The following is a 51318-nucleotide window of genomic DNA, read 5'->3' on the forward strand; positions in this document are numbered from 1 at the left end:
TACTTGTTGGTCCCTGCCTGGTGCTCGGCATTAGTGGGTACAACAAGGACTGGTCGGTTCGGAGTCAGTATAATGTGTCTGAGTGGGGTACTCATGCTTCACTGCGGCATGGTATCTCAGTGGACTAGCACTATAAAACTAGCTTCAGTCTGGGCTAGTACAAACAGCCGCACATACACATACACACGCATGCACGTCGTCATATGAGCGAAATATTCTCAAGCACGACGTTAAACCCAATTCCACCACCACCATATGTCCAGTTCACAAGTCAGATGACAGAGACAGGTTTATTTTCCAAGTACTATTCCAAATAACACAATGACAAATGCTTCAAATGATTAGTTTGTTTCTATTGGGTAAGATCCCATCACAACCAACAAGATCCTGCAAACTGTTTTCGCCAAGTCCCTTCAGCTTGTCTCCATCACATTCCAGACACTAGAACATCTTCTGTGATGGACACAGTAATGTCCTCTCTTCGATCATCCCTGATATAACATAGTTTGTTATTGCTGTTAACCTCTCCGGTCAATAAAAGCCTGGCTACAATCCAACAGCCTGGAAATATATAGTCTGGGTCAAACAAGACACTGATTGAAAAACAGGATCAAATTCCCAGACCAACTGATCCTTATTAGCAGATATACTTGAAGTATTTAGAAAACTGAGGCAGTGAAAACTGTACATCAAATACCTCTTATGTTAGTTAAGAACCCAATGTTTTAGCGCTAGACATAGACGTTCATGGATCCATGTATTTAAACGCAAGTATTCTTAGGTACCAAAAGGAGTTTGACAACTCTCTAAAATCCTGGACTTGAATCTTGTTTCGAATAATTACATTCCAGCATCCTTCAATGTCGTCACAGAATGACACACAATCACTCAAATCACTGCCCATTGTCATCCATATTAGTCAGCTTTTTAACAATAGGCATATTCAGTACTGATGACCTGTTCTGATCAAGTGAGTGAGTGTGTGAGTTTAGTTTTACGCCACTTTTAGCAATATTCCAGCAATATCATGGCAGGGCACACCAGAAATGAGCTTCACATATTGTACCAATGTGGGGAATCAAATCCCGGTGTTCGGCATGACGAGTGAATGCTTTAACCACTAGGCAACCCCACCGCCCCGTTCTGATCAAGAATCAGCATAAGGAATACTTAAGCATGTTTAGAAACTGCATTTGAAACAGTCACTATATATACAAATACATTCACTCTGCATTAATCAGTTTGTGTGTTGAGCCTGTCACACACTATACAATCACACACATTATTCATAATCACACAAATCACACGTTATTCACAACCGATTGTTTCTGTTCAGTACAGTCTGGGGAATATCCTTCTTTGATTTTAGTGAGTCAACATCGGCGGCATCCTTGCCAATATCTTCACTGATGATTCGTTCAATTCGTTCTTCCTTAATCCCCTTTTCTTTCCAAGGGGTCTCTTTGTCACCTCTCATATAACGTTCCGTTTTGTACCCAACATAACCAACGACAGCAGCTACGGGCCAAGTAATGTACACTGCATATGTCCGCATAAATCCCATCACGAGGGGCCACATGATGAGTCAAGACTGGCTGTCAGGGTGATCTCTTTCTTGATGTGTCGAGCAAACCTCAGCTGCAACAGTGAATAAGTTTAGTTTTATGCCTCTTTTAGCAATATTCCATCAATATCACAGCAGGGGACACCAGAAATGAGTGTCACACATTGTACCCTGGATCTTTGACCTGACAAGCAAAAACTTTAAACCACTAGGCTACCCCACTGACCCAGCTGCAACAGAAATATACTACAAACAAAAGTATGGGGACACCCTAAAATTTAATGAGGTGAGGTGAAATTGGGTTTAACGTCGTGCTTGAGAATATTTCGCTCATATGACGACGTGCATGTGTGTGTATGTGTATGTACGGCTGCTTGTACTAGCCCAGACTGAAGCTGGTTTTATAGTGCTAGCCCACTGAGATACCATGCCGCAGTGAAGCATGAATACCCCACTCAGACACATTATACTGACTCCGAGCCGACCAGTCCTTCTTGTACCCATTAATGCCGAGCGCCAGACAGGGACCAACAAGTACCATATTTTAACGTCTTTTGGTATGACGTGGTCGGGGATCGAACCCGCGACCTTCCGTCTCTGGGCGGAAGCTCTAACCACTACACCACGGAGGCGGTCTAAAATGTAATAGTCATAAGACTAATATATAAACTTAAACGTATCTCGTCTTGGTTTTATAATTGAAAACTATACACATGAATCAGTGAGCAGGGAAAGAAACCATTCATAATTTCCCACTAGACCACAGCACCAGTGAGTGGACAATACTAGTCATAAGTCACTTAGTGGTCCTGTCTGTCTCCACTGGTCCAAAATAACATTGGTAGATTTACACAACTATCTATACAAAATTCACTGGCCACCTGGACCACTGCAAACTTATCATTTAGTGGTCCTGATAAAGTTTTACAAGCCATGGCCCACAGGACCAGCGTAAAGTTTGCACACTGGTGAATGAGTTGGGTACTCCAACATTAGCACACCAACATATGCTCATGTGTGTGCATATGTGTGTGTATGCCACTTGTACTAGACCCAATGTTTACCTTGTGCTAGCCATCAGAGACAATTAGTGAGTTCAGTTTTACGCCGCACTCAGCAATATTCCAGCTATATGGCAACGGTCTGTAAATAATCAGGGTTGGACCAGACAATCCAGTGATCAACAACATGCGTATTGATCTACGCAATTGGGATACCATGACATGTAGTCAACCATACCACCCCATCCCGTTAGTCGCCTCTTACGACAAGCATGGGTTACTGACAATTAATTCTAGCCCGATCTTCACGGTTCTCCATCTGAGATACCATGCCATATGGAGACCCCACACTCACTCAGTATACCAACTCCATACTGACCAGTGCATGATTTATACTCATTATGCTGAGTATCAGGTTGGGAAGAACAAGCAGCATCTCATACTGATTTCTGGTACAACACAGGCTGTCAACAAACCATCATCTTTCTTCTTTGGAACACACCAGCTGAATCATATTAATCAATGATTGAGCCTTAAGTGACACAATTGTACTTTTCGTGTAACTATACTCAGCAGCAAAAAAAAGTCAGTACGAATTCAAAATTAGATAGGCACTGTAATCAAATCATTACAGAAATTGACATAATAAGCGGATCAAAAACACTTTTTGTGTACAATATCTTGACACATCAATTAATGACTCAGCAGAATTTCAAGACATTATGTGAACGTTTGCAGTCCATTCAGACTCTTGACTTCAGTCTCTAGTGTGACCACCACAAGCGGCAATAACTGCAGCACAGCGTCTATGCATGGAGTGCACCAATCGATTGATGAAGGCCATTGGCACCTGGAACCACACTCTGAGAAAGGCCTGGCGCAATAAATCGGCTGTGTTCGGCCTTGGTATGACATTATTCAGTCTCCTCTGAATTTCATCCAAAAGATGTTCAATTGTTTTTAAATCAGGACTACAGTCCGTTCGAGTCAGAAACGGACCGATGAATTGCAAATTTTATCATTGTACAAACTTGCCACATAAATATAAATAGTACACATGTTTATCATTTACTAATACCCAACAGCTTTCTAATGTTTGAAAATTTTCCGGACTCCACCAAAAAAGTTGTTTAAGAAACTATCATCATTGAAAACGCAAAAGTTGTTATCTGTCGCAGCGGGGTGAAACCGCAGAAACGGAACAGCCACTATCTCGTCGTGCACGGGATACACATGCCTGATGAAAAATTAAGTTGAATGCTGACGTGAAACAGTTGATGATTAAAGTGTACGATTATTTCACTCTGGCGACTCTTACACTCTTCCGGGTATCGTTATAAGAAATTTCGGGGGAGAATAGGTCAGTACTCTGTGAACGCCCTGATATCGTTCACTTGAGAAATATTTTTCTCAGGGTTATAAAGAAGAAGCGCAAGGAAGAGTTCGAGCCAGTGTACTTGGACGAGCCCTGGGTCAATGCCTCGCACACTGCCAGCAGTCAGTGGGTACCCGATGGGGGTGATAAGGGGTCACATAGAAAGCTGCCTCTAGGGAAAGGAGAGAGACTAATCATTCTCCATGCTGGTTGCTCCAGCAAAGGCTTTCTCCCAGGCTGCGACTTGGTTTCAGGGTAAAGTCCACAGATAACAGAGACTACCATTCTGAGATGAATGGTGCGGTTTTCCTCGATTGGGTTAAAAACAAGTTGGTACCAGCTCTACCAGAGACGTCTTTTATCGTAATGGACAATGCCCAATACCACAGCGTGCAGGACCCTGACAGTAAAGCCCCGACATCGAACATTCGAAAAGGTGATATGATATTATGGCTCGATAAATGTCAGATCGCACGGCCTTCAAAGGCAACAAAGCCTCAGCTATAAGAGATCATAAAACCCACCAAGGTGAACTCTCTACAAAGTTGACAGTTACATATAAAGTAAGGGTTCACGATATTCTGCGACTTCCACCCCATCACTGTGACCTTAACCCCCATTGAAATGATATGGGGTATTGTCAAAGGAGATGTTGCCAGATCAAACACAACTTTTAGATTACGTGACGTAAAGGTTTTGGTTAAGGAATTCCTTCACAAAATCACGACTGAAACTTGGCAAAACCGTGTCAACAAGGTAGCTAACATCATTGAACAAGGTGACTGGTCTCGGGATGGCTTACAACAGGCAACTGTGGCACCACTTGTCATCCCTTTAAGTCGTGACTATGACACTACGACGGACGAGGAACTGACAGGTCTCCCGGAATAGATTTTGAGATGTCCCCCGCCATGACTGGCTGTTCCGTTTTCTGCGGTTTCACCCCGCCTCGACAGATAACAACTTTTGCATTTTCAATGATGATAGCTTCTTAAACAATTCATCGGTCCGTTTCTGACTCAAACGGACTGTAAGGGCTGGCCACTGCATAATGTTGACACCATTGTGCTGTAGGAAGTCCTGTGTAGCTCTGGCAGTATGGGCCCCGGTGTTATCATGCTGGAAAATGTTGTTCCGGTGACGTGCGAAATGTGGTATGACGTGGAGTCTGAGAGCTTGGTCGATGTAGCGCTCCGCTGTAGTGTGATGCCTCTCCCTGGACCAAGGGTCTGGAACACCACAGGATCCACTCTCTGGTTCAGGCCTGTTCCACCCCATACCATGATGCTTGCACCTCCCCATGAGTCTCTTTCCATAATACATTGGTCTGAGTAACGCTGGCCACGTCTTCGCCATATTCTTGTTCTGCCATCTGCAGTAAATACGCAGTACCGACTCTCATCTGTGAACAGTTCTCCATTGCCTGTATCGCCTGTTTTGGTGTTGTAGGGCAAACTGTAGACATTCACGCTGATGACGAGGGGTGGGGATAGGTCCACGATAAGGTCTACGGCAATAGAGGTTCCCGCTGTTAAGACGTCGGCATACTGTATGAGTACTGATTGGTCTTCCGTGTGTTCCCACTGTCTGGCGTGCTGTTTCGGATGCCTGCATGAAGGTATTCTGTACATGCTGTTGCACAACATGGCGGTCTTGTCGTCTTGTGGTCACCCTTGGTCTGCCAGTACGGGGGAGATTATTTGTGGTGTTGGTAGCCCAGAAACGTTGCTGCAGCCTGTAAATGGTCCGAACGTTGACATGGAAGTGATTGGCAATGGCTTGTGCAGTGTGGCCAGCTTCAATACTTCCTAGCGCCTGGTTCCTCTGAGCTGTCTTGAGTCACGGCATCCTGCTGACGTTGTAATGTGAATGTTTCAACCAGGTTTGGGGGTGCAGTTTATAGGGCTGGTGCTTGTGAACAGCACGTGCAGCATGAGTTGCATGAAAAACATGGAGAACACGGTACCATCTTCAAGATCAGGTTGCGTTTTTGAGACCATTTCCTGGGTTCCATTCTGAGTTTGGGAAAGAATGTCTTTGCTCAGGTTAAGTTGGAGATGTTGTCAAAAATATACAGTCAAAACATTAAATGAGACCACAGTTTCTGCGAAGGAAAATTCCAAACTGACGTTTCTTTTGCTGCCTAGTATATATACACATATGGAAGCTTCTATCACAAAAAAAAAACTGTCATCAAGGTATATTGTCACTGACATGGTCTAAGTACCATTAATATAGTGTTAAAGCCATCTGTGACAATATGTACCATAATGCCAGTTTTTGCATGACAACCCCCTGTGACTACATACTCCTTACAATGTCAAAATCTTTGAAGGCATTTGGTTGGTTGGTTTGTTGTTTAATCCAGCGACCCTGACCACCCGATCCCATTAGTCGCCTCTTACGACAAGCATGGGTTACTGAAGACCAATTCTAATCTGGATCTTTACGGGTTCTGAAGGAATTTAAAAATGAAACACATGAAGGGTGCAAATGTATGGATTGCTACTTCGAATTCTGCATTATGAGGAACACGACAATTAAGAGTATATTCTTACACCTGATTACTCCTGATGAAGGAATAAGAATATACTCCAGAACACATTTTCCCCCTTTGCTTACAATATTGTATCACTAACATATAACAGCTAGTTATAATTTTACCTCAGCAAAACATAAAATCTTGCCTGAATATAGCACTGCAAAAAAAAGACAGCATTTAATTTTTTAGTAGGAAGGGCTAACAAATATAATTAATCCTAACAAATATAATGCAAACTGGGACTCGTTTGCTGTTTAGGGAACAGGTAAATAGGGCCAAAGGACAAAAGGGCCAAAACTGGAAGAAAAGTCAAAAGGACCATAGTTTAAAGTCAAAAGGGCCAAACTTTAGAAAATAGTACGATTAGAACAAATTCATTACATGTTGTTGCAGTAGTTCTAATCCTAAATATCTCAGAGCGTCTCAGCTTCGTTTATTTAAAACATCTCTGAGTGGTTGTTTGTTTATTTTATGAGTATAGTCAACCATACAACTGTTAATTTGGTTATCTCCCAATTGACAGACACCAGTTGTGAATGGTCTCATGACTCAGAATGCTGTATCAGGGCTCCAGATAACGTTTCAACATCAGGAGTACGTACTGCTAATTTTTTCAATATAGGAGTACTGGAAAACAATAAGAGTACATTTAGAGTACTGAATGGAATTTAATGGAGTATCAGTAATCTTGTGTTTCGTTTCATATAAGGACCACAACATTGCTACTCTTGTGTAAACAGGTCAATACACGATAAAGCAATACTTTTTTAGATAAAAACGTCTGTAAATGATTCTAAGACCGTACTTCATTGCTGTGGTGCGTATCTGATACGTTTTCTAAATTATTTCCTAACATATCGTGCTTGTTTTATATCCGTACAAACGCCTATACGGCCCTTATCTGGAGCCATGCTGTATAATAGAACAGTTCAACCACAATTCAAATTGGTAACCATGCCTGTAAAGTGTGTCTCTTGTGGCAAGACAGTTAGGAAGAACCAGCATGCCCTGGAGTGTGACAGAGTGTGACAGAGATGGACACCATCATAGTTGTAACACAAACATGACCAGAGAGGAATACCTCCGTCTTTGCGAGAGCGGGCAAGAATTTCACTTTCTCTGCCATGTCTGCTCTGAGACCCAAGTCTCAGTCAGGTAATTTTACGGTTGGACACTTTCCAGTCCAGTTAGAGCAACCTGCAGACATGTTGGCCATTGAGACTCCGGTAGTATTTGATCACATATCAACACCTGAATGAATGATGATCACACAATATGTTATTACTATTATTACTACATGTTGATACAAATATAATAAAACATATAAAAAATGTATATTAGTTTGTATGTTCTTATTTGACTTTGATCTATGGCCTTTTTTACTTTCCTTTGGCCCTTTCGACTTTTCTTTGGCTCTTTTGACTTTTTCAGTTTTTGGCCCTTATGTCCTTTGATCTCTTTGACTACAACCCGCGTACGTTTATGTATTTTGATTTTATTCATGGAACATTTCTGTAGACAGAAACGTAACTGGAGTACCGATTGTTATAAAGATAACAAGAACTTAAAGTTTCCGGGGTACATAGACATGAGTTTAAAAAACACTTTCCCATTTCCAACCCACCCGTGGACCCGCCCTTACATGTGATCAGAGAACATATAATAAATCATTATATGTCTATGATGTCATACAATGGCATGATCAAAATTATACATACGTCGGATTCCGCTGTCAGCTTACAATGTGTGCATCTCCGTGTTCAGCATGATACAACTCAATAACATGTTGCAGAAGACAACAAGCTCCTCACAGCGATAGTCCACTCGTGGATCCCTGTAAGTAAGTCACGCGCTGGAAAGGAGCTATAGAAATGGGAGGTAACTCTAAACATGCACCATACCAGCCACGTTTTAGTAAAACATACGTTTGAGCTATAGCGATTGCCCCTCGCGCATAAAACTCCAGTTTCATGATTGAAATTTCAGTAATAAATCAAGAACGAAAACTTAAGTAGAAGTCAAATGAATTCAATTTATGTATCTGATAGCCTGGTTACGAAATGTGGCACCTTTGATAGCTTTACCTTCAGCTGTCACCTGCCTGGTCCAAAGAACAGCTGTAAAACCATGGCTAATGGCATCGATTTAGTGTCCTTTTACGATGATGTATTCGAGTAGTTTGACGTAAAAGGCGTTATTGCTTAGTCAGATGTGTTGTCCGTGAAATGAGTATCAATGGAGTTCCCCTCGCCTGCAGATTTTACCATAAAGACGCCACGAGGAAGTTCTTCCTCGAGCGCTGCTTCCTCTTCGATGACGGAGAGGATGTATTCGCCCGATTCATTTTTCCAAGAACGCTTAAATCTGTCAGACGATGACGAATTTGAACTAGACAGTAGTGGAACGCGGTCCCCATTCACCGATTCACCCAGTCATAAAAAGTATTTATTTCCCCAAAAAGAATTCGTAGACGAACTCCGTCCTGAAGAAATAAGGTGGTTCTACAAGAATGAGGGAGAAAAGAGGTGGAGGGCATTTATTGGGTATGACTCGCTGAGAATAGAGTGTCGCTACAGAGCACTTGCTTGTGATTCGAATGGTGATATTGATGTTAATGAAAGAATCCTTGTGAGAGGAGGATTGTATGATGTTGAAGTTGAGAACAAGAGATGCCATCCGATATACTGGACAGGTATGCATACTTCAAAACATTTTAACCTTTTCTGTATTATTCATAACTCAATGAGGTCACTGATGATCAGAAAGTTATATTGTGTTACTGATAAAGTGTCATGGCTCAGACATATATTTTACAAAATGCCATGTATAGCTCATATTTGTTCTCACATAACACATCTTTCATTCATTCATTTTTTGGTGCGGCGGGGTAGCCACATTTTCCAACAGGTAGAGGGGCGGTGGGGCAGCCTCATGGTTAAAGCGTTTGCTCGTCACACCGAAGACCTGGGTTCAATTCCAAACATTGGTACAATATGTGAAGCCCATTTCTGTTGTCCCCTGCCGTGATATTCTGGAATATTGCTAAAAGCGGCATAAAACTAAACTCACTCACTCACTCACTCTCTCATTCATTTTTTAGGACAGGCTTCAAAGTCCTGCACAGAGCACAAGCAGTAAAAACAAGGATACAAGATAAATCATTCTTAGTCTGAAAAGACAGCAAAGTTCTGCACTGTACACAAGCAGTAAAACTAGGTGACATAAGGATAAATCATGCTTCATCTCAAACAGCAAAGTCCTGCACAGTTTACAAGCAATAATGCTATTGTACATGAGGATAAATCATCTCAAAAGGTGACATTTCCGGCACAGTACACTAGCAGTAAAAGTAGGTTACATAAGGATAAAGCATGCTTCATATGCTTAATCTCAAAAGTCGAAAAGGAGGTCATGGACATGGTGATACACAAATGTGCTTTGACTACAGCATAATGATTCTCAAAAGTGACCTCAGCAACCAAAGTAAGCTGAAAAATTGTTGGTTACAATGCATCAGTGGGAGTGTTTGTATTTGCACAGGTCCTTTCTCATGATGATGTTGTTATGATACGACTATAAAGTCCATGACTTATGATGTTGTTGTTATGATACGACTATAAAGTCCATGACTTATGATGTTGTTGTTATGATACGACTATAAAGTCCATGACTTATGATGTTGTTGTTATGATACGACTATAAAGTCCATGACTTATGATGTTGTTGTTATGATACGACTATAAAGTCCATGACTTATGATGTTGTTGTTATGATACGACTATAAAGTCCATGACTTCTGATGTTGTTGTTATGATACGACTATAAAGTCCATGACTTCTAATGTTGTTGTTATGATATGACTATAAAGTCCATGACTTCTCATGTTGTTATGATACGACTATAAAGTCCATGACTTATGATGTTGTTGTTATGATACTGTTGTTATGATACTACTATAAAGTCCATGACTTATGATGTTGTTGTTATGATACTCGACTATAAAGTCCATGACTTCTATGATGTTGTTGTTATGTTGTTGACTTATGTTGTTGTTATGATACTGACTATAAAAGTCCATGACTTCTTATGATGTTGTTGTTGTGATTCTAATGTTGTTATGAAGTCCATGACTTATGATTCTAATGTTGTTGTTATGATACCTATAAAGTCCATGACTTCTAATGTTGTTGTTATGATAATCACTATAAAGTCCATGACTTATGATGTTGTTGTTATGATACGACTATAAAGTCCATGACTTCTAATGTTGTTGTTATGATATGATATGAAGTCCATGACTATAAAGTCCATGACTTATGTCCATGACTTCTAATGATACGATTATAAAGTCCATGACTTATGATGTTGTTGTTATGATACGATAAAGTCCATGACTTAAAGTCCATGATGTTGTTGTTATAAGATACTAATGTCGTTATGATACTATATAAAGTCCATGACTTCTATGATGTTGTTGTTATGATACGACTATATCCATGACTTATGATGTTGTTGTTATGATACTTACTATAAAGTCCATGACTTCTGATGTTGTTGTTATGTACTGTCCACTGTTATGATATGATACGACTATAAAGTCCATGACTTATGATATGATAAGTCCATGACTTATGATGTTGTTGTTATGATACGACTATAAAGTCCATGACTTATGATGATGTTGTTGTTATGATACGACTATAAAGTCCATGACTTTTGATACTTATGATACGACTATCCGTATAAAGTCCATGACTTATGATGTTGTTGTTATGATAATGACTATAAAGTCCATGACTTATGATGTTGTTGTTATGATACGACTATAAAGTCCATGACTTATGATGTTGTTGTTATGATACGACTATAAAGTCCATGACTTTTGATGTTGTTGTTATGATATGACTATAAAGTCCATGACTTATGATGTTGTTGTTATGATACGACTATAAAGTCCTTGACTTTTGATGTTGTTGTTATGATACGACTATAAAGTCCATGACTTTTGATTGTTATGATACGACTATGAAGTCCGTGACTTAAGTACAGCAACTTGCTCAGCTGAAACTCTCAGAGTTCAAAACTGTTTAATTTGTTAAAAGGTTTGATCAATTATGCACAACATAATAGTTGATTTAACTACTTGTCCTCAGAAATGAAAGAAGACATGCATTTTTGTGTACCACTTACTGCCCCATTTAACAATGACTATGGTTACACATACAGCATCATATATTTTCTTTAAAATGGTCATGCAAAGTAGGTAACATAGCCTGTATACCTTATATTAACACAATTAACAAATATCTAGGGTGATTATTCAATTTGTTGACTGTTGAATTTTTGGGTTGGCCAATTCAACACTTATGGTCTCTTTTGCAAGAGATTTCTGAGTCCTAAAATCAGTCTTACTTTATACCATGAACAGATTTTACCAAATGTTTAATGGTTTTTTTAATATGTTCATAAATATTTTTTGTTATAGATTTTCAAACTGTGCTTGATAATTTTGACGTGTTTGTCATTCTTTGAAAGACATACCTGTAAAGATGCAGGTTAGCATTCATCTTCAGCAACCCACACCTGTCGTAGGAGGTAGGGGCGGTGGGGTAGCCCAGTGGTTTAAACGTTCGCTCATCACGCTGAAGGTCAGGGTTTGATTCCCCACATTGGTACAATGTGTGAAGACCATTTCTGGTGTCCCCTGCCGTGATATTGGTGGAATATTGCTAAAAGCGGCGTAAAACCATACACAGTCTATCAGTCATAAGCGGTGACTGACAGGATCAGGGCCCCGTTCCTCAGCGCGATCGTAGCGCTAAGATGATTGTAACTCCCATACTTTAACATAGGCTTACGACTGTCGTAGCGCTACAATCGCTTTGAGGAACGGGGCCCTGGTAGTAAGGCTTATCTGGTTTGATGATGCATGATATCGTAACCCAGTTTCATAGGTCGATGCTCAGGACGATGTCAATTGCTGGATTATTTGCAAGTCGTCCAATAACTGGAATATTGCTGACTACGACCTTAAACAACAAACTTTGCACAAATCCTGCTGACGTAGATTCTTCTCGTCAGGTGATGTTTCTGAAATCATGAGGGGAATTTGGTTCTACGATGGTACCTGGCAGCCAATGGAGGAGGTGTATGCACTACCGTTAGAGAAGGAGCACATGGCCAACTTTGCCAACCGAAGGTTGGACGAGGTCCCTGTTGCACCGCCAAAGGGACCAAGACCAGGTGACTATGATGTACAGTGTTTGTTGTGAAGGAAAATGGCACCAGCGCATATTGTGATGATTTCTTTTCTTACTTTTGTGGGACATTCTTCTGTATCGTTGCCAGATTTTACCAAAATATCTTAAAATAATCAAAATTTCATTATGAACATTGAAAATTCATCTGGTGGCCACAACATAGACCCAGAGTTGATTCCAACATAATTAAGTGTGGAGCCAAGCAGTGTGCGAAAAAGTTTCCAAATTTTACTAGTCAGTCTAGCTAGCTATGCCTAAAAGTTACTAGTCCACAAAATGATTCACTGTAGAAACTAAGCAAAAGATTTAGAATAGATGAGAATAAGATATTGTTTGCATGACACGGGTTTCATCATTAAGTTGATAACATGATGAACATTTTTATCAGGCCATAATCTTGCATGATTTAAAAGTGAATTATAACTTAACAAGCCGGAGAGAGTGATCGTTTTACAAAATGACCCCATGAAAAATCACTAGCCAGTCGGACCAGTGACTGTAGAGATTTACTGGCCCGACTGGATTTTTATGAGCCATGGGCTAGCAGGCCAGTGGCTATTTCGCACACTGGAGCCAAGTTTCTTTGACCCCAATGTCCATGATGGATAATTTTGATAAATAACTATTAACAATTCCAGATTATACCACAGTCACTGTACTAACTCACTTTTTCAGTCTCATGTTATCACCATGGCTACCTTGTTAAAAGTGTTTCATTGTTCACCAGTCTTTTTTGTATGCTGCTCATAATATCATCCACTGGTTTGTCTGTCTTTTGCTTAATCGTTAGTTGGCAGCTACTATATAGGTGTAATGTTCCTGAAACACCCAATCAAACAAACCTAATAAATTTATTTGGTGCAAACTTCTTTTAACCATGTAGCATATGTATATTCATTGTCATTTGGGTTTGCAGTGTACTTTAGAAAGTAAAAGACTTTAAAATTGAAAGGCGATACATTCAATAGAATCATCATTATCATGATTATTATCATTTTTTGGTATTAGCAGTTTTCATAAGGCGAATACCCGTGAAGGTCCGGGATAGAATATTGATCCTCAGTAACCCATGATTGTTGTAAGAGGCGACTAATGGGTTCGGGTGGTCAGGCTCACTAACTTGGTTGACACATGTCATCGGTTCCCAATTTGTGCAGATTGATGCTCATGCTGTTGATCACTGGATTGTCTGGTCCAGACTCGATTATTTACAGAGCACTGCCATATAGCTTTAATATTGCTTCCCCACATGGGCACAATGTGTTAAGCCCATTTCTGGTGTCCCCCGCCGTGATATTGCTGGAATATTGCTAAAAGCGGCGTAAAACTAAACTCACTCACTCACTCACTTTAATATTGCTGAATGTGGTGTAAAACTAAACTCACTCTCTCACTCATTGAGAGCCTAGTGGTTAATGCATTTGCTCGTCATGCCGAAGACCCGGGTTTTGTTCCCCACATGGGTACAATATGTCAAGCCCATTTCTGGTGTCCTCCGCCGTTGTATTGCTGGAATATTGCAAAACTCACTAAAAGCGGCGTACAAACCAAACTGACTCACTCACTCACTCAATCACGTTCTTCTCAAGAGAAGTTCAAGAACACCATTACATGTCAGATTAAGTTTTACAATATGAAAATCTTGGTAGTTCTTTTACATTTCTGTAGTAGTGTACCATGGTATACAGTAATACCAGTGTATGACATAAGGCCCATCCGACCGTGCGAGACTGGCTAGATTTCTGACGGACGGTCTAATTTACAGCTAGCCAGCCTGATGGTCTGGTAAAAATTTAGATAACATGTTCCAACATCTCAGTAATTTCACCATATCTTAAACTCTATTTTTCAAATAGAATGTTACATTTAGACTTGAAAACTACTGTTTGAACATTGAACTATCGCATCACAAGCTCAAAGCGTTGACATATACTAGTATTATCACTAAAACAACGACACCTATCGATGTAAAAGCGGAGTTCTGAAAACTCGAAGCACTGCACGTACAATTCAATATGACTTTTCTTTGGATTGTCTAGTGTGGTTAAATCCATTTTAGGGTGGTAACATTTTGAAGTTACCAGCCCTGATGTCTGGCTGGGTTTGGGGCTTATTTCATACACTGGTAATACATTGTATAACTTCTAGTTTGTGAATGGTTTTTCCTTTTCCTTGATGTGGGTCTGTATGAGTAAACCTGTTTATAATCAAAGTAGAACAAAAGAATAATTTTGATACATGAAAGTGGAAAGAAATGAAATTGAAAGTCCTTGGTCAGGAACATCAGCATTGTACTTCAGTATTCAATCATTATTTCCTTAATTTCAGTCTGCGGTACAATGACATGTTCAGGGGTGGAAATAACTTTAATATTGCTAGTGTACTCCGGTACAGTGGCACATGTAAAATCACTTGCCCTGATAATTTTTCCACTATACCGGCGTTTTCTTGTTGATTTTTTAAATAAACAACATAATTAACATTGGAATATCAACTGGACACCGGTACAGTGTGATATATTTCCATTTGCTTTGCCCGACAGTAAACTTCTTAAGCACTGGACTCGGGCATCGGGTTAATGGGTTATTTCCACCCCCCTGGTGTTTGATGATAATCATGTCGTAAATATATTCCTCACTTTGTGTCGGAACTCTTCAACTTTTTCTTTTATTTCAGTTATTCACAATTTGAAGTTCCAAGACTTTCATGTGGACTGGAACGCTCCCAATGAGATCTATCTGTTCAGTGAATCTGCTTCCTCCAAACTCATGAGACAAGTAACGAAATCTCTCGGCTGGCAAAAATGTAAGCAGTGATTTTAGAGTTCTCAGATTTCATAACCTTTCCTTTCAGTATGGCTCGATTTAAGAGGTGTTAACCTACTTGCACCAGGAGCAACCTAAGATATAAACCTAGTTGCATCAGCCAAATTCCACTTGCAACGTAGTGTGTTAAAACGCCAGAGGTTTCAGTGCACATAAAAATATTTCCGTGATGTGGTACCAATAAAACCATAGCAATACAGAGACAAAGCTGATCCCTGTTTACAAGAGCTGTCAGGCGAGAGACGTCTGGTCCAGACTCAATATTTACAGAATAGCAATGCTGTTCGATGCCAAAGCTGATTCAAAGTTTAGAAGAAAAGCAATGAGCTGACATTCATTTGAGCTGACATATTTATGCGTATGTTAGATTTATTGTTGATTTATTTCTAATAAATTAACTTGCACCTTGTGACCTAGTGCAAGTTAGATTCATAGCTAGGTTGCACTTTGTAATATTTGGTTGCACCAGTACAAGTAACAAAGCACTAAATCGAGCCCTGCCTCAGTACATTGAATCATATGAGAATCATAATCATCCATATGTGTATCCCTATCATTTTGTCACTAATGAATAATTGGTTAAGTATAATTTGATTTGTATGAATAATCTGTTTATCATGGTAAGTAATAGATAGAGCATGGGAATACCAATGTATTAAGTGTATGCCGATGTTCCTATGCTTCATTATCCATAGTTTACTAGTATCTGTTGTAGCCTGCAGTTATAATGTCTTGTCAAACTTAAATTCAATATTTTCTAGATGTGAAAAGTTTGAATCATGGCCTTAATGTAGCCCATATTCTATTTTGTTTTACTTGCTTAGTTATAGCAAGACTATTACATGTGCATTAGTGGTGGTCCGATTAATTGAAATAATTGAAGATTGGTCGCAGTGACTAAACGACCAAGCAATCGATCGTAATTTCTCATAATCGAACACAAACAATTCTGAAAAACTTGTTTTCATTAAAAATAATTTTCACACGGTTGGTTTTGTCTGTTACATTTCGTAAGCACTACAAGCTTGTTTCAAGTAATGATTGAATTTATCTTAAAGATTCCAAGAAATTTGTGTTCCTTACATACTAGTCATCCTTTAAAGATGTGAAATTTTGCCCCAAAACCCCCAAAGAACTACATGTTTTTTTCCTTATTTTTATGTGCATTAACAAATTTCATAAATGACGCTAACCAATTATTTTCGATGATTGATCAGTAGTTATGAACCAATCATCAATTATGAGATTTTAACCAAGTCCCTACACTAATGTGCATGTTGATGTTTGTTTTTCAGCTGGAAACCAGTTGCACAGGGGCTACCGTTACGAAGCCATGATGGAGGACAAGCCGCCAGATATAGGCCACCTGGTCTTCGTGGTACACGGCATTGGACAGAAGATGGAAACTGGTGCTATAGTCAAATGCTGCAAAGAGTAAGAATATTGTCAATCTAAGAACAATATAACTCCTTATCCTCATTGTTTGTGTCAACTGGCTTTACTTTATCCCTATTATCATTGTTTTCCATTACTGAGTTTGATCGGTCCTCTGTGATTGATTGTATATACATGTCAGGGATCGAAATTCCTATTTTTAGGGCTACAATGTCACGGGGAAATAAATTGCAAATGGCACGGATAAAATACTCAAATGTGCCATAATGGCACGCTTAAAATTCAACTTACAGTTTTGAGTTTTTAATAAAAGGCTGACAAAATGTTTACTTTTGACATTCTGACATTCAAAACGTATCCAAAAATGAAATCTTACAACATCTGTTATTTGTCATTCTCATTGAGCCGCTTATTTTGGTTTCAATTGCGCATGACAGGAGATAACATAACATCATTCTTTGATTCTGGCACAGGATGTTTACACCATGCATCTAAGCAGATGATAGCTCTAGCTTAAAATATCCGAGAAGAAAACAAAAAACAATTTTAAATTTCTTCAAAAGCAGGCAGGCCAAAATAAATGAAACCTCTGAAACAAAACAACAAAGTCATTGTCTTTATTGTTATATTCATATTACAATGTCATGATGATCCTTGTCACACTTCTATGTGTTAGGGCACACCTGAATTTTACATTGAAAAAATACATTTCTATCCCTGCATGTACATCCCTGGCTTCCTGTAAATTTGGGTATATATAGTATGTTTTAGCAGTCTTTAATCACAGCAAGAAGTAACCCAGAAACGTCGTGTTATACAATAAAGAAGAAGTTGTCATCCATATACTCGTCTTATATATTCACCTGCTTCTAAATGACTCTCGAGAATCTCTCAAAAACAATAGTCAAAGGATAGCGATAATATTGTCAGATCCTAATTGAATAACAGTAGTATACAACACATACCATGTATACCACATTTTGATCATGTTTATTATGTTTATGACACTGATGCAAGCCTTGATATTGCTGGAATATTGCTGGAATAATGCTAAAAGCGACGTAAAACCATACCCACTCACTGCCATGTCTATCTGTAGCCCAGTTAGTTAAGAACATATTAACTGTGAATGATGAAACTACCAGTTGTCGCCTTCATGTTCTGTGACCTGTTACTTGGTTGACACATGTCATCGGTTCTCAATTACGCAGATCGATGCTCATGCTGTTGATCTCTGGATTGTCTGGTCCAGACTCGATTATTTACAGACCGCCGCCATATAGCTGGGATATTGCCGAGTGCCTCGTAAAAGTAAACTCACTCACTCACTCTATGGCCTGTTGCAATTGAGTGAGTGAGTGAGTTTATTTTTTTGCCAGTTTGGCAATATACCAGCAATATCACGGCAGTGGACACCAATATCTTGAAACCTATTATTGTTTGGATTGTTTTAAAATTTAGGTGACCACCTTCTTAGTCTTAATTAGAGATGTTTGTTTGATCAATAACTTGAATATTGTTGTTTATATCTTGGGTGGATTGTTTATATCTTCAAACTCATAATGGAGTGAGTGAGTGAGTTTAGTTTTACGCCGCTTTTAGCAATAATCCTTCAACATCATGGCAGGGATCACCAGAAATGGGCTTCACACATTGTACCCACATGAAGAATCGAACCCGGGTCTTCGGTATGAAGAGCGAACGCTTTAACCACTAGGCTACCCCACCACCCCTCTCATAATGGTACCTTTTGGTATGTTGTTGTATGATATTGCTTTTCTGGGTGGTAGACTTCTTCTTCTTCTTCTTCTTCTTCTTCTTTCTTCTTCTTCTTCTTCTTCTTCTTCTTCTTCTTTCTTCTTTCTTCTTCTTCTTCTTCTTCTTCTTCTTCTTCTTCTTTTCTTCTTCTTTTCTTCTTCTTCTTCTTTTCTTCTTCTTCTTCTTCTTCTTCTTCTTTCTTCTTCTTCTTCTTCTTCTTCTTCTTCTTTCTTCTTTCTTCTTCTTCTTCTTCTTCTTCTTTCTTTTCTTTTCTTTTCTTCTTCTTCTTCTTTCTTCTTCTTCTTCTTCTTTCTTCTTCTTTCTTCTTTTCTTCTTCTTCTTCTTCTTCTTCTTCTTCTTCTTCTTCTTCTTCTTCTTCTTTCTTCTTTTCTTCTTCTTCTTCTTCTTTCTTCTTCTTCTTCTTTCTTTCTTCTTCTTTTTCTTCTTTTCTTCTTCTTCTTCTTTCTTTCTTCTTCTTCTTCTTCTTCTTCTTTCTTCTTTCTTCTTCTTTCTTCTTCTTCTTTCTTCTTCTTCTTCTTCTTTCTTTCTTCTTCTTCTTCTTTCTTCTTCTTCTTCTTCTTCTTACTTGGTAGTATAGTACATAATGTCATAAAACTAAATCAACAAAATCTAAAGTTCACTACCCACTTTGTTTGGCTGGCAAATATACAGGTTTCTCTGACCTTTGGAAAAATGATAAACTTGTAGAGTAGACAGTGGTCAAGAACTTGCAGATTGTGGTTTGATCGAAGTGGTGATTCCATCTTTCATCCATAGTTTCAAATTGTAGCAAGAAGTGTTGGGAGTTGGTTAAAATCTCATAATTGATGATTGGTTCATTACACCCGATCAATCATCGAAAATAATTGGTTAGCGTCATTTATGAAATTTGTTAATGCACATAAAAATAAGGGAAAAATCACGTAGTTCTTTGGGGGCTTTTTGGCAAAATTTCACATCTTTAAAGGATGACTAGTATGTTAGGAACATAATTTTCTTGGAGCCTTTAAGATAAATTCAATCATGACTTGAAACAAGCTTGTAGTGCTTACAAAATGTAACAGACAAAACCAACCATGTGAAAAATATTGTTAATGAAAACAAGTGTTCCAAAATTGGTTGTGTTCGATTATGAGAAATTATGATCGATTGCTTGGTCGTTCAGTCACTACGACCAATCTTCAATTATTTCAATTAATCGGACCACCACTAGTAGCAAGATCCTACACCGTTACCGTAGTTACAGTATAGCATGATGTGGCCGTCATTGTCTGTTTCAGATTACCCATAGCCTTCAGCATGAGATGAATCGTCTGTATGCCTTGTTCTGTTCACGACACCCTTACTTTGAAGTGAATGGAGGGAAGGTGTCTGTGGTGGCACACTCACTTGGTGAGTAAACAGCAGGACAGGCACTGTGAGCATATTGAAGCAAGTAAGAGTTGCTAGCTTTCAGTAGGGGCTGGTAGCCTTTTGCGTTTAGCTTTTACTAATGTGAAGTAGCTTTCAGTAAGGTCTGGTAGTGGTAGATTTCATGTTTGGCTTTGTAGGTTACAGTAGGACTAGTAGCTTTCAGTAAGGGCTGGATGTATTCACTAAGGGTGGTAGCTTTTGCTGTAAAATGGTCGCTTTCAGTAAGGGCTCTTACTTTTCAGTAGATTGTAGCTTTCAGTAAGGTCCATTCTCTTCCACAGAGGTTACTTGTCATATCTTCCTACGAACCTCTGTTCTAATACGTCCATATTTCCCGGTTCTCGTAAAATCCCCTAGCGGCAAAAGATCGCAACACGAATTATCTCCCTTCTTTCTATCCAATCAGAACACGTGTTACATCGACTTAGATTCAACTTGACTAACACAAGCAAATGTGGGGCCACAAATATCCCCCATCTGCCGGGGACTTGTGTTGATATTACACACAAGACGTTTAATGGCTAGCTTGTCCGTTGTCAACAAGGGCGATGGAGACGCCACTGATCCGCCATAACATGACTGAGTTCTGTCTAGAAGAAACGTTTGCGCGAAGAGGTTTAGTTTTCTCGAAGCATACGGAAATTACCGAGGCCTTGCGAATGATCACTTTTGAAACAACGTCGCTGATTGCACAACTAAATCTGATTGCCTCCAGTAACGAGTCTTGAACGCTCACACCATGAAAGGGCCGTATTAGAACAGAGGTTACGTAGGAAGATATGACAGGAGTAACCTCTGTGGGAAGAGAATGAGTAAGGTCTTGCTGCTTTCACTTTTTCTGTGTAGCTTTCACTGAGGGCCTGTGCTTACCAGTGAGGGCTGGTAGATAATGAAGCATACAACTTTATGGATAACAACTTCTTGTGTATAGAGCTATGCATTGATATAATTTCTTACAGTTTAATGACAATCTGGTAGCTATCAGTAAGGTCTAATAACTTTCAGTGAGGGCTGGTAGCTATCAGTAAGGTCTAATAACTTTCAGTGAGGGCTTGTAGCTATCTGTAAGGGATTGTAGCTTTCAGTGAGTGTTGGTAACGTTCACAAAGGACTCGTAGCGATCAGTATTCTGGTAAAACACCTGTGCAGGTGAAGAGTTGAGGTCTTCCCACAGAGGTTACTTGTCATATCTTCCTACTGAACCTCTGTTCTAATACGCCCATATTTCCCGGTTCTCGTAAAATCCCCTAGCGCAAAAGATCGCAACACCTAATTATCTCCCTTCTTTCTATCCAATCAGAACACGTGTTACATCGACTTAGATTCAACTTGACTAACACAAGCAAATGTGGGGCCACAAATATCCCCATCTGCCGGGACTTGTGTTGATATTACACACAAGACGCTTAATGGCTAGCTTGTCCGCTGTCAACAAGGGCTTATGGAGACGCCACTGATCCGGCCATAACATGACTGAGTTCTGTCTAGAAGAAACGCTTATGCATCGCGCAGGGGAAGAGGTTTAGTTTTCTCAAGCATACGGAAATTACCGAGGCCTTGGCGAATGATCACTTTTGAAACAACGCCGCTGATTGCACAACTAAATCTGATTGCCTCCAATCACGAGTCTTGAACGGCCACACCATGAAAGGGCCGATATTAGAACAGAGGTTACGTGAGGAAGATATGACAGGAGTAACCTCTGTGGGAAGAGAATGTGTAAGGTCTTAATAACTTTCAGTGAGGGCTGGTAGCTATCAGTAAGGTCTAATAACTTTCAGTGAGGACTTGTAGCTATCTGTAAGGGATTGTAGCTTTCAGTGAGTGTTGGTAACGTTCACAAAGGACTCGTAGCGATCAGTATTCTGGTAAAAACACCTGTGCAGGTGAAGAGTTGAGGCACTCTATTAGATTGGTTGATTTTCACATACTTTCTGTCATTGTCATATGCGTAATCGTGCAGCATTGTCACACAATGTTTCTGTTTCAGGATGTGTGATAACGTATGATATCATCACCGGCTGGAACCCCATGAAGTTGTATGATGAATTTGTCACATCTGTCATAGTGAGTATAACAACAAGCTACAGGTTGGACTGCTGCAACACAAGCAGAATATATGTTCATGTAACATAAACAATATGATTTACTTAACAGAAGGAAAAGGCCAAACCATTACTTGATATAGGTAAAATCTTCACTCCATTATGGTCAAGCTGACAGGTAAAGAATGATTGGTTTTCTGAGTATCTTTAAAACATGCATTCTCTTCCCACAGAGGTTACTTGTCATATTTTCCTACGAACCTCTGTTCTAATACGGCCATATTTCCCGGTTCTCGTAAAATCCCCTAGCGGCAAAAGATCGCAACGACGAATTATCTCCCTTCTTTCTATCCAATCAGAACACGTGTTACATCGACTTAGATTCAACTTGACTAACACAAGCAAATGTGGGGCCACAAATATCCCCCATCTGCCGGGACTTGTGTTGATGTTACACACAAGACGTTTAATGGCTAGCTTGTCCGTTGTCAACGAGGGCGATGGAGACGCCACTGATCCGCCATAACATGACTGAGTTCTGTCTAGAAGAAACGTTTGCGCATCGCGCAGGGGAAGAAGTTTAGTTTTCTCGAAGCATACGGAAATTACCGAGGCCTTGCGAATGATCACTTTTGAAACAACGCCTGATTGCACAACTAAATCTGATTGCCTCCAATCACGAGTCTTGAACGCTCACACCATGAAAGGGCCGTATTAGAACAGAGGTTACGTAGGAAGATATGACAGGAGTAACCTCTGTGGAAAGAGAATGTAAAACATGATGTTGATGATGTTTTTTCACTGTTCAATACTCTCCATCCTCAAGTGACCTTATAAAGGTTTGTCTGTTCTTGGATGAAGACAGACATCAAGGCGGAGGAAGAAGATGATTTTCACATGACCATGGAACTGTTAAAAGTCTGAGGCTGACAAATGTCTGTTACTGTAATAAAATATGCTACCGAGGCCTGAATGTATTTCATATCTTTGGTTTTATGTCTAACTTCTCTAAAGATATCTTGGACCAATTGGCCAGCCAATGTTTACAGTACCATAGTTTATGGTGGAACTCAAACATTTTAGTCAGCTTCCCCTGATCTCATGACTGGGAGACTGTTATAGCAGATTATGTTCTGCCCTTCAGGATGAAGAAGGTGAGAATGCAGAGGGCGCCAACAAGTTGCAGGAGGAGTTGGAGCAGGCAAGGAAAAGGTTTGATTCACTTTCTACATGTTCTGTTGTGTTGTGCCTCGTTTATTTCAAGTGTACTTCATATGTACATCATGTGTACATCATGTGTACTTCTTTGCTCGAAGAGTTATTCTTATCATTTAGGATGTCATTATTAAGAAAGTGTTTTGAAAGAAACCTTGTTTCTGTTTCAATCTACCAAGTATTTACTGGAGTAATCTGATGCTCAGAAATTTACTTGCCAGAGTTGCTTCCCTTTGCCGAGTCAGGGTCCTACGTTTGTTAGTTTAAAGGCAAAATTCCCTGATTATGATGCTGGTTCTTTGGAATCATACTGTTGGTTTACTATATTGGTGAACCTGTAAGAGAACTTTCCTCTCTCAGAGAGCTGCCTTGATGAATAATTTTTAAAGTCACACTTCTGCAAGAATCGTCTCCCTTGGTATTGACTCTTCAGAGTCCTTATAAGAATCGGTCCAGTGAATGGTGATCATAATAGGCAACTAAATGGTTTAGATGATCATGCCTGGTGATTTGTTTGGTATACGCGATGATATGGATTGTTCACAATATCAAATCCGATTGTTTAGATTTGCGTATTATATAATATGTAAAGTTGGAATATTACTGAGTGTGATGTTAACCCCCTGGGTGCCACAGGGACATATATGTCCTTCCTCTTCAACCCTCACTTTGAAGTCCAATCAAATTCTCAATATTTCACGCACACAAATATAGTTCACAGTTCAGAATTCTGCGGGAAATTCCCTGTTTCTTGATACCATCCACTATTATCTCAGACAAAGCTAAAGTACTATTACTGAGTGTGATGTTAACCCCCTGGGTGCCACAGGGACATATATGTCCTTCCTCTTCAACCCTCACTTTGAAGTCCAATCAAATTCTCAATATTTCACGCACACAAATACGTTCACAGTTCAGAATTCTGCGGGAAATTCCCTGTTTCTTGATACCATCCACTATTATCTCAGACAAAGCTAAAGTACTGTAGAAGACCTTTCAAAATAGGCTTCATCGTAAATGTCGCCATTTTTGACACAATACGAAATCGAGATTCACAGCATTATTTGCTGTATGTTTGAAATGTGAAAATCAGAAAATTACTGGGAGTATTGAATTTCAAAAAATAGCATATTAATGATCACTGATATCTATTTTCATGAAATCACTAATGATAATTCTGAAACGTTGCCGATGAACCTAGAATCAGTTGGGATGTTTTCGAAAATACACTAACACGAACGCCGAAGTGCGGTTTCCGCCATATTGGATTGTGTTTACAAAATCACGTTTCGCGAAGGCCGGTATTGAGACGCATATTACATAACGTATATTTCATATTCAGCTGCTACAAATGCATCACTGAATTCCCCATACATTTTAGAATTAAATTACAAATGGTCTTTGTCACCAATACCAACTGTCTAGATGAAATGATGCAAAAGATATTGGGTGTGAAAACGAACACTGTGCTCAAAAGACTGCGCTTGTTTGAAATGTAAATAAAGAAAAATTCCGAGTTTACACTACATAGCATTTTCTGAAATTTTCCGACACCCAGCCGTTTATTCTTTGCTTGCAATGGCCCAATGCCTTTAGAATATGCATGGAAAGAGTATCGTACCAAGAAATAGGAATTAAAAACAGATAATATGCAATGATTTCATTATTCATAAGAACTTGTCAAAGTTTCCATGCAGTGTGATGCCATGACTGACGCAAAATCATGCAGAACGACAATGGTAATTATCAGCATTTCTGGCTTCTTCTTTTACTTACAATGAAAACATATAACAATACACAGATAAGCAGAATCATTCTGATTACTTACATCTCATATTTATGTACATCGATCCCTGAATCAAGTGAAGCTACATAATCATAAACAAAGAAAATACTTATCCTAAAAAAAATATTCGGGTATTGTGAAATATTATTTTTCATTTACATTAAATTGATGCCAAACAGGTGCGCGTGTTGCTCACAATAAGATACACAATCAAACCGTCTAATTGTTGATATATTCAGGATAATATTTAAATGTTAAAATCAGTCATCTTATGTTTTGTCTAAAGAGTCTTAAATTCTTACATAGAAGCCGAGACCTTTTATGCAATTAATGGAAATTAGTTGAGATATATACTAATCAACATATCAATGTCGTCTTTTCCGACGTCGCAAAATACATAAAACAAGCAATGACGTCAACTAAAATGTTGTAATCTTTTCAGTAGTTTCATTACATTTGACAATATGGCTAGTAATCTGTTAATAATGATGCAAAATTGGTCAAAATACATCTACACAAACAGGAGAGTATGGGAATCTAAGAACTAACTTACATATCAGATAGGGCCATCCAAATCACTATTATGTGCTTTCTCATGTAGTACATTGTCATCTTTTCGTATTAATTGTGAAACTACCAAAACGTATCTGTTCACATTGGGGAACTTTGTATTGGAATAGTCTGGTTCACGGTGAACAAAACATAACGAAAATATGGCGTTCGTATGCACAACAAATTCTCTCTAAGTGATCTGAGTTATATTGACCTAGTGTTAAGCATATCGGAGTTATGCCCCCTTATCTTTCTACTGTATGAGAGCTTTCTGTCGCCGTTTGACGTCATAGAAGAAAATCCATTTTGACATTTATTGCGAGTCATTTTTAATGTTGAGCGTATAACGTTATGCATAAGCACATAAACCCATTTGATAAAGCGGTGAAATTTACTTTTTTTTTAACGCATAACAAAATTTTGGACAACATTTAGCAGTGTCTATTTCTCAAACCGCCGAGGTAGTTGCACTTACATTTATACCAACGGATAGGAAATTTAATATTCTACATTTCTGTGTAATTTTATAGCCGTACGCTGATGCAGGACCACGCGAGCGCAAATCTCGTACAACATTCCATTTTCAAACTTTATGAAAATTGGCGCCTGAAAAAAACTCGGCATCCAGGGGTTAAACAGAGAGCAACTAAAGTCTATACCATGGTATCAGATTCAGAACTGTTTAGCCTGAATTACTTTGATCCTATCTCTGTTGCTTTGACAATGCTGTGTTCACACTGTTTGAATGCCAGAATACATTCATTTTACAGGGTTTCTGAACTTGAAGCATCACTCAAAAGTGTTCATGAAAGACAAGTAAAAGCAAAACAACCTCTCCAATTCAAAGTAAGTGATAATGTCATATAAAAAATATATGGAATCATGATTACTGGTATCAATTTTAATATTTACCAAGCAGAAGTCCCATGCATCACAGTGGCAGGAGCTAGTGTGCACATACCAGTCATACAATGACCACCATTTGTGAGTGAGTGAGTTTAGTTTTACGCCGCACTCAGCAATATTCCAGCTATATGGCGGCGGTCTGTAAATAATCGAGTCTGGACCAGACAATCCAGTGATCAACAGCATGAGCATCGATCTGCACAATTGGGAACCGATGACATGTGTCAACCAAGTCAGCGAAACTGACAACCCGATCCCGTTAGTCGCCTCTTACGACAAGATAGTCGCCTTTTTATGGCAAGCACATGGGTTGCTGAAGACCTATTCTACCCCGGATCTTCACGGGTCACCACCATTTGTAACCAAGGAGGTCATACAGCTGTTGGGCAGGAATCTGTTATATTGAATCCAATTATGCGGTCAGTGTGGAAAAAGTACGATATTAACTTGCTATGATGCTGAAAGCTGAATGTTTTATGGGGCGGTGGGGGTAGCCTTGTGATTAAAGCATTTGCTGGTCACTCCGTCACGATTTGATTCCCTACATGGGCACAATGTGTGAAGGTCATTTCTGGTGTCCCCCGTCGTGATTTTGCTGGAATATTGCTAAAAGCGGCATAATACTAACCTCACTCACTACAAGTTTTATCGTTAACTATCAGGCCCTGAGGTGCATCAAACCATTGTTTATGGATGCATCACATAACACAATATGTCTGGACCTGTGAAGATGCAGGTTAAAATTGGTCTTCAGCAATCCATGCTGGTGGTGAAAGGTTAGCAATAGAATCGGGTGGTCAGGCTTGGTGAATTGATTGATGTGTGTCTTTGTATCCGATTGCTTAAATTGATGATTATAGTGTCAATCACTGGATGGTCTGGTTCATATTTGAATATATATAGACTGCCATGACTGAGGCTGAAATATTGCAGAGCGTCATGAAACAACACATGAACAAACAGCCACAAAATATCCTTTGCTCATTTTAAAACATGACGAAACTAGTTCTGTTCCTCAAGTACTTGGAGACAGTTGTCTAAGTCATTTCACTAAGCAGAGGTGCATCTGTCACATGACCAAGAAACCTGTGGTTTTCAATGTACAGTCAAATCCCGATGAGTTGAATGCCGGTGTCTCGAATGTTATGCATAACTCGAAGTACCCGTCGGTCCCGACCATTCCCTGTTATAGTTGTCATCATTTGAATACCGGTTACACGAATTCGACTCATAAATACACACGATGACTCGAGAAGAAAATTTGGTCCCATGAGATTCAAACAACAGCAATCTGGTATACATAAGCCGAAGTCAGTCAATGAGAAGTTGATTGGTGTAGCAAACTGATCCAATTAACAAACCAGCACAGCTCACACCTTTCCACCATTGACGGGTGAGTTCAAAAGGCAGATTAGTGATTTTACGGAAATCACTGTCTGTGCTAATCAGACTGGAACTGATAAGGTGCCCCTATTAGTGATAGGGAAATCATTAGATAAACAAATGCTTAGGCGGAGGAATTAGGACTGGATTATCTTTTTTTCTACCCTCATAGACATACCTATGTCTCGAATACATCGATAAGTCGAATTTATTACTTGGTCCCCAGAGATTCGACTCATCGGGATTTGACTGTATATCCCAGATTTGTCATGATCATATTTCATCCCCATGCCCCAGGGTTTTAAGTGATATACTTCTGATACCTGCGTCACTTTCAAGCTGACACAATAATATAACATGGTGTCAGTCGAACTCACTCACTCAACATGCTTATGAATGGATAAGCCATCCCCTTTCTACAGACTGCTTTTGGGTTTTTGGTCCTCAAAATTCAGCTTATCTGCGGTCATATACAGTACTTCTTTTGTCTGGCTTTTTAACATCCTCCATTATATTACTACAGCTAGAAAATCTGTTTTGTCTGGGGTCTCCACTGGCTGTGTTCCTCGCCCTCAGAGGGATTCGACCCCAGGGGAAGGGCTCGCATGACCACATCCTCCCCACATCGATCTGTAAGAGGCTCTTCAACGTCTACCATCCATCAGACCCTGTGGTATGTATACTGTGTGTCAGATCCTGTGGTGTGTATGTCAGACAGTGTGGTGTGTATATCAGACCCTGTGTTATGTATACTGTGTGTCAGATCCTGTGTTTCTGGTGTCCCCCGCCTTGATCTTGCTGGAATATTGCTAAAAGCGGCGTAAAACCAAACTCAGTCAGTCAGTCAGATCCTGTGGTGTGTATATCAGACCCTGTGTTATGTATATTGTGTGTCAGATCCTGTGGTGTGTATATCACACCGTGTGGTGTGTATGTCAGACCCTGTGTTATGTATACTGTGTGTCAGACCCTGTGGTGTGTATGTCAGACCGTGTGTTATGTATACTGTGTGTCAGATCCTGTGGTGTGTATGTCAGACCCTGTGTTATGTATATTGTGTGTCAGACCCTGTGGTGTGTATGTCAGACCCTGTGTTATGTATACTGTGTGTCAGATCCTGTGGTGTGTATATCAGACCCTGTGGTGTGCATTTCAGACCCTGTGTTATGTATACTGTGTGTCAGACCCTGTGGTGTGTATATCAGACCCTGTGGTATGTATACTGTGTGTCAGACCCTGTGGTGTGTATATTAGACCCTGTGGTATGTATTCTGTGTGTCAGACCCTGTGGTGTTTATGTTAGACCATGTGTTGTGTATACTGTGTGTCAGACCCTTTGATGTGTATTTCAGGCCTACAGACTTGAGCCTCTGTGTCTTAAGCATTATGCTACCATCACGCCCCTCTTGATCCACTTCTATGACAACACCAAGAAAACACCCTATGTGAAGATGAAGAGGAAAGCTTATGCTGCATTCAAGAGCTCATCCGAGGAGTCGGATCAGAAGGGAAGCAAGTTGGATGACAGCATGGAGGGGAGCGGAACTGACGAACAGGATAGTCCTTCACACACCAGGAAGTCTGGGTCCGCGAAAGGACAGAAGTTCTCACTGTGTAAGCACACGAATTCAGAATTCTGAGATTATTATCACTGATTCTTAAGCAACAGATTTAACAGAGACAGGTGAAACACATGTCCTCAGAAAAATTTATCAAGTTCTCCCACACATCAGGGAGCGATAACTCCATCAGATGGTGCTTGCGAGGACCATTAGGAAGTAGGACAACACAAGATGATGGATGATTTGTTTGAGTGGCATTCTTAAAGTTGGTGGTTCATGACTAGGTATTTGTCCATCCCTACAGCTACTGTAAGATATCTGTACTGTTATCTCTGAAGTTATCACACTTCATGTTAGAGGAGGCTGTCTTTACTGTTATATTGGCAGTTATCACACTCCATGTTAGAATAGGCTGTCTTAACTGTTATCATCTCTGCAGTTATCACATTCCATGTTAGAACAGGATGTCTTTACTGTTATATCATCTCTGCAGTTATCACACTCTGTGTTAGAATAGAGTGTCTTCACTGTTATCATCTCTGCAGTTATCTTATTCCATCTTAGAATAGGGTGTCTTAACTGTTATCATATCTGCAGTTATCACACTCAATGTCAAAATAGGCTGTCTTCACTGTTATATCATCTCTGCAGTTATCTTATTCCATCTTAGAATAGGCTGTGTTAACTGTTATCATCTCTGCAGTTATCTTATTCCATCTTAGAATAGGCTGTGTTAACTGTTATCATCTCTGCAGTTATCTTATTCCATGTTAGAATAGGCTGTGTTAACTGTTATCATCTCTGAAGTTATCTTATTCCATGTTAGAATAGGCTGTCTTAACTGTTATCATCTCTGCAGTTATCGTATTCCATGTTAGAACAGGCTGTCTTAACTGTTATATCATCTCTGCAGTTATCTTATTCCATGTCAGAATAGGCTGTCTTCACTGTTATCTCTGCAGTTATCACACTTCATCTTGGAACAGACTGTCTTAACTGTTATCATCTCTGCAGTTATCACATTCCATGTCAGAATAGGCTGTCTACACTGTTATATCTGCAGTTATCACACTCCATCTTGGAACAGGCTGTCTTTACTGTTATCTCTGCAGTTATCACACTCCATGTTGGAACAGGCTGTCTTTACTGTTATCTCTGCAGTTATCTTATTCCACGTTAGAATAGGCTGTCTTTACTGTTATCTCTGCAGTTATCACACTCCATGTTGGAACAGGCTGTCTTTACTGTTATCTCTGCAGTTATCTTATTCCACGTTAGAATAGGCTGTCTTTACTGTTATCTCTGCAGTTATCTCATTCCATGTTGGAACAGGCTGTCTTTACTGTTATCTCTGCAGTTATCTTATTCCACGTTAGAATAGGCTGTCTTTACTGTTATCTCTGCAGTTATCACACTCCATGTTGGAACAGGCTGTCTTTACTGTTATCTCTGCAGTTATCTTATTCCACAGGCTGTGTTTACTGTTATCTCTGCAGTTATCTTATTCCACGTTAGAATAGGCTGTCTTTACTGTTATCTCTGCAGTTATCACACTCCTTGTTGGAACAGGCTGTCTTTACTGTTATCTCTGCAGTTATCACACTCCATGTCAGAATAGGCTGTCTTTACTGTTATCTCTGCAGTTATCACACTCCATGTTAGAGTAAGCTGTCTTTACTGTTAACATGGTTAATATCACTACAGTTATCCTATCCCATGTTAAGGTAGGCTGTCTTTACTGTTATCTCTGCAGTTATCACATTCCATGTTAGAGTAAGCTGTCTTTACTGTTAACATGGTTAATATCACTACAGTTATCCTATCCCATGTTAAGGTAGGCTGTCTTTACTGTTATCATATCTGCAGTTATCACACTCCTTGTTGGAACAGGCTGTCTTTACTATTAACATGGTTAATATCACTACAGTTATCCTATCCCATGTTAAGGTAGGCTGTCTTTACTGTTATCATCTCTGCAGTTATCACACACCATGTTAGAGTAAGCTGTCTTAACTATTAACATGGTTAATATCACTACAGTTATCCTATCCCATGTTAAGGTAGACTGTCTTTACTGTTATCATCTCTGCAGTTATCACACTCCATGTTAGAGTAAGCTGTCTTTACTATTAACATGGTGGTTAATATCACTACAGTTATCCTATCCCATGTTAAGGTAGGCTGTCTTTACTGTTATCATATCTGCAGTTATCACACTCCTTGTTGGAACAGGCTGTCTTTACTGTTAACATGGTTAATATCACTACAGTTATCCTATCCCATGTTAAAGTAGGCTGTCTTTACTGTTATCATCTCTGCAGTTATCACATTCCATGTTAGAGTAAGCTGTCTTTACTGTTAACATGGTTAATATCACTACAGTTATCCTATCCCATGTTAAGGTAGGCTGTCTTTACTGTTATCATCTCTGCAGTTATCACATTCCATGTTGTCTTTTAGCCAAATGGCTGACAGACTTCCGAGCCAACAAGAAGGGGGAGGACTCACTGACAGCAGAACTGAAAATGCTGCAGAAGATGGACAATGATGCTGAGAAGTTTCAGGTGAAAGTGTACTTAGACCCAAAGGACATTGACAAAACTGGTGAGTATTGTCACTCTAGCAGTATACAAAATTATTAGAAATCATCCTCATTTCTTTGTATCAATGAGCTTACTTTTGAGTAAGTGGAAAAAATATATTCACAGATGCTCTAATGGAGAAATAATGTGAATCTGTTGTTATTGGAATTAGAATTGAGAATCCCCAGTGATGCAAGATGGTGCTACTTCCAGAATCATCAGATTTGAGTGATTTCTCTGGATTTTAAATTTTGAATGTCAGTTTTTACTGTTTAGGCCAGACCAATTTTATTTCTTGTTTTACGGATCCGCCGGTCATATTTTTATCAAGAATAAGAAAAAAATTAAAATTAATTTTCCCCACTCAAAAACTAAAATCCTAATGTTTTTATTGGCCAAAAATGTAAACTAACAAATAAAATCATTTTGATTGTTTTTAGCCCCATATACACTTCATAAATTGCCAAAAGTAAAACACTTTTAGTTTTTAAAAGAAATATTACAGAATAACAGAAGTTTATTGTATTTCAGGGCCAGGAGGCCTAGAGTACAGTGTAAGATTTAATTTAAGATATAAATAATTTTTAAAGCGCTATAATACATAATATACAATGCCATTGAGAATCTGGTCAAATGCAACGCATTCTATTTGGGACCATACCCTCATAGCAAAGCACAGACTCCCGCACCCCTGCCGGGCCGAGTCCCATCCAGGACCCGGACCCACACCCACACCCACACCCACACCCACACCCACACCCACACCCCCCACAGCCTGGCACCCACTCGCCAGCACACAGAGTCAGCCGCCCACACTGGGCGGACGGGCTAGGTGTCCAACCCTGTGCGCTGGCGAACAGGCGCACAACTCCGGGGGTGCGGGCCCGAATCCCAGACAGGACCCAACCCAACCCAACATAAGCACGAGAATCCGCACCCCACCAAGAGAGCGCAATCCCAAACACAACATATGTTACTCTATAATCTTGCTTTGAATACTTTATAGAAGTAGGTGGCTAAGCGGAGCAAAAGGAATATTAATTTGACTGGTGATTTATATTTTTAATTTTTTTCCCTCCTGCTTTTAGGTTTTCTGAGGACAAAAATCCGTAAAACAAGAAATAAAAGTGGTCTGGCCTTACTTTGGCTATGGGCCGAAGTTTTAGTGATCTTCATCATCACTTTAATTCTTTATTTGTTTCCATAGGAAAATATTGTTTTCTAGCCGCGACTAGCTGCAAAGTTGCTTATGCGGCTAAAACAACAATTACTCACTCACTCTGGCTTAAACCACGTTATGGTTGCCACATAATTTCTCTATAATGTTGCATTATGGTGTGAAGTGAGGGCAATTTTACTTGCTTGAAATGAACTTTGTGAATTGACTGTGAATTCCTGGCTTAAAATTCATTGCAAGAACAAGAACACGACAATCAACAGAATGGTATGAACGATAAGATTAGTCTGTCAAGGCTTCACTGTTGACTGTACTGTTCACTGTTTTCACTACATTATAGCCGGGTTCAAAAGATGGCTTAGAATGTACCAGATTGGTGAGTTTATCAGCTGAGGATATAATATTTGGTGCTTAACTTTACAATAAACTATTAAACCCCATTTTCTTTCTCTATGATATGCAGCCCCCTGGACTACAACTCTAACATGCTTTTCAGTTCAATTTTATTTAAATTAAACCCCGGTCCTTTGTTTTATCAGTTTGTTTTATTCTTTTATATCAAATCTTTTTGACGGTTTTACCCAAGTTCTATGAATCATCATTATAGCATTCCATTCATAAGAAGTTACAGAATGCTTAATTTGGCATTCTTAACTTGTTTTGAGCTATGTATAATCAACATTTCTAGTAGTTGAAAATACTCACAGGCCAGTATAATTCATTATTAGATAGTCTTCCTGATGAGCTCACAACGGAACTCATCCACAACCTTATTTCATTTGTTGTTTGGCTGTATTACATTTTTGTTAGTTAATAAGTCTTTTCCTTCATGGGGCGGTGGGGTAGCCTAGTGGTTAAGGTGTTCGCTCATCACGCCGAAGACCTGCGTTCGATTCCATACATGGGCACAATGTGTGAAGCCCATTTCTGGTGTCCCCCGCCGTGATATTGCTGGAATATTGCTAAAAGCGGCATAAAACCCAACTCACTCACTCACTCACGTTTCCTTCATTATCTCTATTTCAACGAATTGAAAAGTAAGGATTGTGATATGCCTTCTTATTGACTGTTCAGGAAAGGATAGTGATTATCTAATAATTTATGCTGGCCATGAGTTTAAACATTTGATTCTTAGTGAATGCTTTTGAAAGATTGGTGCCAGCAGACAGGCGGCCGATACAGAATTTTGCATGGAGGGATTTATTAGGATGGTGATGATGCCTTCAAACATGGTTACTTGTGTTATTATCCTCTGTTAATTTTCTCATAGTACTCATTGGTTAATGTGGCAATGTTTGGGAATCAAGTCAGCCAGGGTCCACTGTGGATAAAACTGCAGTATGCTTACTACTGTATTGAGTCAGGGAAGGTGGGGTAGCCTAGTGGTTAAGGCGTCGTTGTCACGCTGAAGACCTGCGTTCGATTCCACACATAGGTACAATGTGTCAAGCCCATTTCTAGTGTGCCCCGCCGTGATATTGCTGGAATATTGCCAAAAGCGGCGTAAAACCATACTCACTCACTGTATTGGGTCATGTAAAGTTCTGTCAGAGTTTCTTTGTAATTGTATCTTTAATAATTTTATGGAGATTTTCGATTTTTTAATGTTTTTTGCCCCATAATTGTCAATTTTGGACAACAAGTTCTTGACCATACTCTGGGCAAAAGAAGGGAGTGGCTACTTTCTTCCACTTTTTAAGGCAAAAAGAAGGGACAGGTTACTTCTTGCAACTTCTTGTAAATAATGGAGGAAGTATTGGGTTTCTACTTTAGATACCTTCTATTTTAGACAATTCTTAATACTTATGTTGTATTGGTTCTAATGATAAACTTTGTTCCTTGAAAGACAGTCCATAAAATTTCTTGTTTGACAAAGGAGTTTCCTATTTCTTTTAAAAGAGTATATCAAATTTAAACATGCCAGATTTACTTTATCATGAATATTGTCAGCCATATACAATGTAAAAAATGTTGGATTACTTTATGTGTTAATGTTCAAATCATGTTTTTGCCTCCATGTTTGTATGATGGTAAGCTAGGTTGTGATATACTCATTTCAACTTTTTTGATGTGTACCTGGTTGTTGTCCCCAGAGTTGGAGTATCGCCTTGACTACCAGCTGAGGGAGAGGAGTCTGGAGAACAGCTACATGTCGGTGCTCACCTCACACTTCTGCTACTGGACAAACAAAGACATTGCATTTTTCATACTCACCCATCTACATCCAGAGCTACAGGAGCCCTAGGAATCCTGCCAAATCTGAACACAACACTTAAAAGGAATGGGACACTTTTCTTGAACACCTGCTAACACAGTTCCAGGAACTATGGAACATCAGCTGAACTCAGCTTCTGGAGGCATAGGACACTTCTCTCTGGAACATTTACTGAACACAGCTCCTGGAGGCATGGGACACTTCTTTCGTGAACATCTACTGAACACAGCTCCTGGAGGAGGCATGCATAGGACACTTCTTTCTGGAACATCCATTGAACTCAGCTTCTGGAGGCATAGGACACTTCTTTCTGGAGCATCTACCGAACACAGCTCCGGAGTCATAGGACACTTCTTTCTGTAGCATCTACCGAACACAGCTCCTGGAGGCATAGGACACTTCTTTCTGGAATATCTACTGAACACAGCTCCTGGAGGCATAGGACACTTCTTTCTGGAGCATCTACTGAACACAGCTCCTGGAGGCATAGGACACTTCTCTCTGGAACATCTACTGAACACAGCTCCTAGAGGCATAGGACACTTCTCTCTGGAACATCCATTGAACTCGGCTCCTGGAGGCATAGGACACTTCTTTCTGGAGCATCTACTGAGCACAGCTCCTGGAGGCATAGGACACTTTTTTCTGGAGCATCTACTAATGCAGCACACAGGACACTTCTTCGTGGAAAATCTTCTAAACACAACTCCTGGAGTCATAAGACAATTCTTTCTGGAACATCTACTTAAGACAGCCTAGGGTGCATTACACCCATACACTGGAATATCAAAACAAAGCATACTTTACCCAGGGACATCAACACCAAGAACTACAAGAGCCATGTAACAACATCATCTTTGAATCTTGCAATGATGAAAAACAGAACATGTAAGCTGACTGATCATCCTGCTCCTACATCCAGAACTGGGGTATATTTGGCAGCATCTTCTTCTAGAAAAAAGGATGTGTTTGACAGCTTCATCCATGAACATATACACCCATACCTGCAAGACTTGCAGGACCTTTTCATCTTGGTATGCTGAAATCTGCACAGCAAACACCTCCATCAGGAAATCCGACACTGACACCAGTCATCAAGCAAGTCTCCACAACAAGAGTTGCAGGATTACATGATTAGAAGACACCTTGTCCAAAGCTACATAAGACAGATGTCTTCCTCAATATCTCCAACAAATGCTTTGCTAACAACACCTTACAGTGTCAGGTATAAGTTGTACAATTATACACCACTGCCTTTACAATGACCAATGAAATTGTTGGCATGCTGCACTAGTTCTATGTGTAAATTATACGTGAACCTCTGTCAAAATCTACTGCTATTGGAAATCCCATGACAAAGAAATGATGGATGGATGTTGAATAGTATGAACATAAATAGATAACAAAGAAAACGTTATCCTGACATTCTCATCCAAACCTCATAGTCAAAACAAGTTTGATCATTAGCAGCGTCCAGCAGAACTGAACCATGACATAGCTTTCTGGAGAACAATCTAACAGAATATCTCTCCCTCCTTTCCTTCATATCCTCCATACTCTATTTGGAATTTAACGTCAGGAAGCTGAGTGAAAGATTTGGGGAAATGTTAGACCTTGGACAGTCAGTATTCTGTCACATTCTAGTTTCATCAAGCTCAGGGGAGACAACTGCCATCAGTACAGGTCCTTGTCCTACAAAACAACTGCTGCCTTAATCAGAATCAAAATGTAGACAGCTCAAACATAACCGACGTACAGTTTGTCATTATCCTGTATTTTGTGACCACATAGTGTGTTAAGCCTAATGATGGTGCTATTGTGATTGTATTTGTCTCAGTTCCGGATTCATTATGCTGCTGATCTATGTTCCTGTACAAAATGTTAGCATGTTGACAGAGTGAGAAGGTTATGAGGGAAACGTTGGACGACAAACGGTGCTCTTTATGTTCTGCAATGATGTTCAGTTCAGGGAAGGTTTGTTGCTGTGCGTGAAATCTGAATGTAGTTCAATCTCATGTAATTAACTCAGATGTTTATTGCCTGACTTGTTAGCTGTAATTCTCAATCTGAGAGACATATTTTGTTGAAATGGGGTATTCAGGATGTGAACTTCTTTTATCTCAGTGGACCAACCCAACCAAATGTCGGTGTCCTGTTCCATCACTATCAGTTCAGGATGTAGGATTGGTCAACTATTGACTCAAAGTTCTCAAATTACAGAGTTGTGTCCCCTTGTCTGCCTGGATCTTCTTGATGTGAATTAACATCCCAGGTTTGCCCTTGTAATGAGCAGCAACATCACAAGTTTAATGGGTTTATCTAATGTGGTCATCATGTACAATAGCCATTAATTTGTATTTTCTCACACACCGATCACAGAATCCCATCCATTCCCACCAAAACCATCCCAACACACCATCTTACCCACAGCATCCTATTCAACGAATGAAAACAATTATCAGACAGATCACACCGAATGATGCATTATCAAATCTAAACCCGAAATAAAAATCAATGTCTGTTTGTAAACCATCACATTTGCAGATAATTTTTCTCTTTTGTGGAAAATACTCATCAACATAGATTTAAACAAAATCTCAGAATGTTAAGCATACTGAGTTTAAAATTATGATCCATCAGTACATCATTTCAGCCTTAGTGACTTATTTATAAGAGGAGCAGTGGGGTAGCCTAGTGATTAAAGCGCTGGTTGTCATGCTGAAGACCCATGTCGGATTCCCCACATGGGTACATGGTGTGAAGCCCATTTCTGGAATCCCCCCCGGCTTGAATTTGCTGGAATATCGCTAAAAGTGACGTAAACCATACTCACTTTCTCACTCACTGACTATAAGTTATTTCCACACACTGCAAACTGTGATAGGGACTTGTGTCGATGAAAGCTCCAAGAGCACCCAGAGGCCTTGAAATGCTCAGCTATCACCACACTGGACAGACACAGAAGCACTCCTGTGTCGGAGATCCATTGTCAGAAATCCAGGAGGAAATACTGTTTCTGTGGCTTTGTGAAAAAAAATATTTCCATATTAATTTCACATTCCATATTTTTACATCAAGATTTTCAAATATACATGTGAATGTGTTGTGATTCATGATTTTTGTTACATGTTTTCAACAAAACCTCCACTGTGACATGTCCTGTTTGATCAAATCTGGTACCTGATAGAATGTATGTGTATTTATCTGTGTGAATGTGGTCTGGTTTGATTCCGATTCTCTTTCCGTGTCGATCCGTGATTTGAAGTCTTTGATTCACCCAGTGTCTTTCTTGTGGAAATGTTGCGATTATACTACTGGTGCATACCATTTTGTTGATTCCAGTTATTTGCCTGACATACATGTATACATATTATGTATATACCATCACTATAATCATCCTGCTTGTTGTGTTGAAGAATCAGTGTAATGGTATGGTTAAGACTAGACTTGCACAAGTCTCTAGCATTCAGTACAGCCTTAGAGCCAGTCTAGGTGCAGACCTGTGTTTAGAAGTACTGTTCAGACCACGGTATACAATATTTATGAAAAAAAACAACCCATATGTAATCCAAATTCTCTTTGTGACTTTAAGAGTATCAGGTGTTCAAACATATTCCTGTGTATTTGTCAGAACATCAAAAAGGCTACGCTTTGCTATATGCTGCCTATGCCCAATCCACATTAGGTGACCACATGTGAGTCATCATAAGTGAAATTTCCATAGACTCCAATTAACTGTTACAAGAATAATTTTCATAAATTGAGTTGAAGTCATTTTATTTTGATATTTTGCAAACCTCTCGGCAATCATCTTCAGCTACGTGTACATAACTTTATTTCATCTTTCCATTGATTAGTTATCGAATGACACCTGATTTAGCACCATGTATAAGTTCAACTTTTACTCTATCCCATACACAGCCATGTTAAACCTGATTGGTATGTCTAATATATGTTGTTTAAATAGTTGCAGTTTTCTTAATAACCATCGGAAAATTGAATGGAAATTATGTGTATGTAGCTGAGATGATTTCCCAGCTGGTAGATAAGTACTGAAAGCAATTCGACCAAAACTAAATTTATGAAGATTATTCTTGCAAGAGTTAATTAACATGCAAGTCTATGTGAATTTCACTAATGATGACTCACTTATGGCCAACTACTGTAGATCTAGACGATAGCAAAGATATAGATACATTCTATGTATGTCTTTGACAATAGTGAATAGTCATAGAATATTTATGAGGTTAATACCTGTTTTCAGGGGCTGGGAAAAGGCAATATCGGCTCCTTAAAGGTCAATATTGTTTTTTTATAGGTCATTTGAACTAAACTGGTTTTGGCCTCATATTAGGTATAGGATTGGTGTATTATAAAATGAGATTTTTAAAATGTGTCAAACTTTGTCAGCAACAATAGTGGTAGTTTATAACAAACAGTTATTTGCTTTTGTTGTGTTTGGGGAATAATAATAATGAGGCTGTTTATATAGAATAAAGTTTCACACCACTGGTAAACATGCTCAGTGTACATGTCCACTTCTGGGGAATTCCCATTCTATTTTTAGTTACAAGTAAATATTGTATATCATCAGACAGAACTTGGAATCATAGAACATTCTGTTGAATGACCTGTGACCACATTTCAGTCAATGAATTTGGGGGATTTCTTTGCTCTATATGAACCTAGTCATTGTCCAGGAGAATTTCACAAGTCTGTTTTGGTGTTGGCTGATGTTTAATTGGTTTTAGAATATGGCTACAGTTACTACCCATTTTCATTTTATGTAATGTCTGCAAATCACAGAAGAGAAGTAAAAGAAACAGATATAAGTTGTTCATATGAGCGATATTTCCTTAAAACATTCAGTTTCCAAATGCTTCTTTTTCAAGTTGACATACAGTGATCAAATTGAAGTACTGTTCAAAGCAGCATTAAACCAAACATACTCAATCAATTGTAGTTCTGTGATTCGAAAAAGACGTAGAAAAAAGCATAGGTGATTCTAGATTCTAGATTTGATTAGATTTGCTAATATGGCCATGAGTATTTGTGCCGAAACACACATTCCGTCATACTTGTAATGACATTAAGCACTGCTTGAATTTCGTCATCATTATCACAAAATGTATTTTTAAGAGACCCGCACTGATTATATTTTAAAGACAACATTGATAATGGTGCCTTTTCAGAGAGCTGTCTGGATCCAAACATGTGGCACGAACTGACCATGAGCTATTATACATTCCATCACCGTAGGTACAGTTGTCACTAGTGCCAGAGACATGTGATGTCATTCATGGGGTATGATGGTTCTTGATATATTGTTACCATTTTTCTGTTAATAGTTAGAAGTTAGATTTGTGATGTTGATTGCAGCCAAACATCATCCTGATTATTTGTTGTCCTGTTGAAAGAATCTTGTTAATTGTCCATGTGTGTCATGACGTCCATGTCTGTCATGACGTCCATGTCTGTCATGACGTCCATGTGTGTCATGGCGTCCATGTGTCATGACGTCCATGGTCTGTCATGACGTCCATGTCTGTCATGGCATCCATATCTGTCATGACGTCCATGTCTGTCATGACGTCCATGTCTGTCATGACGTCCATGTCTGTCATGATGTCCATATCTGTCATGATGTCCATGTCTGTTATGATGTCCATGTGTGTCATGATGTCCATGTCTGTCATGACGTCCATGTCTGTCATGGAATCCATATCTGTCATGATGTCCATATCTGTCATGACGTCCATGTCTGTCATGACGTCCATGTGTGTCATGACGTCCATGTCTGTCATGGCATCCATATCTGTCATGACGTCCATGTCTGTTATGACGTCCATGTCTGTCATGATGTCCATATCTGTCATGATGTCCATGTCTGTTATGATGTCCATGTGTGTCATGATGTCCATATCTGTCATGACGTCCATGTCTGTTATGAGGTCCATGTCTGTCATGATGTCCATGTCTGTCATGACGTCCATGTCTGTTATGATGTCCATGTCTGTCATGATGTCCATGTCTGTCATGACATCCATGTCTGTCATGTGTCCATGTCTGTCATGGTGTCCATGTGTGTCATGATCACCTTGTCTGTCATGATGTCCATATCTGTCATGACGTCCATGTCTGTTATGATGTCCATGTCTGTCATGATGTCTATGTCTGTCATGATGTCCATGTCTGTCATGATGTCCATGTGTGTCATGATCACCTTGTCTGTCATGATGTCTATGTCTGTCATGATGTCCATGTCTGTCATGATGTCCTTTAATCCTTATCCGTGGTTAACAACTCATGACACGTAGCACAAGTAGGATGTGACTGTTGTCAAAATTGAACTCTACAATCAACAGGCATACTGGTCCTTGCGATAACTTATGTAAGTAACGATGACAATTATCAATCTTCCAGCACCATCAGGGAGACAGTTCTATCTGGTTTCCAAATGGGTGGACAAGCTGTATACAATGAGGCTTGTGCGTGCCGATCTTGGTTTTTTGGCTGATGTATCCTTGTTATTAGATGATAGCACTTTGCTGACATAAATTGTGTGGGAAGTGTATGCCTGTTGATAGTAGACTAGCACCGCTATGTACTTTGCTATGTACAAACAAGGCAGAGTCTTGTTAGCTTATTGTACAGACAACTGAAACCCAGCCATGACAGATATCCTGACAAAACCTTGGGTGATGCTGATTGGGCAACAGCCCAGCTCTGCTACAGCACTGATTGGTTAAGTCTCCATGTTGTAATCCACTGGTTGTTTCCATTCACTGTATGGAGAGTATTTTATAGTAATCGTCTCAGAAGATGAAACACCAAGAGTTTTTGACTGTATTATGTTCCTGGAAACAACTAAAAAGCCAAATGATGTTTATGCACGATGTTAAATGTTACGTTCCTAGTCAGCTGAAAAATGACAATCAGACATTTTATCGTCTAGATGTTGTACGTCAATCAACACGTGTTTATGACATTCAGGCAGTAATCATAAAAAGAATATATATTTTCAGAACCAATGAAGTATTATCAACTGTTACCATGGTTACCATGGTACATCATGTTGATGTATTTGTTCCACATACTGCTCAGGACAAGGAGTGGCATTGTGTGTGTTCTCTGGTGCCAAATGCCTTGTACACACATGGCTTTCACTGGATTAACCATAACCTTGTTTATCAGTGGATCGCTTTAGGTTCGAGATTGTAGAAACTGCCTGTCTTTGTGAATGAAGTGTATATTGCAAATTCCTGTCTATATTTTACTGTAAATTCATTTCATTAGGCAAGACAATTGTTTTTCATTGATAGGTCTCTAAATATTGTTGTGTATGATTGATACTTTTGGAATCAACTTCAGGTTTGTCGTTACATTTCAAGAGGTGAATTTTAGAAAAGTAATCTTAATCAAACATTTCCCCATTTAGTTTATTTTGATTCAAACTGCTTTCCGCATTGAGCAAAAAAATCTGTGAATTAAGCTGGTGTGACCTGTTCGTGAAAAGTAAGGGGAATGGTGTCAAAGAATCAAATAGTGGTATTTTTCATTTTCATTTACTAAGTGAATATGCCAAACACTTATAGTAGAGGTCAGCTAGATTGTAGACTGCATATTCATAAGGAATGCATGACTGAACATGCTCACCAGCTTAGGGATGAGTATTTTATTGATTTGACACTTTGCATGAAAAAAGACTAAAAATATATTTCAACATTTCATTTTCTGGTGTCCCCCACTGTGATATTGCTGGAATACTGCTAAATGTGGCATAAAACTAAATTCACCCATTTCAAGACACCCAGCACACTGCACTTGTGGCATCAGATCCATTTAACAGGGCCCAGAATATGGTGTTCCAAAGTTTCTTGGCACCGTTGTACTTTATACCATTTTTATTTTTTATTTTTCTGGCAAGCAGGGTTATTGCAGATTAACTGTATCTTCAAGTTTTGTTATGTCTTGATATATGTTGTCCATGTTGTTATATCGGAAGTATACCCAGTTAGCGATTAGAACTTTCTACTATGGGAGATATATCAGTATATGCTGGTTGAACCATTGTGATACTAGTTGTGTGGCTGTCATTTATTGTGGCCTATTATCTGTGAACAACCGCTCACCAAACTACCTGTCTCATTGTAACAATACTAATCGTTGTTTTGTTGTCTGAAAATATTTATTAGTTACATGCAGTCATTATATCATCAGTAGACATTGGTTTGGTTTATTTGCCAACACCCCGCTGTGAGAATCATTGGGTTTCTGATTCCAACACATATTTGGGACAGACCATTTGAAAGTTTAAGGGGATCTGGGAACGGTATGGATGCTAGATATTTTCTCAGCTACGTCTTTAAAACCAGATATTTTATAATGAAAATTAAAAGTCTCTTTCTTTTTTTAAGAAACAGTTTTCAACAATAGATATATTGTGTATTATACAGTTAGAACCCATTTTTTCAAGAAGTTACTGAGACGGTAAAGTCCCAGACCTAAACCCAGAATATCAAATGGTTTGTCCCTAATGGGACTTTGAACACTTAGGGTCCCCCTCCCTGATATTGCTGGAATATTGCTGAAAGCAGCGTAAAACTAAATTCACTCACTCACTCAATTTGAACACTTAGGGAATACCATTAAATTTTATCAATAGTGCCAACCAGGCTGGTAACAATTCCTTGCTATTCCTTACTTGCAAGATAAATCATCTTCCATGAGATGTGATCTTCATCAAATGTTTGTGAGGTTAGTTGCAAAAAATATGTTTACCTGCAATTTAGAAAAGGTTATTGAACTTACTGTTAACATATCCTTTTAACTATGAGAGAATGGCATTGGTACTTTTGTTCTAAATCAATATCAACCTACTTCCCACCCCTTTCCCAAATTCATCCCTAATATTGGGCAAATTTACACTGTACTTACAAGTTCTTTTGAATATTTTTTGTGTACTTCCATTCAATTTAGGTCTTGACTTTAGAGTAAGTGTACTTATATTTAGGTCTTGACTTTAGAGTAAGTACTTATATTTAGGTCTTGACTTTAGAGTAAGTGTACTTATATTTAGGTCTTACTGTTCATGAAATTTGTTGGGTGATTGTTATGTATTTGTCAGGATACATCATTCCAAATTTGTACTGTTGATGTTTTGTTTGTGAAGTGTTTTTATTGTTGAATGGATCTCTTTAAGTTTTGTTATTTACCTGTTTGTTAACACAACTTGTCAATCAAAACCTTTTGCTTGTGGGAACCCCTTGTTCCTGCTTACAGATAATGTACAGGTGGAAACCACTGTTCATGTTTACAGATAATGTTCTAGTTGAAACCCCTGTTCATGTTTACAGATAATGTTCTAGTTGAAACCCCTGTTCATGTTTACAGATAATGTTCTAGTTGAAACCCCTGTTCATGTTTACAGATAATGTTCTAGTTGAAACCCCTGTTCATGTTTACAGATAATGTTCTAGTTGAAACCCCTGTTCATGTTTACAGATAATGTTCTTGTGGAAACCACTTTTCATGTTTACAGATAATGTTCTAGTGGAAACCACTTGTTCATGTTTACAGATAATGTTCTAGTGGAAACCCTGTTCATGTTTACAGATAATGTTCTTGTGGAAACCACCTGTTCATGTTTACAGATAATGTTCTAGTTGAAACCCCTCTTCATGTTTACAGATAATGTTCTTGTGGAAACCACCTGTTCATGTTTACAGATAATGTTCTAGTGGAAACCCTGTTCATGTTTACAGATAATGTTCTAGTGGAAACCATTGTTCATGTTTACAGATAATGTTCTTGTGGAAACCACCTGTTCATGTTTACAGATAATGTTCTAGTTGAAACCCCTGTTCATGTTTACAGATAATGTTCTTGTGGAAACCACCTGTTCATGTTTACAGATAATGTTCTAGTTGAAACCCCTGTTCATGTTTACAGATAATGTTCTAGTGGAAACCACTTGTTAATATGTATAGATAACATACAGGTACTAGTGAAAACACTCTGTTCATGTTTAGAGTATTTCTATCAGTGTATTATGAATGACAGTTGAGCAGAATTTTCAGAACAATTTGACCATCTCAGAACAGATTTTTTTTTTCAACAACAGCTGCAAAACCATATGTTGTATTTAGTTATATCCATGAGTCTGAATATTTTTTAGCAAAAGCGTCTTGCTGCAATGTAATCTTGTTAAAAGTGTCGCAGTTTATTTTTCAAGAATTTTTTGAGACAATGTCTCTTTTTTTTCGATAAGATCCCAGACCCAGGCCCAGACCTGGACCTAACCCTTACCCTTACCCTTACCCTTACCCTTACCCTTACCCTTACCCTTACCCTTACCCTAACCCTAACCCTAACCCTAACCCTAACCCTAACCCTAACCCTAACCCTAACCCCAGACCCAGACCCAGACCCTGAACCAGAACCAGATTATGGAGTGTCTAATCCCTTAGGGGCACTATATGTTGAATTAAGTGTCCTCTTCCCAGTTCCAAAGAGCCATTTAAATACTGCAAACATCAGGTTCCATCACTGTGCAAAGATTTCTTTGAGGAATAATCCAGGGTTGTAACGTTATACATTGTTTATTGTTAACCTGTATTAAATACCTGCCACCCTAAAATTTACTTACCAGTTTGTCAGGTGTCTTTTAGTATTATTTTTCTGGTTTATTGTTTCAGAAATTGTATTCCTTCATCCCTGAGTGCACAATATAGTTTTCTGTGTGTTTACACTTCACCATTGAAACATGTTGGACTACAACTTATGTTAAACCATTATACATAACCATACATTTTGATATTTATTATTTGACTTGTCTGTTCATTCTGATCAATTTCATGCTTACAAATGACCAGATTTACTGTATATATGTTGATTAATTGCTCGTTTATTACAGTGTATTTATGAGCTGTATATATTTTCACAAATCTTAAGACTCACTTTCTATAATATCCTAATCCGTCAGTAATTATTGGTATAATGTCAGCAACATAGATTTTGATTTTGCTTCAAGGCATATGCTATGACATACTGGAGGTTAGGGCTGGCTAAAATAATCGATAATCAGGAGGATTGTCGATAGGAAACATTATTAATGATTATCAATATGAAAATTGTGTTATCGATAATCTTGTACATTTACTTTTTTGACAGATAAAAGTATTTATCTTCTCACACAATATGCAAATGCAGGACTTCATTCATGGTCTGGGTCCCGTTCCTCAAAGCGATCGCTACAACTGTCGTAAGTCTATGTTAAAGGATCGTCTTAGCACTGATCGCTTTGAGGAACTGGCCCTGATCTCAGTTATGTTCAGGATACAGTTTTGTTAATAATCCATGCATAAACATGTCAAAACTCACCAGTGATGTGGAATATATTCATTTATTTCAGACAGTTTTGACATATTTGCTAAAAGTTACGTATCCGATATCTATCGATAATCAGTATTTTGTTAGCAATTATTGATCTCTATGATTTACATTGATAGCCAGCCCAACTTAAGGTACAATAGGAATATACAAGAGGCTGTTGGAGGGGTCATGTAGTTGAAGGCAGGTGTGTTAGGGAGTGAATATTGTTACACCTGTTGTTAGATCATTACACTTGCACTTTACTTAAGTGTACAAACTGCATGAAGGTTTGGCTGATCACCTGTTTGGAAAATATTCGGGACAGCCAGCTGCCCAGTGTAGCTTTAAGTCACAATGGTTTATAGAGAGCAGCACCGATTTAAGGCTACAGCAGCTATCAACAGTTTGGGCATGGTTGTGAATTCTGACCCCAATGATACAGTTCAAGTTCTTCACATATTACAGCATGTTATATCTTTGCATTTGTAGGTTATAGTTGGTTATACATTATTTAAAATGTTTTTCCTCTTCAAACAGACCACAGTCAAAATGTCATGCCCACTGTTGCCATGTTTAGATTATTTAGTTGTGATCACCAGAATTCAATTCCACTATTTTCCTGCATTTTAATTATATCAAATTTGTTTAGTTAACAGGGGTTCATAGTGGTGACTTAGACAATGAACCATAATTTACATAACAGTTTATATCAACTGATTACTGAGTAATTAAAGTAATTTTGAGTAATTTTGCTATAACATAAATAAGACATGCACTTAAACCTTGAAACAAAGCATAGCAAGATTTATAAAAATGTTAATTCTTAATAATGAAAACTCTTAAATTTGGTTGTCTTTTTTAAATTAATCCAGTTATCCTTAGACATTTGGTGACTAACATCACCAGTAATTTTTATAATCATTAAAGTTATATATATTTTGTTCATTTACACCAAACTAATGATTTACACATTTTCTATTTATTTACCAATAAACATAATGCATGACCAATGTATATGATTTGATTCAATATAAGATATTATTTATTACACATGTGCAAAGGAAGAGCAAAGCTTGTAGATATAGCCAGATAGTTTAGCGATCCCAGGTAATGACTGTTACATAATCCATATGTATTGATGCCTAATGTCAACATCTGTTGAGTGTATTGTAAGCTCTGTTCAATCTTGCCCAATTTTTGTTCTCATCAAAGACAGCCAGTGCCTCGTCCCACAAAGCGATCTTGGCGTTAAGGTGATTGTAAGTACCGTACTTGAACATATTTTTGCGTCTTTGTTGCGCTAAGATGGTTTTGCGGAACGGGGTACAGGTTTGGAACCCTTCGCTTACAGTGCAATATTTGTTATTTGCGTTCCCGAATGCCAAGATATTTTACGCCCGCTTTACTCACTTGCATCATGTCATTGTTGAGACGACTAAGCGCCTTGGAAGTTTTGTCATGACAGAGGTTGGGTATATTTTCAGGAATAAAGTATTTCTGATATAATACATCTGTGTATGTTGTCTATGAAGATGTATGTTAGACTTGATCCGTGTTGTGGACGTCCGAGACTCCTGTGAGTTTAGTTTTACGCCGCACTCAGCAATGCTCTAGCTAAATGGCGGCGGTCTGTAAATACAGTGGACTCTGTACAATCCGACACTCACTGGGCCCGGAAAAATGTCGGATTATTCAATATCTCCTTGCTTGAATACTTTTTAAGCAGTACCATACATAGTTACTGGCTTCTATCATGAAATTAATGCTTAATAAGGGGCGGTGGGGTGGCCTAGTGGTTAAAGCATTGGCTCGTCATGCCGAAGACCCGGGTTCGAATCCCCACATGGGTACATTGTGTGAAGCCAATTTCTGGTGTACCCCGCCGTGATATTGCTGGAATATTGCTAAAAGCGGCGTAAAACCAAACTCAGTCAGTCAGTAATGCTTAATAGCTATTTGCTTGGTAAATAAACAGGGGGAAAACAAATTCTGTATTTACATGTACATGTATATCATTGGATGTATTATATTCAGTACAATATACATACATGTACTACTATCACAATCATATTCACACTTTCTTGAAAAAGTCCTCCATTTTAGACTGGCGTTACTTCATTTTCGACTCCAGTACAAAGTTCTCAGTTTCAGGTTCAAGGACGTTGACTAGCTGAAGCAACCTGGGTCTAGATTTTCGAAGCTCTCTTAGAGCTAAGATAGTCGTAAGTGCCATACATTAACATTAACTTACGACTATCTTAGCTCTAAGAGAGCTTCGAAAATCTAGGCCCTGGTCACTTGTCTGGTGGCAAACTTCTTGATTGCTATACTCGAGTCTGGACCAGACAATCTGGAGACTCCTGTGAAGATCCGGGGTGGAATTGGTTACATGACAAACCATACTGGTACCGACTAAATGGATCGGGTGGTCAGACCTACCGACTTCGCTGATACAAGTCACCGTATCCGGCACGTTAGATTATGTTCATGATGTTAATCATTATTGTCTGGTCTGGACTCGATTATTTACAGAACCCACATTTACATATACCTGAACAAAAATGTGCTTAAACCGAACTTTTCTCACAGAACCCCGACAATAAATCTTAGATAATGTCAACTCTAGTCCAGGGTTTTGGGGTGGGGTAGCCCAGTGGGAAAAGCGTTCGCTCGTCACGCCGAAGGCCCGGGGTCGATTCCCCACATGGGTAAAATGTGTGAAGCCCAATTCTGGTGTCCCCCGCAGTGATATTGCTGGAATATTGCTAAAAGCGGCGTAAAATCAAACTCATTCAATCACTAGTCCAGGGTGAGTCGGTGTGTGTAGATTGCCTGAGCTCAGGGGTGTGTCCAAATCTGCCTGGTTCACAGGCGAGGTTGTGACACGTTTATTTCGTGTGATCGTGTTCCGTCTACGAGTTAACAGCTGATTTGGATAACCCCTACTGACTCCTCTGCTCCCGCCGTGATATTGCTGGAATATTGCTGAAAGCGGCGTAAAACTAAACTCGCTCACTCCTCTGGACCCTTCTCTTCCTTGTGGAACGGTGGGGTAGCCTAGTGGTTAAAGCGTTCTCTCGTCACGTCTAAGACCCGGTTCGATTCCCACATGGGTACAATTAGACTAAGGCTTAGTCTCTGAATATATATAATTTTGATAGTAACAAACAAGCCCATTTATATTGAAAAGGAGCCCTAGGGAGACCAGAGATTCAGACCTGAACCTGAGGAAATCTAGACTTTCTTTATTTCGGGCTTTAGCACTACAGAGAGGGCTTGGCAGTAGGGAAATTAATGTGGTTCAGGGACTGTGAGACAGACTAGGGTACAATGTGGGAAGCCCATTTCTGGTGTCCCCCGCCATGTTATTGCCGGAATATTGATAAATGCGGAGTAAGACTACACTCACTCCCCCACTCTATCCCTTGTTTTAACCGAATACATTTCAGTTTGTTGGAGTTCCCAGTTACACAATGTACACTATACTATGTACTGGGTTGAGGAAGAGGAAGTCTCCCTGCATTGAACGTTCAGAGATATAATTGTAATGAAATAAGGCAGTTTGTAACATTGGATTTTGTTCAATACATTAGATAATTGTATTTCTGGTACTAAATGTTAGTCTCAACCTGATCTCGCTCTCTGAACCCTCCAGGATCGTCGCAGCGCGATATCCAGAGTTGTGTCTCTTTGCCTTGTCTTTTCATATCTGAGTTTACCCGTACGTTTTAACCTTGTGGGCGAATCGCAGTGCTGATAACGTATCGTGTGAATTCTGATATTCTTCATTTCTAGACATTGGTGGAAAGGATTCCACACACCCTTTTCTGTCAGTGGTACCACATTCTTAGAAGAACCTAACTGGATTATAGCAATCTACCACTGGTCTGGCTGGTTCTCGACGCGAGAGACTACCGCATATGATTTGATTGTGGACATGATGTACAACATTCACTCTCACTTATCACAGGTACATATTTCAGTTTCGCGTTTTTGCATGTGTGTTGTAGTAGTTTTGAATATGTTCAAACACATTCCGTTCATCTTCGTTGAAGCCAGGGCGGTTGGGTAGCCTAGTGGTTAAAGCGTTCGTTCGTCACGCCAAAGATCCGGGTGCTGTTCCCCATTTGGGTACAATGTGTGAAGCCCATTTTTCTGGTGTCCCCCGCCGTGATATTACTGGAATCTTGCTAAAGTCGGCGTAAAAACTCACTCACTCACTCGCTCACTCGTTGAAGCTGCACTGTGGTGTAGGGGATGGGACGTCTGTCTGGAAGGAGTTAGGTCCATTGTTCGATCCCCGTTGCGTACCACAAGACGCTTCCCTTGCCAGGCGTTCATTATTGAGGGAATCGTAGACAGTAAGCTGTGTTAAAGTTGTGTATCTGT

The 51318-nt window shown here is 39.2% G+C and overlaps 1 protein-coding gene and 1 long non-coding RNA gene across 2 annotated transcripts; both read left to right on the plus strand.

Moving 5' to 3' along the window:
* Positions 1-8362: 8362 nt before the first annotated feature.
* LOC124289797 (phospholipase DDHD1-like) lies at positions 8363-38270 on the plus strand. Its single transcript, XM_046726464.1, has 14 exons — positions 8363-9174; positions 12564-12725; positions 15419-15547; positions 16863-17001; positions 19429-19474; positions 20001-20112; positions 22124-22200; positions 23323-23390; positions 26502-26577; positions 28544-28693; positions 29373-29634; positions 32043-32186; positions 33682-33717; positions 35435-38270. Exons 1-14 carry the CDS (start codon positions 8718-8720, stop codon positions 35584-35586), a joined length of 2010 nt encoding a protein of 669 aa, XP_046582420.1. The 5' UTR covers positions 8363-8717; the 3' UTR covers positions 35587-38270.
* A 3313-nt stretch (positions 38271-41583) lies between these two features.
* Positions 41584-48435, plus strand: LOC124289815. Its single transcript, XR_006901768.1, has 2 exons — positions 41584-44569; positions 44602-48435. It is a non-coding gene; the product is annotated as an uncharacterized LOC124289815 (long non-coding RNA).
* The last annotated feature ends 2883 nt before the right edge of the window (positions 48436-51318 follow it).

Source organism: Haliotis rubra, unplaced genomic scaffold (genome assembly GCF_003918875.1).
Source record: "Haliotis rubra isolate DU_JTF1 unplaced genomic scaffold, ASM391887v1 Scf45, whole genome shotgun sequence".
Classification (NCBI taxonomy): Eukaryota; Metazoa; Mollusca; class Gastropoda; order Lepetellida; family Haliotidae; genus Haliotis; species Haliotis rubra.

Coding starts and splice junctions, on each gene's coding strand:
- LOC124289797 (XM_046726464.1), top strand. CDS start 8,718: ATGGAGTTCCCCTCGCCTGCAGATTTTACCATAAAGACGCCACGAGGA. Junction 22,201..23,322: donor AATTTGTCACATCTGTCATA/GTGAGTATAACA, acceptor TCTGCCCTTCAG/GATGAAGAAGGTGAGAATGC. Junction 32,187..33,681: donor AAAGGACATTGACAAAACTG/GTGAGTATTGTC, acceptor ACTACATTATAG/CCGGGTTCAAAAGATGGCTT.